This window comes from Molothrus aeneus, chromosome 11, assembly GCF_037042795.1.
Source record: "Molothrus aeneus isolate 106 chromosome 11, BPBGC_Maene_1.0, whole genome shotgun sequence".
In the NCBI taxonomy this organism is placed as follows: Eukaryota; Metazoa; Chordata; class Aves; order Passeriformes; family Icteridae; genus Molothrus; species Molothrus aeneus.
The window spans coordinates 6,991,076-7,062,566 of record NC_089656.1 but is presented as its reverse complement, the minus strand read 5'-3'; the positions used below and the strand labels follow the sequence as shown (position 1 = coordinate 7,062,566).

The window sequence follows — 71,491 nt, the reverse complement described above, 5'->3', positions numbered from 1 at the left end:
ATCTGGTTCTTGGAGGGAATCTGGTTAACGGGAATCTGGTTCTTTACAGGCATCTGGTTAATGGGAGTCTGGTTCTTGCATGCTCTGGGTTAAGATACGATTGTGTCCGCGGTTCCCAGCCAGGATCTGATGGAGTCAGCCTGTTCCTCCCCTGGGTGAGCACTCAGCCACGCCCGTGTGTCAGCCCAGCTCTCACTCGCTGGGCTCGGGCTGGATCCCGGCGCTGGTTCGCTTTTCCGCGCCCGGGTCCCGCTGCCCGGCGGCTCCATCTGGCGGCAGCCGCAGCTCGGCGGAGCCCGCAGCTCCTCTCACGGATCCGGGGAAGCCGCAGCTCCGCGCCTGCCCCTCGGGAAGGGCCGCCTGAGCACACGCAGGGACGGCTTTGCTCCGTGTGCTTTTTAATTCTGGGAGCTGGTGGAGTGAAAGCAGCTCAAGACAGTCCTGCTGCACATCCGATCCTGTCAATAATCTCACTGTAGTCTCTGTCTATTTAGGGACTGGAACATCTCTCTTAGGAAGAAAGGCTGAGGGAATCGGGCCTGCTCAGTCCAGAGAAGTGACCTCATCCCTGTCAGTGTCCGAAGGGAGGTGTCAGAGCACGGACCAGGCTCTCAGCAATGGAAAAAGAGAAACAGGAACTGATGAGGAAGAACTTCCCTGTGCAGTGACCAAGCACTGAACAGGCTGCCCACGGAGGGTGGGGGGTCTCCCTCACTGGGGACATTCCACAACAATCCTGGACACAATCCCGGGCCATGTGCTCTGGGATGGCCCTGCTGGAGCAGGGAGTTGGGCCACTGTGTTCCCTTCCAACCTGACCCATTCTGTGATTCCCTATTCACTGCAGTGAGCTGGGCTCTTAATAAATACTAGATGTCATTGCTCTTCCCCCATCCCTTTTATCAGCATTGAATCACTCTTTCATTTCCTGTATCAGGATGTTTTATATCTTTTTCCTCTTCAGGTTACTAGGATCTCCATGCTTTTAAAAATCAAGATAAAAGCCACCCTTTTACCCCCAAAAATCCTCATTATGTGTCAAAAGCAGGCATCAGAAATCAACCACAGCAGTGGTGCACTGGCATTCTGGTTTGAAGAGCCTCCTGGCAGATTTCTGTCAAGGGCTTCCCTAACATGCAGCAGAACCCAAAATGACTGCAAGCCCTTCAATGTGTCCTCAGCCTCACGTTTGCACAGCTTTTGACATACTAAGAGATAGGCCAAGGGGCACCACAAATGGTTTCAGCTGCAGAGGGGCTGTTGCTACCAAAACAATGATTCATTCTGGCTTGCAGCCTGTCCTTTAGTACATCTTGGGAAAATGCTCATAGGAAGCAGGCTCAGTCTGGAGAAACTGTCCAGAGACACCTGATCCAATTATCTGAAACACCTATTACCTTCACAGGAAACTCTGACATATTTTTTTCCAAAGATGAGACACTTAATCTTGTTGCACAGAAAAAAGGTTGTTTCTCTGCATTTAATTCTATGCTAGAGAATCCCAGAGAAAACATGAGGATTAGGCAACTGTATGTGACAAAATTAGTTTCATAATTTCATCTAGTTGCACCAGGTTTTTTTCCTTAAAACCTTGGAATTTTTTATCATCACAACGGCAGGACAAAGAACCATTCCAAACTTGAGGCATGCATGAAGTAATATTGATCTGTTTGTCCAAGTTTGCAAAGCACCTAAATACTCTCAAAGTTTTCCTTTAGTGTCAATGCATTTCTTGGATATGGGTGAGGATGGTTTAATTTAATGTTCGATCAAAGCAAAGAGAAAAGAAGAAAAAGGAAGAAATATCGTGTGTTCTCCAGAACATGTGGTGGGAGTGGGCCACAGAGAAGAAAGGGGATGGAGGATGTAACAAAGCAACTTTCTAATCACATCCCAGTTTGGGAGGGTATGAGATTCCTGTTGTTTCCCCCCAAAGGCTGGAAAACCCTGTGCTGCAGTGATGAAAAGCTGCTTTGCTTATCCCTGACTCTGCTGTCTCGGGCTCCAGAAGACTTCCATCTCTCCCTAGGTACTGTAATACCCTGGTATGTGTGCTCTTACAGGGGCACAGCAATCACAGCAGCTGTTCTGGAAGAGTCTGCCACTTCTGCTTCATATTACAGCAAACATTTGAACCTTCCCTTCTTGACAATGCAACACTTTTATAACTTCTGAGCTCCTCATATTATATTCAGGATTGCCAGGAGAACAGTGAGCCTTCACAGGATCAAACAAGGCACAACTATCAAAAAAGAAAATGAATGTGGAAGTAATGCTACAGCATTTAAATCCTTAAACAGAGCTACTTACTAAGGGAAATTTGTAACCACAGGATGGCTTTTTAAAAAGAATGAGAAAAGGCAACATTTCTAAAAGGAGGAACATAACTCCAGTTGTCACGTATTAACAGTCTTTACCCCTGAGCTGGAAGGTGTAAATATTACAGTAGAAATGACCAAATCATTGCAGGAGGACACAATAGCAGGTTACTGAGATCCAGTACAAGCAAAGCATATGCTTGATGGCAAATCTTTTCCCCATTTCCTACACTAGATATTCATTGGGGTCTGACTTCTAATTGAATGCAAATAAAGAATAACAGGTTTTTGCATATGAAGTGAAGCTATAGAACTGCCTCTTCACAGCCTTTCAATGTACCTTATGTGATATTAAGCAAAGAAGGTTTGCCTCATCAGCTTGTAAGAAATGGTGAATTTGAAGAACAGTGTGACAGAACTAAATCATTCCGCTGCTGTAAAAGGTGTCTCTTTGATCTCCCCATGTACTCCTAGGTGATAAAATGACAAGTTGGGCAAAATCAGTTTCAATGCCAAAAAGATGGACTACTGGTGCAGAAGGTCACAAAACACTATTAATTGCCTTATATCATCTCAGTCTTGAAAGATGATCCAAAAATACAGGCTGGTGCTTCGGAACAGAGCACACATTGCTAGCGAGCATTAGCTAAGCAAGCTGTTAAAGGCACTTCAGGCTCTTACCTGCAAATGGAATAACCTATCTCCTGCTCTTTTAGCCTCTTTTACAGTAGTCATTTATGCTGGTTTTTACTTCCTCAGCAACCTAATTCACTAATTGTGTTTACTGGTATAGTCATTTTGTGACCTTTTCAGAAAAAAGCTACAGCAATCTGAATGTAAAAGTCAGTGTCCTGAAATTAGCTTACATGTTTATAGGTTATAGCATGGACGAACACTGATGTGGAAATAAAAACCTGGTTAAAAAATAGCTACACAAAATACCAGAGAGGAGCTAGAAAAAAATCCCCATCTCCCACAGCCACTCTTTTGCAGAGTGTGTCTAAAGTAGTGCACCTGAGCTTTTGTCAAAACTCTAATTAAAGGACTTACATAAAGTAGACAAACATCAAAATCAGATCTAAAATGCCTATTGTACATTCAGTTAAGGAACAAAACACTTGAGTATCAAGGATGGATGACATTTGAAGGTGTCTGGAATAACATCAGCAATACATTTCCATGCTTGGTACTACTCAGTCGTGTGAGAGATGTGCACTGGTGCTTCTGGAGTCTGAGAACAGTAATGTGTGTAGTTCAGGCCCCCAACACACATTACTTTGGACACATGCTGTTAGCCCAAAGAAGCTGATTTCAGTCCCAGCAGAGCCAAGAGTCCTTGGCTGACTTCACTTCCAACCTTACACCCAACTCCAGAGGTGCTGAATGAGAACCCCAGTTTTCCAAAGGAACACAGAATCATTCTCTCCAGCATTCCTGGATTTGATAATGTGATAATGTGGCAGGCAGGAGGGGAAGCTGCAGGCAGTTGGGCAGTAGAGTGAAAGAGGCCAGCTTGTACAGATTACATTACCTGATTTTCTTTTATCATGGTAAGTTGGAGGCAAAAAGATGAAAATGTGAATTTGAATTACTCTTTACAATGATGGACCAGATTTGAAGCTTCCAGAAGTCACTGCTAATGCTCAAATATAAAATGGGATTTTCAGACTCACAGTTCAGCAGATTTCAGTGCTGTCTCCTGGGTCATCCCTCAGTGTCACATGCAAGCACAAAGGTGTCACCCTTTGGGATCACATAATGCCTATGTGGCTGCAGCAGGGTTCTCTGAAGAACTGAGCTAAATGAAGAGTAGGGCATTGTTTATATAACATTTATATTGTCCTCTAACATAAGCTAGACTTTGGAAACAAAATGAACTGGAAACTTTGCAAATTACAAAGGGACCTTTTGCTGGCTTTCTTCAGCCCTAATCTTGGGAGCCACTGCTTTAAAAATGTCACAAATGAATGTTTGTGAAATTATGTGCATGCAAAACCAGTAAGGGGCATAATTTGTAAAGAACAGCTAATGCTGAATGGCTTTATGGACAACAGTGTGTGCATACACAACCACGAGAGGCAAGCACCAGTGGAGGAGAGGGCACTGCCCAGGCAGGTGACTGAATGATAGAAAGAGAAAGAACTGGGCAGCTCTTTCTCTACAGTAAGTTCCAGGGAATTCTTTATTCTTCTCTAAGCAGACAAGCATTAAGTTTTCAAAGTCTGTTGGAAAGACTCACAGCAGGATGTGCCAATTCAATCAATACCATGGAAGAATAAAAGGCCAAGACTTTGCTGCAGTTAAAATGAACAACTGTCCTAAATTTCTGACAAACAGGAGCTGTGTCTCTTTGCTAGTATTTGAGATGTGTATAAAATGTTGGTAGGGTACACATCCACAGCCAGCATCATTGCTCTTTTTTTTCAGCTGATACTCCCATCATGCCTCAGAGGTGACAAAAGAAAATACTGAGTCCAAACCTGAGAACAGGGTCTCATGAAAACAAGAAAAACAAGAAATTATGCAATCTACTGAAGAGATTTTCTTCAGAAAGATCACAGGTCTCATGCTTTAGTCATGGCCTGTTCCTTTGCAGCAGGTTCACTGCAAGCTAAAGGACTTCTTTCACGTAAGCTGCTCACGACGACTACAGAAACCTCCAGGATTACAGTACACAAACAATGGGAGAAAAGCTGCTTCAAATAATACATCCAGACAATGGAGCTGCCATTATGGTAGCAATGCAAAATATAGACAGGGATTTAAATGAAACTGGTGCTATCTGTATACTTTGGAGGGCTCACGTGTGCCAAATTTGGCAGCATGAGTGTTCATACTGCTTGTTGCTCCACCCCTTGAACAATGAGGCTAAACCCCATATGTGCAGGAGTTGGTAGAGCACAAGCAGTTTTGCTAATCATGCTGCATGCAAAAGCAAAAAGACAAAGGAAACTAGTAATGCTTAGACTAGCATTGGGGAAATAATTAAGCATGAATGAAATATTGTATGTGGATTTGAAATGAATGTTCTCGGAAACAATTGTGCTGCTTTCCCCCCTAAGTTTCACAAAGTAATTTGCATGTCATTTAAATAAATACCATAAATTATTGCAAACTTTTTGTTATTTACATAAAACAAAATACTAATTTCCATTATTGTCTGGATTACCTGACAAGAGTGAAATGCAGAGGTCTGAGAGAAACCTGTCTCTCCGTCTCTCCCTAAAGTATTACAGATTTCTCATGTGTGAGAGAACCAGAAAGCAGGACCCCATATTCAGCTTTGCCTGACAGACAAGGAATGCTCTGTACATGAAACAGAGATATGGGATCAGATCTTCCAGCTGAGCCAAGCTGCAGCTCACACTGCTTTCACTTTCTTTCAGCGTGATCCACATGTCACCTATTTGATTTCACCTCTGATAAATATTTGCCTTCCTTCTTGACTACTTAGTTACACTTCTTTGTCGGATTCCTTCTCAAAACCTGCTTTCTCCTCTCACCCCATGGTGGGGTACAGTAGCCAATTCAGAACCCTTTACAGTCTCTGTATAGAAAAATCAGAAGAAAATAAATGACTGAAATACAGAAATCCAGGAAAAACCGAGTGGACAATAACCTAAAAAGTTAGGAAGGTGCACACAACTCTGCAGGATCATATGGAGCCTGATGGCCACTCAAAACTCAATACAGGTACCACCACCTGAAAAACCAAGTGACTTAACATCCTGCAAAAGGAGGAATTTAATACACAGCATAATTTTTAATGTTCTGGCTATAAGAGAGTAAATAATCATTCATGCTTCTGACCTATGAAATCTGCCTGCAGGTTTCCTCCACAATGCTTTTATTTATATCTAGTTTCTCTCTCCAGTCTAAATGGGAACCCAAGAGATATTCCTCACTCTTCTCACATGACCTTGGGCTGCTTTTCCCCATGTTGTTAAACATGTCAGACATTATAGATTGCAAGACAAATGAACTCATTATACAGATGTTCTTTTCACAGAGGACTAGCCTGCAGTCTCAGTTTCTAAGGCTGTTTTTTGCTTTATAAACCCACTTCCTATTTTGGGTACAAGGGCATTTAGGTATTTACTTTCCTGGACTTTGCTTACTGGAGCCCTAAGATGTGCTTCACCACAAAGGAAATAAAATTGACTGGGTGTAACTTCATGATTTCCAGATATCACTAGGGTGTGCTGTAGATCATGAAATTTCAGTAAAGCACCATTAGCAGGGAAAAAATCTAGCTGCTATGATAAATATTTTAAATTAATTACAAACACAGAAGCAGCTCTCCACTGATTTGAATTCCTCTTGAAACAACATACACACTCAAGAGGTAATGTAACATCCAAAACAATTTAAAACATTTTTGTACACAGGCTCGGTCAGCACTCTAGCACAAAACTAGAGTCAGGCAGATAATCTGCACCTAAACTGCATGTAAGTAACTAAAATTCAAGCATGCAGTCTGGTGGGAATTGAAAAAATGAGACTGGAACAAATATACATAACAAACCAGGTAACAAGCAATAACACTGTGGAAAACATTCTCTGGAAAGAAAGAAAAAAGAGTCTATATAATCACCAAAACTCACAAAGGTAGTGCAGAGTGAGTTAGTTTTACAAATTAATATATAAAAAATGTACTTATACAAAATTATTAACAGTTATTTATACAAATTAATTAATATAAATAATGGTGCTGAAATTTCCAGTGAGTGTAACAGTAGGACTGAACCAAATTCATCATAGACTGCACCTCTTGGGTGTCAGCTCTTAGTAACAGAGGAGGAGGCTGCAGCTTTGGGAGGAAGGAAAGCATCAGCTCCCAGCTCTGGGTTTCCAGCCCCTGCAGGAGCTGGGCACTCTGGTTACAAACACACCCAGCAGCTGCTCAGCACCTGAGACAAAGCACCTTCCTACTCTTGCACCTCTTACCTTCAGCCTAGGGGAGAAACACCCTGGCCCCCCATCCTTCAGCACCCACAGCTCCCAGTGCAGGCATGGAGGGGTGGTGGGACTGTGAACCCAGCACAGTGAGGAGGCTGAATCAGAAGAGCTTTTAAGCACAGCTAACTTCAAGCATGTATTTACACCAAAACCCACAGGCTCAAATGCAAATTTAAAAAGAAGCACCTATTAAAACAGTAACAAACACTTAACTGGTTTATTGCTGAGACCTCCACTGTCAAGACCTATCCAGAATGCCATAGTCAGTGGTAACAGCAAACACAATTACCAAGGGATGCTCCCAAGCTCCATGAACTAAGTTTGGTAGTCTTGCACCATGAACCACATATTCATTATTATAACAAATGGTATTGCTATTTGTAGCATCTAGGGAACCCAAATCAGGGCTCTATTGTGTGACAGACTGTACAAGCACAGAAAAATAGGATGGCTTTTATAATGAGTACATCACAAGCCCCACTACCATAATTAACATTGATTAGCATCGATGCAAACAGCATGGGAAGACAAAGATTGAGCCAGTTTGGAGGCTGAGGTACTCTCTCACCCTGTAAGGTGGCTCCTTTGGTTCCCAACTGCAGAACAGAGGGGAGGCTGTTTCAGTGGGGAAGGCTGCAGTCCCCAGCACTCCCAGAAGCACATTCTAGGACATGGGATATAAAGAGGCATCTTTGTCACTTTGTCACTAATCCACTTTCTATCACAGGCAAAACCCCATGGCAGCACCACCATCAACTCTGAGAAAAAACGATGGTTGGCAACATCTGATCTTCTCCATGTACTAGAAAAGACCCCAAAAAGCCAAGTTCACTTAAAATGAGATCTCAAAAGAGTGACCCTTAATGGACATGGGATAAACTGCTGCATGTGATAAACTTCCTGCAAAAACCAGTCCTTGCTAGATCTGTAACTATCATATGCACCTCCTCATCCCAGGTCCATGGCATTTTCCCACACTTGCCTTGGATACTAATGCAGTTTTTCTTTTTATCTGTAGGAAAGAGTTGACAATTCTGTAATGCCAGCAAAAATGGACAGTGTGAAATCATAGGGCTGAATACGTTGATTGTGTTAATGAAATTATCTTCACTAACCAAACAAAATTCCAGACCCAGAACCTTCCTACAAACTCTCCTCTCTCCCAAAATGTTTCTACACTTCTTTTACTGCATAACCTAACAAAATACAGACACCTGGAATTTTAATACCACATTCAGCACCATGGAAAATATATCCAGAGAAAATATATTCCCACTAGAAATTTTGTTCAGTTTCCCATGCCATAACCTAACCTGCAGTCTGCTGTCTCTTCAGACTTACTGATTGTTTCAAGAATTCTCATATGCATTAAACTGAACATGTATGTAAATATTTGCAGGACTAAACTGTAGCCACAATTTCAAATGCAATCAGGATATGTTGTGCTCAACTGTAGTTAGGGTCCAGTGTTTTGCTATTTTTTGCTGTTCTGGTGCAGTTTCTTAATTTGTTTTTCTTCTAAGCTACTTCCTACAATTTCACTCACAGGGAAATGAAACATAATTCTATAAAGCCTAAAAATAAACTCAGATCTGCTAAAAAATTCATCATTTCACTCCCAGGCTTCTACCAGCTGGGCTTGTCTGCTTTAGGTTTGACACCCCTGAGAACTACAAGCATGACTTACAAAGATGAGCAAGTTTACATGAGAATGATGAAAAGATCCATTTTTTTAATCTTTGCTTAGCCAAAATACCATCCTGGGCATTTATTACTTGAAGACTTTTATTTTTGGCAATTTCTCACTCCCTTTTAATACTGTACTTACATTATTTGCAAATTTGGAGAGGTAATACCCAAATCCATATTCAGCTTTACATGTACTTCTTTCAGGCTTGCTCATTACATTCGTTAAACTATTTAATTCTCAAGGATCTACTAGAGATACAGTGAAGACCCCCTGAACAGCAGTTAAGAATAAACCTGTAATGAGAATAAATTACACATGCATATCAATTGCTACAAGTCCTGTAAGGAGTGAGACCTTTCTACATAAACATCTGCTGCAAAATTAAATCTGATACATTAATAAAAGCCCTCCCCACCCAACCCAAACAATGGATGTGTAACAGTTACTCGATCAGTTAAAAGAATAAACCTTTTAAATAAATAAATTTGCGCTTCACCAATTTATGTCACTGTGGTACTTAAGGCGAAACCTTTTAAAGGAATAGATTTACTGTGCACACAGATCTCCACTGGGTATGTGTAATTATGCTAAGGAAAGGCATTACTTTTAAAGTGGATGAATGGCTGATACTTTTTGATTTACTGCTAGAAACAGAAAAATGGTAATGGCATGAAATAAGCATTTGCAAAACCGTTTTGGCAGACGGAAAATGTTTGATTTACCTAGGGCATCTATCAGGTTCTATATTTTAGATCAAAGCAGATAAATGGAAAGGCAAATGGATATTTGGAAAAAAAATCTACTGCTTTTCTGTCAGCCTTGCAAGTAAGTTAAATGTTTGAATGAGGAAAAAGCCCAAGGCTCTTTGGATGGAAGAAAACCATGATTCATCACTGCTCTGGCAACTACAGCTTTCTGTATTTACCTGAAAAGGTGACATGGAAGTCATTGTCACTTTCTCATTCTAGGCTTGATTCTGAGAGGTGATTTTAGAGGCAGCTGGCAGAACTCAGCATTTCCACCTGACACTTAAAGTAGACAATGCATACCCTGGGTCGTATTTTCATCTCAACTCCACATTTTTTGTTTTCCTTTCTGGTTGGAATTCCTGTTGGTGAAGAAATTATGTTCTAGTTAAGACACATAGATGCAAAATCAAAAGCTGCTGCCTTCTGAGATCCTTCTGAAACCTGTGCCATAGGAAAGCACCCTGAAGGCAGGGAAAGGCTGACTACACAATTATACCTGTAACAAGTCCTAAAAATCAGCTTCTTCCTATGGCAGATTTCTTCCTAGAGGTTCCCAGTAAAAAGCAAGGTTTCTGATTGTGCTATAATCCTGTTCTCAACTCTTCTTACACTGAAATGCACCCCCAGGAGCTGTGTGGTAGCAGCACTGTGTCCAACCCTCAGAGCACCACCAGCCCAGCAGTACATGTGCTGCACAGATGGTCTGAACATGCAGAGTTAATCCAAAATGTTTGGGTCACATCCAATTTGCTGTGCTTGTGGAAATCCACAGGAGGGCACAGGACCCCCAGCCACATCAGATGCAGTGGCAGTGTGCACACCACGTGCAGGGCACTTCCAGGGAGTGTCAGGTTTGCTCCACAGGCACGGTAGGATTTGCTCCTGTGCTGGGATTACTTGACATCTGGAAATCCTGACAAACACATAATCCTTGCACATAGCCTCTTGACAAAATGTCTGCTGTGGGAAGGACATGTCTGGGGAAATTCAGCATATGTCCCTCTGCCTGCTCTGTCAGGAAATGATGGAGCGTGGGGTATGGCCTCTCCAGCTCTCTCCACAGCATTATGAACATGAGCAGCAAATCCATCAGCTACTTCTGCATGCATTTATTCTGTGAAAGGGCTGACCAGCTCTTGAAAGGCCAAAGAGCAATCAAAACTCATATATTTTGCCTAGACAGGTAAAAAGCCTGCAGGGCTTATAATTACAGCAGGAGTTGACTGCTCTCTAGGATGCAAAATAAACAGATATCTGGTCCTGCTGACTCACATGGCCTGTATTTTCAACTCAGTAGCTTATGCTTGACCACTGAAATACTGAACAGGTTACCCTGAGAGGTTGTGGAAACACCATCCTTGCATTCAAAACCTGACAAGATCCTGAGCAGCCTGTTCAGTGGAGTAAACAACCTGTTCACTGAGCAACACTCAGTGGATGTGCTTTGAGCTGGTGGGTCAGACTAGGTGCTCCTTCCGATGTCCACTGTTCCAGAATTCTGTGGTGAAGAACTCTCCCTTCAGTTTTGTAGATGCACTTCCTTTCTAAATAGCAGCTGACTGATCCTAGCTATGCCTTAAGCCATGGCTATCACTGTGGACAGAGTTCAAAGATGCTGTATTTGTGGAGCAGGCCAAATCCTCTGCAGTGATCAACTAAAAATGACCAAAAAACAGCGTTTCACCAACAGGAGACCAAGATGCAGGATGCTGGCCCTCTGCTTCATTCTAATACTGCTAAACAGCCCCTGGACAAAGGGTTTTACATGCACAGCTCCACAGATGAGCAGAAAGCCAACACCAGGCTCAGCAAGCAGCACCCAGACCTTTTGTGCCCTTCAACCTCCTCTCCTCTCTCCCCAAGGTCATCTTTAGTGATGTCTCTGAAGTAACAATCCCCCTGTACAGACTTTCACATACATAAACTCCTAAAATCAGGACTCATGACTGTAAGGCCACCAAAGGCAGGATGCTTGTACACCCATAAGTCAATGTACCTCTGCAAGCTGAAGATTTGTGCACACCCAGGGCTAGCTGGAAATTTTACACTTTGTCTTTAGAAAAAGCTTCCATGCAAGGAATAAAATAAGTCTTAAAATATTGAGCCAGAAGTAAGGCCAGACCATATTTCTCCCCCTGCAATAAATCAGCACTATATGTATATATTAAATCCAATCCCTTGATGTGTCCAGTTTCAGTAATAAAAACTTAGTGAGCAGGGCAAAAGTTATTGGGTAGAGATCAATATTCTTGCTTGTTGTCCTTGATTGGCAATAATGTGATGCTTTCTCCTTGACTGTAAGAGGTGCTTTTGTGATTTGGGAGCATAAAGAAATTCTGTACTTGACAGATTTATGCAGTAGGAATACGCTAATGTCCTTTGACCCGCTTAAGAATAAATATGACCTACCAAATTGTCATTTTTATGGGTATTTACAACTGAGGCACTTTGTAAACCTTAGAACTAATATTTCCCAAAGGAAATCTGTGCTCTCGAATCTTGATAAATTATTGAAAAATACAAGCCACTACCAGCCCTACAAATTTTCTCTTCTCTTTCTCCTATATTTGGTTACATAGGAGTTGTCAGAGCAGGCTGGACCACTGATCTATTTCACCAGGTGTGCTGCTGCAGCCATGGTTATTGACTCAGAGGAATCCTACAGAATTTTTGGCTATTTGATAAAGGTAGTGCAAAAAAAAAAATCCTAAAACTTGAAGGCTTTCAGTGCATGACTGAAATATTAGTTATAGAATTCTTTAAACTCTCAAATTACTGTTAGAAGAATATTACAAACTATAATTTCCATAACCCAAATGCCACCAGCTGCATTTGCTCTCATAAATGCTTCAGCTGATAAACAAATAACACAAGGAGTAGAATAAACCAGCCCAATTCACCCAGATGCCAGTGCTCACAGCCTTGTGGTTGTAGTGCAGCTATTCCTTAAATTTAATAATTGTGGCTAACCAACATCCCTAGCTCCTTAACTCTGCAGGCCAAGCGACCAGAAGCCTTCATTTAATTGCTGTATCTCAGCTCCACTTCATGTCACCTCCCCACCCCACTTGCCACACAATTTTTTTCACCATTTATACTGTCCATGGCCTCAAAGGTTTCAAAAAAGACAAACTACTTTCCCACAGAGATGGGAAGTAGTGAGCTAAAGCCCTCTGCCCTTCAGAATCCTCCTCTGAAGAAGAGGATGACAGCACATGACTATCTCAATAGCTTGGTCTTAAGGAAAGAGATGTTTTTGACACAGAACTGAATAGTAACAGTGTCATCCATACCAGAGTTATGAAAGCTATTTCCTTTTAGCCTTATTTGCCATCTGAAAATTGGCAAAGAGTCAGCACTGCTCAGGACAGTATCTAAGACATGAGACTTACAAAAGCTTCTTCTTCCACCTCTTGGTTACACCCCTGCACAACAGTACAGAAGCTCTCAAAGGCTCTGAACACACCAGATTTTGAGTAAAGCACCATGACGTGGCACTCAGCTCTACTTTTACTCCATTTCTAAGGGCAGCTGCTTTTCTGTTTTTCTTTGCGCATCTGTGGACAACAAAATCTTTTCTCTCTCACAAGAATGTCTTCATTAAGTCAGTTTCTGCCTTCAGCTTATTCTTGTGCATACTATAATCTGTGTATATGCACAAGAAAGGCTTGAGAAGCAGTCTGAAAAAACAGGAAGCTGGAATAAACAATGAGGCAGGAACTGTGGGAAACTTAAGCATCTTTTCTTGCCCTTATTGTGCTGCCTTCCTTTTCATTTTTGTTTACTGCTGAATTTAGGATTCCTCCTACATTTGTATGAAACATGATTTCAATGATCTCTGTTTTGTGGCCTTTTTCTGAAGCAATGTGACATAGCACATCTAACACAGTGACCAGGCACAAAGTCAAACAATTCTGAGTTCAACTACTATCCTGAACACTTGGTTTCATATCAGATTTGCCAAATTTAGATATATTTTTTTTACAATTAATGTTGTTCACTGAGTAATAAAAAGGTCCTAAATACCCACCAATTCAGCAGCTCCTACTCTCTACACTGAATATTCCATCTCCCTTTGCACAGGTGGTAGAACAGAGGGAGAAATTGCATTTTAATATACAAAACACCTAGTAGTCCATGCATCAAACAGCATCTCTGTCCCATTCATAATGTTCTTCATTCATTCATCACTCATTTTTAAAGGAGTGATATCCTTTTAAAAGAGAAGTTATAAAACACTAACATTTGCTGGCTGACACTGAATTTACTTCATGAAACAACAAAAATTTGAGTGACAGGAAAGAGAGGAGTTAAACATAGATAGAGAGCAGAAGTTTCAGCCCAAATCAGCAAAATCCCTTTTTAGCACATTGAAAAATACCTATTTAAGATGATCAATTTTTTTAATCAAGATAATTACCCTCACACGTCTTTTCCTATCCTTAAGTGTTTAACAAGAAACATCTTAGGCTCTCCTTAGCTCTACTACTTCTAAAGCTTCTAACTGTAAGCAAAGAATCAGATTATGCTGTGAATTGCAACCCTTTCACCTCATGTGAAAGCTTTCCTGATGGCATTGCAGAAAGATTTTTTCCTACCTTTAATTTTCCGTGCTTTGAAAGATTAGGATGAAAAAGCATATACTACTCTCAAGATTTCATTGGAGACCACCTGGCCTTTTAGTCTGGCTGCACCAGGGGAGGTTTAGGTTGGGTATTAGGAAAAACATCTTCACTGCAGGGGTGGTCAGTTCTACTACACACCATGGCATTGCAGCCCACAAGAACAGTATCTCAGCCCAGTTCTCCATCCTTTCTGAAAAATACATCCTTTAGGTCACAGAGATAAGCACTGAAAATGCACAAGAAAAAAGCCACAGTCAGTTCTATTCCTAAACTCAACTTCCTCAGCACAGCCAACACTGCCTGGATGTCAGGGCAAAGTCAGTGAAGGTTTAATTTAAGTCATCTTTAAAGGTTTTAAAGGTGTTTTTTTTTTTTTTTGAAGATACATACATCTAAATCTGCTCTTGAACCCAAAGGACTGTGAATTTCAAGGCTGGATTTCTACAGGTAGCATTTCCCATGTTGCCATAATTACCTTGCAAACCAGCTTTCACTTAGGAAAAAATGTCACCCTAAGCACACATACAGCAGAGACAATCTTGGAAACACAACCTAGGGGCAAATTCAGAGTGTTAAGTGAAGAGGCTGCAAACAACCTGAAAGTAGAGCAAACAGCCCCACTCACTTCTCCGAGGAGAGCCATGCAATGGAGCAACTTGTCCAGGATTTAAGGTTCTGGTAAAGCCAAATATTTTGGTTTCATTTGCCCTTCCTGCTCTGCCAGGGCCTGCCTGCAGTTCTCACATTCCTCAGTCTCCCCCTAGTGAGGAGTGTGCTGGGATAGGTGTGAGAAACAAGAACTGGACTCCAACTTGTGATCAGGGAGTCTGCAGAGTCAAAATAATGGATCAAAGAACAGCCCAGCAGCTGGATCTGCTGCTAAAATGACACTAAAGAAAATCTTGTAAGTTTATATATTTTCAGCACCAAAATAGAAAGAAAGATGGGTTTTTACTTATGTCCACCTAAATATTTGTTTTATGGATGAAATGAGAGTTTATGAAGACTGACACATTGATTTAGACCACTATTATTAGCACTGCCTTTTATTTATCTATAATTCACTAAAGAGATTCCATTTCACTATTTATCTTTCTTGGTCCAAAGGTGATACTGAATCTTCAAAAAAAAACAATTTTCCTATACAAATGGACACTTACATTCTCTGCTGGTTCATAGGTTAACAGCAGGATCCACCTGTGAAATCTGGGTGGCCAATTACTATTGTATTTTCACAACCTATTGTTATTTTTCTTTCTGCTCAGCACAGAACAGACACAAGTAAGAACAGTTACTATGCAAGAGCAAAACCTGAGAGAAAGAAGAGATCCAACAAGAAATGGAGGCCACTATCTGACATTTTAAAAGGGCAAATCGAAAGCAATCAACACCCAACAAAATGCTCAGTGTAGGATGAGGTGATAGCTTAGGATATACTTAGGGTGGTGTAATGAGGCTAACAAGTGCTGTGTGTTTTAATGTAAATTAACACAAGATAATCTCTTCACATATTTAAGTGATGCACTTGAAGTTAATTAATACATATTTAATAGAAGTCTTCTTGAACAGCTGTTATTTACTTCTGGAGTTTCTACACATTAGCACTAGCTGCTTTGTTCTGCTCTGAAGTTGTTCATGCTCCAAAGTACTTTAACAACTTGGGCTGTATAAAAATTGAACAGTCTTCCCAAAAGTCAGCCTTTCTGATAACTTAATATTTTCACGTTAAATATTCAAACACTTGCTGAACAAAAGGTCAAATTCTACTTACAGCATCTGTGTGAAACAGGCAAGCAGATGCTTAATGCTGCTAGACAAATACTTTTGGCACAAAGAATGATATAGACCTGGTGATCAGTCACATTTTCAGGCTTGAAAATCAGCTCTCCTTTACTTCTGTTCCTTAAATTCTGCACTTACCCTTCATATGTAACAATACAGACCCAAATTATGACCTGTTCCTTCCACAAGTGCTGGTGTTCCTCACACAGTGTGTTACATGAAATCCTGGCAGTGAAAGTGCTGTCTACAGTATTCACTGCATTATTCTGAGTATCACACCAGCTCATTGAGGCTTCTGTTTCAAACAACTACTGTGTATAATTGTGTCTTAAACAACTACTGAGTATAACATCACTGCCTTTGGACCTTGCATACAGCACTGAGGAAGTTCTCACTTACCCCCTCCTTTTATTCAGATGAAAACCCATTTGAGTTTCAGGCACTTCTGAGTTTTTAGGATGTAAGTAGAAATCAATTCAAGAAACACATTGGCAAACACGAAATTCTTATACTCACAGTGGTGAATGTGACTTTTGACAACAGGCACCAGTTTCTTTGAAAAAAACTATCACCACTGAACAATCCTTATCAGCATACCCGTTGTAGTTGTCAGCTGACTAAAGATTTTTACCCTTATGGCTCTAGAGCACCAGTGCTCATTGCTTGCATGTCAGCCTTTAAAGCTCACAGATTTACTGAAAATAGCTTCCAAAGTGCATACCTGTTGGGACAACCTTCACTGCATCTCCTGTCCAATGCTGTATGGAAACATACACAAAACAGTCCTAAATGCACAAAGATCAAACAGATGTACTGATTTAAGCAGATTGATATTACTAGTATCTAAGTGAATTCATTTTAATTTAATATGGCATTTTTCACAATACAGAGGACATAAAATAACATTCATTACTCAGACTAGGAATTGTAAGACTAAAGCAGATCATTGCTTTACATGGCAAAGATGCTGTGGCTGTGTGGAATAAAAATTCAAAAAGCATCTTCATGATCCTTAACTGCCTCTACCAAGAGCCTGGTGAGCTGCAGAAGCAAGGACTGAGGGAGATAACATCAATTCTCCCTTCCCCACCCCCTGAGTGTGGCTGGTATAAGCTGGGTTAGGGTCCAGCTAGAACCCTGAGCCCTGTAAGGCCACAGGGATGGGGTTGGGACACAACTGTTGGTTTGAGGGAAGGTTCATCACACAGGTTTAAAGTGCCTGTGTAAATGTGAACTTTGACAAAGCAGTGCCAGCCACAACAACCAGGCACCTGAAAGGATTTCTGTGCATTGAAGCTGTGTCACTGCATTTAGGAGAAAAAGGAAGAAAAGCCATGGTTGCCACAGGACCCAAAGAATATCTTGTCCAGCAGGGCAACACAGCAAAGAGATTCCATTGCTTTTGGTGGGAGTCATGTGGGAAACAGACCAGTCCAGAAAAAAGAAACCTGAGAAGACAGTCTCATACTGTGATGTTCTGGAATCACCATTATGTTAACAAAACTAAGTACCTTGAAAATCTTCTTGTCTTTGGAAGGAGGATGTATCTTGTTCAGAGGAGCATGGGTGCTCTGCCAGCTGCCACAAAACCCATGTTTGTATGTTTGATTTGATATCCACAATTTCACTTTCACTGGCATCAGCACAAGCCCGATGTGTACACGTCAAGGAAAAACAGAGATCCCAGATGACAAACTGAGCTCCCAGTCCCAAGGAATGAAAATAAATGCTCACATTTTGTGCAGCCATGACATAACAGGTATTCCTTGGGTTCTTTTAAGATTCCTTAGAGCTAAAGGATCAAATTCAAAGGGATTCTCTTACAACATACATAGACTGTAATATTTTTCCTCTACATTTTACATGAAAAAGAAAAATCTATGTTTACCTGTGGCTTTGGTAGAAAGGTTTCTATTGTAATTATACCTTGTGTATTCCAAGAAAGTTTTTTACATCACTATTACTAGTCTAGAGAGGTACAAAGCTGCAGGTGTTTGCTGAAAAATAATAAACCTTTATTAAAATTTCCAGTTTTCGCAAAAGCATTTTGACTACATTCCAAATCTATTTAAATGTAATTAAATATTTACATTTATTCTCTAATAAGTATTGTAAGTAAATCAATACCCCAATTATCTTAAATTTTTGTGTGGTATTACAAAAATGTAGCAATTGTATAAATGCACAATTCTAATGAAAAAATAATGATCTTGAACTTTAAAAGAGTCCTTAATTTAGAGAGATGAAAGTGCTGTACATTCTTTCCTTCATTATGTCTTATGGCCCCTGTGTGATGTAGGTGCTATTATCATCATTTTACAGATGGGGAAACTGAAAGGCTAATTAACTTGTCCAATTTACAACACTTTTAGCTGTAAACTTAGGGCATCCTATTGTACTTAAAGGCAAAGCAGAACTCAGCTCACCTGTGATGAACATTTTCTAAAAATTCTTAAACTCCATAAGCATTTACCTTACAGGAGAGAATATCTCACACAAGATTTCAGAGTTGGCTTTGCACTGATGGTGGGTTTGAGCACCACAGAAATGTGCTGCCTAGAAGCAAACATCAGAGCAGCAGGTTATTGTGCAGTATGTCACCAACTTCCCAGCTAGTTATGGAGATGATGTGCATTTTTATTTGGTATTATTTGCCATTCGGCCACGCATTTGTGCTTTAATTCTGTAGGACTCACCACACTGCATTTCTACAAACAAACACAAACAAACAGTGTTTGCTGACAAACTCATTCCCTCAGTTTACTTATGTGTTCCATGAATTTCTTGACTCGGTCAGGATCAACAGCATTTGCCCAATATCCTTCTTTCTTGAAATACGAACCAATTATTAGAGCATCTGCATCCAAGTAATTCCTCACATTCTCCAGAGTCACTCCAGACCCAACCAGCACAGGAATCTTCACAGCATGCTTAACCTCTGAGGAGAAGAAAACCAAAATCAGGGTTAATTCCTGTCTGAAACTCTCTCCATAAAGACTCTAATTTGCCTAGTTTTTCAACAGAAAAACAAATGTATCGAGAAATTTCTGATTGTGGTATTTATTACTTCTACTGCAGAATGAAACAGGTTCTCTAGAAAAAACACCTCTAGCTCTAAAGAGAAAAAAAAATCTTACTTTTTACATTCTGTTGTCTGGAATACTTCCTATATTTGCTTGTATGAAAGAGAGCAGGGATCATACAATTACCACTGACAGCTCAGCTAGTTTTGCCAGAAAGCAAAAGCCAGAAAGAGAAGTGGTCTTTTATCAGTGTGAGGAATGACAATGGAATAAAAAAGCCTCTTATTTTTCCTATATACAGTGTTACTTAATCTTCTGATCTTTTACCTGGTTTCAAGAGGAGAAGCAGACAAAAACAAAGCTCAAAATGCAGTACTAGCTTTGGAGGAGGAAAAAAAAGCCCAGTTCAAGAATTACTTAAGCAGCCTTCTTATCATTTTATGTCAAACTGACCATCCAAAGAGTGACTCATAGGACTGAATGCTTCATCCCTTAGAGGAATGTTGTGAGCCATTATTTCTAACCTTTAAAAACATATAAATTGGCTTAATTAGTGATAAGCTGATGGCAAGGTAGTTATAACTTGAGGTAACTTGGGAAAGCACACATGCAACAAATAAAAGTCTGCTTCAAAACACTGTTTAAATGAAGTTTCATCAGAAGCCTAACATATTAATTATGCTTCAGGGAAGACTAATTATTTATCACCTTCCTACTTCACGGAAGAAAGGGGATCAATTAAAATGTTCTTGAATCTCTTTTTAGGTCACATGCTCTCCCATTTTTCCATCTAGGAACAATAACTCCCTCTTAAAAAGATTTTAACACAAAAATAATACCATTCAACACAGCCCTTCCTGAAAATATATAACAAATCAAATGGCTCATGCATATATGATTAAAACATATTTCTATGCATATTTGATATTCTTAGTCATTCTGCTTACAACAACAAAATAATTAATTTCTAGTTACTTATAGCATTATTACAAATATCCTGTTCTAAAAAACAGGTTCTTTACTTTAAATTTTATTTTTATTTATATAGTATCTATATGCTCTTATCTTATCTGCTTTACATCACTACCAGCACACAATTAAGGTGCATCTGACCACAGATTTGTGACAGTACCTGACTGAATCCCCAGAGGGACCAGGCTCCAAGGCAATATTTGTTCTTAAAAGTGCGTAAAGCACATTAGCAGAGAGTTGCTTCATAATTATTTCACATCAGCAGGAAAAACAAAGAGCCAAATAATTCAACAGAGCAAGTTCATATGGGTCTGAGACAACAGCTCAGCCCTGCTGGGCACAGGGAAAAACCCAGTGAAGCCTGAGACTCCAGAACAAGCCAAAGCTTCCAAAGTGGGAAGGTATCAAGTGCTGCTGTGATCTACACGTGGCACACAGACTGCACACACATCTCCTGGGCTGCAGATCCATCCAGAATGACAATGTGAAGAATGGCAAAGGCAGTGCTCAGTGTGCACTGAGATGTGTTACCTCATTAAGTATGCTACAGATGCTACTTTTAAGTCCTTTCCAAGCACATCAGGGCCTAAAGTTGATAGAAGGTGATTTGTCTATTGGCTGTGCTATACAAATTCTAACCTGTAAAAGAAAATAAAGCAACAGCAGTGAGATGTGCTTTTGTGTGGCAATGTTCAGTCACTGTCAAAATATCTCTAAACACAGAGCTCTGCTTCAAATCTCTGTTTTCCTGGCATTCTTTTTTTCTTTCTTTTTTTTTTTTTTGACACAGTGAGAAAAAGGAGACAATTTTGTGACGTTACAGTAACAAGATGCTGAAGTTTACACAGATTTCTCTGTTCCAGTGGACTGTAACTAGAGGGCACTGTGCTCTTTCTTGTGGCAGCACAGCTGCACACAGGTCTTTAATAAAATCGTGCTTGGTTGCAAAGCACAATGAAAGCATTTAAACTGTGGTATGCACAAGTTTCATGAAATAAAGGCCAAGTGCTCCTAGCTTGAAAACAATGGCAAAGAGTGGTGTAAAAATAAGCACCACTGTGCCAAGAACTTGCTTGACTACTCTCCTCTAACAGCTTTCTCATTGCAGTGATCACTGTACCATACAAAACACTATGTTTATGGTAATGCTCCCTTCTTAACACATTTTAGGTTTTTAATTCAAAGGACTTTTTCTCTGTCATTAAATTTAGGGCTTGAAGTGGAGATGTGAGTGATCAGTACTTTTTCTGTCTCTGAGGGTACCACACAGGCAGCAGTCTCTATTTTGGCCATCAAAAGATGAGAGGGGGTGAGCCAGTCTTGAGGCCCCTTTTATGAACAGTAATTAAGGAGGTGACAGTCACAGCCAGCTGTTGGGTTTCATTATGTACCTGTTTTCCACAGGTTACTCAGCTGAGACACTTTGTTTTGCTCAAAGAGATAACTGAGCAGTCATTATGCAAAGCTTTGGTCACTCAAAATACAAACTGAATGCAAAGCAGGTAGTTCAGCAGTTATAGCCCAAGCAAAAACCTGATGGGTTCACACATCACACATCCAACCAAAGAATATTCCACAAGGCAGCAAACTGGAACTTCTATAACCTCTTAGATGAAAAGATGGTTTATTAATGAATTCAAAATGCTCAGCTATAGTTCTTGCTCCTTAACAACATGAATTCTGATTTTTCAGACCTCATACTCCCTCAACCTCTGGTGCCCTGAGTGCCCAGGCAGCCCTGGAGCAGAGCCTGCCAGCCTCCAGAAGGCAGCAACACAAACTGCAAACAAAACCTGACTGAACACACACCTCTGCCTTGACAGGGAAACACTTCCCACAGCCCATCACAAATCAATCAATTCCACAAAGACAAAACCACTTCTATATTACTGCACAACAAAGCTGAAAAAGAGACATGACAAAAATCTCATCTGTCTTTCAGCTTTGCTTTCAAGAGCTGCTTTGCAGTGTGATGAAAGGTGCCCAATTGTATCACTGTAATACAGCACTGCCAGGGCTGCATAAATTCCTGAAATGCAAAATCTCACTCACATCAACACCAACTTTGTAGACTGTAGATCTGATCCCTTTTAAGAATCTCCTGACATAGATATGCCTAATTTGTCATTTTTTTATACTGTGGAATTTTTAAGTTCTTCTCTTACCTGTTTTAAGACATCTTTCTCATGAGAGGGCCTGCTAACATCCAAAATGCTGTGATCTAAGTACAATAAACCCATGATCTGCACACTCCTGCTTTCATAACACAAATCCAAACACAGAATTAATGTGTACTTCATTACAGCTGCCAACTCTGATTCATTTTGTTCTTTGGACCCAGAAAGAGAAAGAGACAGGGACTGACAAGTTTGTTCACATGAAAGAAAAGCAGAAGCTATGGTTCTGTCTGGCTGGGGTCCTGTAACAAAAATGCATCTGGGCCTACAGGTCAGGTTTTGCTCTCTGATGCTGTAAATCAATGGAGGTTGCACATGCACACATGAAAGCAGAATTTAACCTAGGATTTTGCCTAAAGACATATCAAATATTTTTTAAGTGATTTGATCTGCATTAATAACAGTGGAGACATTAAGTACAAACAGGGATGGATCTCAAGATTAACAAAATTTTGCAGTCTCTAAAGCAGGCATAGATAGCTTCCAGTATCACCTGTTCCACATATTTCTGATTTGCTGTACCAAAAGACCCAGCTAATTCAAGAGGCTCAGTGTTCACACCAAGCCATCATTTTCTTTTGAAGATTGGTGACTGAGGCATAGCAATTTGTAATCTGGTTTGTTAGCAAAAAGTTTAATATGTATGAAATAAGAACCATTTTAACAAGTTCAACATTCATTTTAAATGCTCTTAAGCATGTGTGATATACATAAAGCCCTGAAAACACTGAATAATTTTATGTTGTTTCAAAAGATACAAAAATACAACACAAAAGATACAAATACAACCTGTTGAGGTCCAGGTTATCTCTGACAGGTAAAGTATGTTTTTCATGCTGATCTCCTAACTTAAGTTGAATACAATACAGTGCACTGGAACTTCAAAACACGCCAAGTTACAATGTGTTGGGTAAAGCAAAACCTAAAAAAATACACATTCTGTTTTATGTAGTGAGACATTGAAATTCAAGCCATTGATCTAAATTAAAACTAGTGATGAAAACTGAATGTCCCCATGATAGAACTTTAATTCTAGCATGGGAGCAATACTGTTTCATGAACACAGCCCAAACTGATGCTAATATAAAAATATCAAGAATCAGAGCACTTCTGCAAAGGTCAGAACTCATAGGTCAAATGAGTCTCCCTTGACAAAAGTCCACACTATTTAAAAATTATTTTGATGTTAATATCTTCCTGTCTACCAACGAATTTGTATTCTTTCTGTAAATCTTCCAAGCAGTACTTTCCCTGATATTAATGTTTGGAATGCTGCCTTATCAAAATGTCCCTTTTCTTGCAGGAATTTAATTTCCATTGTGAAAGATAAAAACACTGAACTCTTCAATGGAAAGATTTAAGGTTAGCTAGTTAGTTTAATATGGCTAGTTCTAGTATAGCTAGTTTTCTAGGGTCTTCTTCTTATATTAGGGCTTCTTACAAATGAAACAGTATTTTCTTTCAGCCTCAGCATCACTCAGTGTTATAAAAGCTTGGAATAATTATCATTTTTGCCCTGCCAAACTGTTGTATAGAAACATACCACAGCTCATCTGAGTAACACTCAAATATGATCATTGTGGTCAAATCAAACCCCATAGTGTGGTATCACATAACCTCTGAACAGAGAGACACACAGCTCTCCCAGATTTTCCTGGGAAGCTGTGAGAAAGCTCAGAGAAAGAATTAAAACAATTATTATCTCAATCTCTGCACCTGGCAGGCAATCTCTGTCAAAGATGTTTACAAGAAGGAATTGTCCTTTCTTGACCAATAATGAGAGAAGATTCCTAAAGGTCCACCATTGTTTCTATAAGAACTGTGGATTTTGAATAATAAAGTGCCTTTTCATGCCTTCAGATGATGGAATCTCATTGTCACCTTTGACTGTCCTGATGCCCCTTCGGTGATACCACAGTGAGAGTTCCTTGTCTCCAGCATCTCCCCTCCCTGCTGCCCAGCTGGGTGCCCTGGCTCACCTGGCAGCTGCCCCCTCCCTGCTGCCCAGCTTGGTGTCCCAGCCCACCTGGCAGCTGCCTCCTCCCTGCTGCCCTGGGGCTCACCTGGCTCCTGCCCCGTCCCTGCTGCCCAGGCTGGTGCCCCAGCTCACCTTGCAGCTGCTGGGGGTCCGTGGGGTGCCCGGTGGCCGTGCCAGTGAGCACCACGCCGTCGGCCAGGAACAGCTGGGCAGCGCTCGCCGTCTGTGCCACGCCGACATCGGCCGTCAGGGCGTGAGCACTGCAGGGACACAGCCTGTCACACACCAGGGACCCACGCCCTGTGCCCCCACCCCCTGCTGCCAGAACCCCCAGAGGTTGCTTTAGCAGTGTCCAGCTTCACACTGGCAGGTGACACTGCCAGCAGGTGAAACTGCCACCTGAGCGTGAGTGAAAAACCAACCTTTTCCTTCATTGATCGGTGATTGCTCCGGGTCTCCTGGCTCTAGAGAGTGAGTGCTAAGTGTGAACCACCAAGTGTCAATTGAGACAGCTGCTTACATGTCAAGCACCTGTATTTCAGAAGTGTTGAGCACACAGAGCTCTCTGACTTCAAGTGGGAGTTGTGGATGTGCCCTCATTCATAAAACAGATAGGGCAGAATCAACAACCTCCACAAGTCCAATAACAGAATTTATAGTTAATACCTATGATATAGCCACAGGAATCATCTTACACAGCAATTACAAACATCAATTACACCTGCATCCCAGCTGTTCAACAGCAGGCTTTGATGTATGGCTGACACACTTTGTCTGAAACCTATTGCAGTAGTAACTATTAATTTATGTGGTCCCAAACTTGGAAGGAATTCCAGCCATTGCTGGCTGAACACCCAACAATGTTGGATTTTCTGTATTTAAACAGAAAACTATGGCTATGGCAAACATGTTGCACTGCTGAGTGCTGATGGCACAAGAACAGTTTCTCCTCATTTAAGGAAAAGGAGCATAGCAGCTCTCAGTGGAAACTGCACTTTTCTACATTAAAAAGTTCAACCAAGAAGTCCTTCAGCATTTCCTTCTGAGTTTATGTTTCTGCAGGAAACAAAAGCTTCTCTGCCTTTCTTAAATGCCAATTCTTTGAAAAACGGGAAGCAAAATCCAAATATCAATTCCTCAATTGTCAAGACTAAAAATAAAAATGACATGATGCAATTTTATTTACAGAAAGTCTAATGCAGTGTATTTGCATTTATATACATACGTAAAAAATAATCAGAAAGAAACTGCTCTGAAAGGACCTGAAAAGCTTCATCTGACCACTACACTGCATTGTTTCCTTTCTCTTTTGAAATTTATTACCTGCTTATTACATATCTAAGATCTTCCAAACTTGATTATTCTCATGATTGCTCACATACTACACACAAACATTTTAATTAGGTTATTTAGCATGTATAATACATAGCACTTGAGCAGTTCTTCGGGGAGGGAAAAAAAAAAAACAAATGCAAAGAGTGACATCTAAATAGCTGAAAGTACCATGTGACAGGTAAGATAAAGTATAAGCAGAAAAGAAACTGGATTTATCTGTCATAAGTTCCTTCTGTTTGATAATCATAGAACATAACCCTTACATAGACAGCACTGATTTAAGTAGCAGGAATCAGTATTATTGGCAGGAAGGAGAAGAAAGAGAAGAGCTTTTTAAAATGCCAAACTATGATCACTTGGATGCTTTTATATGGCAACTGCCTTCATAACTAAAAAATAACCTTGGATACCTAACTTTCAGAAACAAAACTTCTTTAAACATAATAGACATTTACACATGCATACAAAGTCTCAATACCAGATGCAAGGCTTTCATAGTTGGCATACTGAAAACCTGAAGGTTAAACAACTACAAACATCACAGATAAAGCAACTTACAGCTGCAAATTTATTTTTAAATGTATCCCCTTACAGCACTGCAAGTCTGTGCTTAATTAATAAACTTCTCCCTATATAATTAACTTTCCTGGAAGAAAATTGACATTAAAAAAAACCCAGAAAATGGAGAAAAAATAGAAGATCATTATTGTATTCATATTTACATAAAATTTTGCTTGTATTTACCTATGCTTCTTTTTAATATCAGCAAAAATCTGAATGTTGTCTGCTCCAATGTGTTTTCTGTATCGTAGCAGGTCACCTGCACAGGCATTTATAATCCCTTCATCAGCCACATGAGAAAACACAAACCCTTCAGCCCGGATAAAATCAAGACCTGAAAATAGTCAAAAGCAACATTTTAGCCTGAAACTGAGAACTGGAAAAGAAAAACACTAAAAACAAATGAAAACCCACCTTACTGCCCTTCCTATTTGATCCCAACACAAATTGTTTCATGTGCTCTAGGACTAACCCACCTCACTTTCCCACATATTTTCCATTCTTTATTTTTGCCCCTAGTCTCTCTGACTTCTTCCCATCTCACTGCTTTCAGCTCCCATCTCTCCCACTGACCCCACCAGTTTTCCCCCAGCCCCTGGTCCCCTTCTGTCCCCTCAGTTTGTCCCTGTGTGGCTCAGAAAAGGCAGCTGCACACCCTGCCCAGATGCCTGCTGCCATGATTTGCCATGCAGAGGAGGAGGTGGGTCAAAACACAGCTCTATTATTCTAATGACATGTTTTCTCTCCAAAAAGGGTCACTAACTTGCATCTCTTCCCCCTTTCCAGGCTACAGACACAGAGGAATAGCACTGTCATCTTTCTTTAGGAAATTAAGCAAGAAAACACAGCCTGAAGCATGTTATATGCAGCCCATGTGACTCCATCTGAACATAGCATGTGTTTCCTACACAGCACCACATCAACAAATTGCTTCTAGAGCTGTGCCAAAGGCTTAGGAAGAGTCAAACATTTGCCATTCTACTCCATCGATTCTGCCATGCCTTAGTAACATTTGTTCCACCATATTCATTAAGTTTTGTCACTAGGAAGGTTTTGTGGGATGGATACTGAAGAGGAAGATTATGAATTGTATTTCATGTGGGCCAGCCATTGACATTCAGGGCTCCCCCTCCACAGCCTTGAAATATCTCTGTTGTAAGACTAAAGCCTTGGACCACAGAGCAATAAGCCCACAGCAGTGAGGCACAAGATTTAATTCTGACTCCCTTATTGCAATCCCCACTTCTCTCCTGGCTTTCATAGCCTTGAACTGTCACTTAAAACCTGCCTCTTTTCCACATTTTTGTAAAAGCTCTGCACTCATCTTGTGCAGTTTTGCTGCTCTTCCAGTTTGCTTTGGAGGTGTCTTCCAAGCCCTTCTGAAGCTTTGCTACTGCTCCAGCTTTGGAGTCAGATGCACATTTAATTAGAGCTGACATCATTCAAAGGAAAGCAATGCATGTGGAAACAGTCATCAAGAATGCAATCCTACCCACAACTGATTAGGCAACAGAGGCATTACCTTAGCACATTCCAACTATAAACATAGTTGATCTTGAAAATTTATTTACCAAATGACAAGGTGTCTGTTTATTTTAAAATTCCAGTTTCATTCCAAAAGCCCTGAAGTTGCAGAAACAGAAGCTTACGCCTGCTAGAGAAGAGCCTGCATTGCTTAGCAACACAGACTCCAGCTCACAAGAAACATCACAGATGGATGCCAAATCAAATGCAAGCTGTCCTGTGCCTTGAGATTAGTGCAAAGCACAGAGTATTCCCAGGATCCAAGACAAGAGTGTGCCACAAGTACCACTGCAGGTGCTTGTAGACACTGGGTGATAAACACAGTGCAAATAGCTAAACTGAGGTTTCTACATCTAGGAACAAAAGCCACAGCTTCATTACATCACCCAAGCTTACGTACAATTCAGAGTTATATAAGAATAATTATTTCTCTAATCATAAAATTGTGGGTGAGCCTAGAGACATGACACTTTCACAGCAATCAAGGTTAAACTTGGGACAGGAGCTATTCATTGAGTAATTTCATTTATTGAAGCCACCTTGTTTGTTGATGTTTGGTTTGTGTTTCCTTAGTACAGTAATATAAGACTTTCTGCTAAACATTGGATTGTACTTAGTTTAATAAGGCTGCACTCTCAGTCTGGGTTTTTGGAGGCCATGAAAATACAATTTTTAACCAAGTGTAATAGGTGCAGGCACCATATCATTACCCTTCTGTTTTATGAAGCCATGATCAGATTCTGCTAATGAATTCATTTTTATGCACATAAAATTGTGAGAATGATACTACTGCTTACTTTCTCATTTGGCAAGTTGAAAAGTAATAGCCATTGAATAGTTAACAGGCAGTCCCATTTCTGACTTATATGGGAACATCACATTTTGTAGTTTCACTGGAAAACAAGAATAGGGAATATCCAATAAAAACTAATAAACAGAACTCATTGACTTTGTCTGCTGTTGACACTGGAGGCACAGTGTGTCTGTGCTACAAAACTACTTCTCAGGACACTGTCTTGCAGCAGCTCCTGCTGTGCTCAGGGTGGGCTGCAGGCACAGGAGCAGGGGCTCCAGCAGCTCTCCCAGCAGGATCCACAACATTCCCTACCTTTCACAGCACCTCTGGGTGCTCCCTGCTGCAGTTCTCAGCTGAGCTGCCTCCCCTCACCACTGCATTAATATGGTGGCACTTAAAAAGGGCAGCAAAAACCATAGCACACAGCTCTGCCTGATTCTGTCTTACCCTACACAGTGTCGTGGATGACAGCAAGTGAATTCCCACTCTGCTGGTGCAGGAGGGAAAGGAATGGGCTCAGACAGCAAAGCTGTGTTTGCAAAGGACATGGAGAGATCTGGGATATCTCCTCATTAATCAGCTATCAACTGTGTCATCATCATTGATGAAGGCTGATACAGAACTGGAATTTCAATCATTGATTCTTAAAGGGAAAAGGGCAGCTTCAGGTACAGAGGGCAATTGGACCAGATGACTGTTTAAAGTCCCTTCCAACTGAACCACTGTTTTCTAAATTTATGAGATAAGATAAACATAAAAATTGAGCCCTGATTCATGGTGAGTGCCCCAGGCTCACCCAGGCACAGGACCCTCCAGGCCTTGCTCAAGCTAACTGAGCTCCTAGTGACACTGCAGACCTGTGGATGTCCCTCCACCCTTTACCAAATAAAATCATTACCCTCTCCTAGAGACCAGTTATGAATTCCCTGTGTGGTTCTCTTAAGAACAGTTATTCCCACAAAAGACAGGGATCTCCACAGGGAAAATGAAATTACTGTATAGAAGGCAGAAGATGCTACATATGGTTTTTAGCTAGAACACCTTCAACAAATTATTTTTGTAGTGAGAGCACACAGGATTTGCTTTGTTAATAGCTACCTACCAAAATTGTATTGACATTAAAGCCACCACTAAGTTGCTACAGAAAAGCTGTTTAAAGATTTGCTACCTACAAGGTAGCACCCATTTTACTATGGTTTTGCTTAAAGTGATTTTCTTTTTGCTTCCCTGTTCAGTGAACTTGAGACAATAATTTTGAGAGAAGTGCAATGAAATGCATTAAACACAGGCCCTTCCTGGTTGGTGTTCCACAGTTACAGAGGAAATAGTGCAGAACAGGAGTGGAGCTGAGCAAAACCCAAGCCCTCCAGGAATTCTCCCCTTCATTAATAATTGCAAAGAAGAGAAATACATTGTTCCCAGACCATATCCCTTATTTAGTGATGATTTTTTGCTCCTCAAAGGATTGCTTTTAAAAGTAGGGTATGTGCTATTTTTTCAAATACCTATGTACCTTAAATGGCCCACATGCAGTAACCTCTAAAAACTAAAACTGGTTTCTGTTCCCATTTTTATTTGAGGTTTTCATATAGGTTCCAATGCAGCAATAAAAATGAGGTTTTCTCCATTTGTCAACTGGCTAGATACTTTGAAAATGGCAACATCTGATTTTAAAGCTCACAAAACAAATGCCAGTTCAAAAGACATCTATTAACAAGAATTTAAAGCTTTTAGAACATATTAGGCATAATTAAAACTGCCACTGCAGATGGGTTAGCCTGCATGGTTGTACCTGAAGTATACCTTAAGTTTCACTTAACACCAGCATCTTCTACCTGGTTCTGTGAAATTTGTACATGCAAAAATGTGCAGCCTTAGCATAATGACAGTCAATTTGGGCAAAAACATGCATTAACCCTCATTTTGTGAATTTAGGAAGTACAGGCTTTCCATATTAAGCCAGCCTACACCTTTACATCGGGGAGGGTTACAAATGAAAAACTAAAATTGCTTCAGCAAACAGTAAGAGCAGGAAGTTTAGTTAAGGCTAGGATTCATGCAATAAGGATAGATTAATTTATATTTAATTCCCCCAAAGGCAATTTAATTTTAAGTACTTTGGCTATCTATACACTCAATTTTTGTCATTCTATAAAAAGCTTCATTCTACTCATTCATTACAAATGACAACGAAAACTTAGTTTTCATGGACAACAGTAGCAGCAACAACATATAAATAGATGCTGAAACAGGATGCTTAACCCCCATGGGTTAAATTTATCCTCACATATAATATAACTGAAATAAATAAGAGTTACACCGAAGGGGGCTTTTAGACACCAGCAGATTTAAACTAATGATTACATTTAGACAGGTTTTACCTGAAAGGTTTTACTTTTAGAAAGCTGTGGTGGCAGCCTTCAGCAGCCTCCAACTGAAGCAGTGCACAAGCACCACCACTTTAATCAAGCAGGCATCATTCTCAGAACCTAACTGCTGCTGTTTCAGGGCACATTCAGCTTTCCATGGTATCTATGCCAGCTTGTGGAGAGTGAACGCCACAGCAACAGCAGCAATACCTGAGGAGCCCTTTGCATTACCTGCAGCCAGAGCAATGGCTATTGCCTGCTGGTTGGCAGCACAGAGCACCTGGACACCCAGAGGGACACGGGGACAGCTGTGTCTGACGGCAGCACCAAGCACAGCCATGGCTGCGGTGACCTCCGGGCCTGGGCTCACTGTGTACGGCACGTCGTGCATGTTCTCCAGCATCAACCCATCCTGGGCAAAGAATGAGAAAAAAATATCACTGCACTGCACAAACGTGGCCAGTTCACCATTATTTATTGTGCACTGAGACACACAAGTGTGGAGGCTTTCCTTCAGAGGGAGGATTAGCTACAGCAAGTTGTGCTGATGCATTTGATGCGCACAACCACTTATAAAAGTGCTTTCATCAACAGCGTGGTATTTGCAGTGAAATCATGGAGAGAAATAAATGTGATTTTAATTATACATTCATCAATTTGGGTTCCTTTGATCCATCCTAAAATGTGAACTATAGGCAAATGAGTTAAATCTTATACCTCATTAAAAATAGTGTAAAGTCAAACTTGAATTATCCAAGGGGAATACAGGATATTGAGTATGTTCGGATAACAGAGGACTCTGAGATAATCAGGGCAATATTCAATTCAATTAATGTCTGAAAATAAGTGTTACTTTGGATAAATAAAGGAATTTTTTGTTTGACTGTTGTTGTGCCAAATGCCATAATATGAACTAGTGATATTTCCCCCATTCTGTAATCAGCACTACTGGAAAGAAGATATTGCTATTATTGTCTATTATACCTCTCCATCCACATGGACATACTCCTAGCAAACAATAGACAATGATAAAACACTCTGCTGATACAATTTGTACATTACCTGATGCCACACACATTTCTAATCATTGCATAGGCTATACCAAAAAGTTTGCAACAACTGCAGATAATACATAATTTTGTTAAGGATTAATAACAAGAGTAAAAGTAGAGCATTGAAACATGTTCCATGTCTGCTATTTTGCAGTAGCAGTAAGAAGATGAAAAGAAAACCAGATATTTCTCACCAGCTTAATTCTAAAAATGCAAAAAGTTTAATAGACAAACTAATTGTATATATAGCAAATAAAGTCTGCTCTCTCTGGAATTTTATCACACATCTTAATCCTTTAAAATGAGAGCTTTACCTTTTACAGAGATAGTAACTGAACAAGAATAGAAGGAACATTTTTTTGGGAAAAAATACAATTAGAGATTAAACATAGCAGCTTGGTTCTTAATAACACAGAGAATCAGGAAGGGGAAACAAAAAAAGTTTCCTTTTAAATAATATTTTATATGTGACACTTCTCCAATCTTTGTTGTAGTGTGGAAGCCCTTCTGGCAGCAAAAGATAAGACAGGATATAAAATACTGTCAGCATTTAATGGCTGAATTACAGGCTATGGCACAGGCATCATAAATGAACACCCAACACAGAGGGTGGGGAAAAGTGAGAAGGAAATAATCCAGTGGAGCAACATGGTCAGTCCAAGCACAGAACCTGCAAACATTCAATGCACCAGGGCACAGCTGCCTTCTCCAAATCACTCACAGGTCAGTATTTAAATACACAAAAGATATGCTACCTAAAAAGCAATGGGATGTGACCTGTTAATGGAAAAGGTGACCTGATATGATGACACTCCACATCAGACCTTTGCACTGTGATGCCATTCACCAACATATTTAATTACATAATTCCAGCCCAGGAAAACCTGAATCAGGCAAAAGAGCAGCAGGTATGGCAACCAGTCAAAACATCTGCACTTGACTTTGTTTGTGTGTCCAGTTCAATATGGAACATCCACACTTCTGTACCTCTGATGGGAGGTAGCCATATGACCAAGATGACAACCTGTGCTAAGAAAACCACAAAAAACCCCACAATTTTTAGTCATTTTTTCTGGAATGAGGTTAGGACTGCTCCAACAAACCTGAAATGACCAAATGGTCTTGGTATCTGAGGCACAGCTACTGAATCCCTTGTGGTACCAACAGAAAGAGAAACCCTGTAGGCTCTTTTTCTCACTAAATATAAATATATTAAGTCAGTCTCAGCAAGAATGCAAAGTTGTCAGTAGTTGCATTTGGCAAAAGGACTAATGTAGAAGTAAAATACTTTTAACAAAGTAAATTCAAAAAATGCAACAAGCCATCAAAACCAGGTAATTCCTTGAGGCCAAAAAGCCTGGAAGCCCTTGGCTCAGGAATGCTCTACTTGGCAGATTTCAGCAAAATCTGGGTATTAAGGAAACTCCACACTTATCATAAAGGCCAGGAACCAGGATCTGCAAAACAGCATCCCCAGGCTTCCAGGCAGTCAAGAATCAATCTCAACAGGAAGAAAGGCAACTGGGAATGGGGTTTCAAAATGCTCAGCTCCTGAAGAGCCACACTAGTAGCCAAAAAAAAAGCAAGAGAATGGGCTGGCAGAATTCCACAGTGAAACTGAGCTTTTCACAACTTGCTACTACTTTGACCGCTCTGGATTTGCATAAAGCAAATTATTCCATTAGCTACATAAATGAATTAATTAATTTAATAAGTTATAAAAACCCTTAGCCATAGTACTACACATAAAAAGTGTCTCATTAAATTCTAACTCAAATCGCAGGCATATGGGAGGATCGCAACAGTTCTCTCTCCTGCTTTAAATTTACTATATTCACTTTTCAGCAACTGCCTCTTCCTGTAGCCTCAAGGTCCACAGTTACAGTGAATATTTTTGGTAGAACTTTAATAATGTGTTATTCTTTTGGTACCATCTGACTGTTCTTTTGCATATTATGCTTTGTTTAATTAAAAAGAGAACAACATATGTTCTGCAATACAGAAAGCTGAATTACAGATGCATTAAGTCAGAGCTTTCTTTCATATTTTATATAAAAATATAACACCACAGATTTGTGTTTACTGACTTGATATGTATAGGAAACAAACTTCAGTACTATCAGACAGCTAATTAAAATGGGGGAAAGAAAACAGTTATGCTAAATTAAAGTTCTTGGAACTTAAGCTTATGGTTTAGAAGCCTATGGAAACAGCTTCTGCATTATATCCTCCAAAGCAGGATTTACATAGACAGTATGAGATAAAACTCTTGCAAGTGCCTTCTGTGCTCCTTTTCCAATCAATAGTAAGATAATTTAAGTGTTGCTTATGTGCAACAGCCTTATTATAAGTAATTTTCAAGCAATGTATTTCCTTTTTACTTTGAAAGACTTCTGAAGTGCTACACATGAAGTGCCCTTTGTAGCACAGTTAGCTGCTGAAAAATAGGTCCTTTAATTAGCTCTCTAACTATATGAAAAAAAAATCCCTTAGCTATAGTCTGCTTACAGAAATAACCTCTTAAAACACTTCAGCCTCACACATTACAGCAGGAAAGCCCCAAAACAGTAACAAACCACAACTGAGACAACAATTGCATAAGTTTTAACTCAGCATATACCTAACACAACTCTTTCCCAGGCAACTTTAACCCCAGTGCTTCTCCCTAGAGAAAGATCTTACCTGCAAACCTGTGCACCTCAGTAGAAACCTCTCCAAGCTCAGCACCTCTACTCCTTCCTCCAGAAAGGGAGCAGGCCTGCCACCATCCCTGTTATTATACAGGCTCAGGTGGGGACTAAGACAATGGCAGTAATTACCCCACACCCCTCATAGAGGAAATCAGGTGCCTTTGCAGAGCATTTAATTGCTGTTTCTAAGCACAGCTCTTAGCAACTTCTTTAAAAACTCACCTCCAGAGCAGATTGCTGCCTTAAGAGAAGTAAGCTGCTATCTCATGTTCTCCTGCACATGCCATAGATGGTAGCTGTGGGCAGGCTGTCTGCTATTTTATTTTCCTGTAATACAGCTGAGATTTGAAATGTTAAACTCTGTAATCAAAGTGAAAGCTACCTACATGTTTCTATGCAGAAATACTACTTTATTCTGTCTCCACTATTATTAAATTCTAAGTGTTGTGAATTCCAGTTATCACTGTAGTTATAAGAGCAATAGGCTTACCACTCTTTTATTTTTTAAAAACATCAATGTAAAACACATACTAGTAACTGTTTTTAATGTCAGCTACTCCAGTAGCTACAGTCAGGAACAGTAACAGTCCAGTGGGAACCTGTGCTCTATTTTCTAGCTCCAAAACAAATGTCAGCCAGGCTGCATGGAAGGAATAAAAGTTAACCTGAATAGATACATTTTGCCTCTTCCTTAAAGAAAAGCAGGTACAAATTGGAGGGATTATAATGGCTCATAGCCTGCTGCTTATAAAATCTTGTCTAGGGAATTTCATTGTTTAGCAACACACAAGTACAAAGCATATACATTTTGAGCACAGATGGCTTCCTAACTGAGCACTCACTTGTTTTCATTACTATGCTCTAATATCACAAATCTTTCATATTTATTATGTGAAGCTGTGAATGTGCCAGACAAGTCACCTTACTCTGAATATACCAGGATTTACTTCCAAGTGCAACACAGATGGAATGAGCAAGACCATATACTTTATTTTTAAATGTTAACACCAATTTGAACAATTTGAGACAATATGTAAACATCTAAATAGCAACAAATGGTTATGTATCTTCTTAAGGGCTACTGTGGGCAGCATTTGGGAACACTGTCAGTACAAACATCCATGGGAAAAAAACCCCTTTCTCTAGCTCTTCTTCCACAAAAACAAAATAGACAGCTTAACAGTTTCTTTGGAATACTGAGCAAGAAACCCAAATAGATTCCCATTCCAGAATAGTTTGGCAGTAGTGACCTCTGTGTAAAAGCTGGGAAGCTCCTGAAAGCATCTCTCATGAAAACTTGCATTTCTCTTAAAGTAGCACAAAAAAACTAAAGAATTGAATTGCAGAAAGTGTTAAGCAATCCTATTGATGTTTATGGAAGCTCTCCTGATTATATCTGAGACTTATCTCCTTCATAATAAAGATTTGTTTCTTATATTGCTCTAACTCTGTTCTGTTCTATTCTCTAGCACTGTGCAGACCTTTAGAATGAAGACTGGTGTGGAAGTATATTGATGTTCCTGTGACTTCTACGGGAAAATGGGTTAATTACAACTCTAAGCCCTGAATTTGTCCAAATGTGTAGAGAAATGACTGCATTCACCTCATGTGTCTCCTGATAGGTAGATTTAAAGATATATTCAGAGACTGCAATGCACTTGCAGAAAAAGTAAACCATTTAGAGCAGGAACTGCAGAATTCAGTACTACTGTTGAAAAGACAAAGTATAAAAGCCAAACTAAAACTTTTTGTAAATACTGATTTTAAAGCTTATCTCAAAGCTGCTCCAGCTTTGTGCATGCCAGCCGGAAGTAACTGCTTCTGTACTTTCCTTCATCTTCAGGAGTATTTGGTGTCTTCCTCCTGCTGTTGAAGGTTTCAATGTGCAATTATTATGTAAGGAAATGGACAAATAGGCACTGCAGTGTGGAGCAATAGCTCTATGAGTTACAGATTATCTGTGCAAGCACTTCCTCTGGCACAGGAAGGCAGAGATTAGTGTTTGCCACTCTGCTGATGTAGATCATGGTGATACTGCAACAACAAAATATAAAGGCACAGTACAGAATACAGAGTTATTGCACACCTGTTCTTTCAGGAGGAATGAAAAGGAAGAAAACTTCCTTGTTCTGTTCAACTTGCATTCAGGGACTGTTCTAACTGGGTGGACATCTCACACATGTTCATCTGGTTCACAGGTACTGAAACCCACTAGGCTTTTTACCCCATCATTTACCCATTTTACTACCATCATTTTACCCCAGTGCTGTTTATCCTTTCAATGATTCTATTCTCAGCATTCTCTCCTAGTTTAGCCTTACCAGAGCTCTGCCCATAACCTGCCTTGTGTGACTTGTCTTGCATTTTGACCTTGGTCTTCCATTCTTTAAACTAAGCTTTTGTATTCAATTTTGTTCTGTCTGTATAGTACCATTCTAATTTATAGATTAAAAATGCTTCAACCTGCTTGTTAATAAAGTTTTTCTGAAAACAGCAGCTCAGACCAGCGACTGCTTGTTCACTGAAGACATTTTCAAACCTTGGACATTAGTACATCACCAGAAAATGTTCATAATGCTGTGGGCAGGTGAAAGAAAAAGCACATCAACACCCCAAGACAAGGTGTAATGAAATGTTTAAAACATATCTGACCTTTCAAAAGGACATACACCCTGTTAAAATCTACTGACCTATGAAGATTACTACACCACTTCAGGTCCAACAGCAATTCTGACAGCAGTCTCTTCTTGCCTCTGGCTGAGAATGGCCTTTTGGGCCTGCTCTTCTGGACGTGCAAAGCAGGCATGTTTGCTGCCAGGGGCCTGGAGAGAGGCTTAGAGAGGGCAGAAAAGGGCTTGAGCCACTTTTTTTTTTAGATTCCGAATTATCTGTGCTGTTTTGTGACAAACACAGCTGTGGGGTGATCCTGCACCCTCCAGGTTCCTGAGGTGTGCATGCAGTGTATCAGCTGTGCACATGGCACACCTCCACGACCTCAGGAAACCAGAGGCTTGCACAGAGCTAAAAATACAGCAGCTTGTCAGACTAGATTGATGAAGCATTCTACAGCCAGAGACCTTGAATGCCAGCAAAAGCCCATAATTCAGGCCACTTTTTTTTTAACTTGATTCATCCAACTCAACTTGAATTGTACTATTTGAATCTAGGTTTTTTCAATTGTTTTGGGTGCAGGTGATAACTATCTTAGGGGTTTTTTTGCAATCTAGAAGGCCTACTTCCTCTGTTGAAATAAACAACATGGATTTAAGCATCTCTAATCTATGAGCTTCAAGATGCTTTTGATGAACTATAGGCTCACTTTAAAATTCTGGCTGTGCAGAAGTGGTATTGTGTAATGGCCTCATGGGAATAAAGAAACCAAAACTTACAACTCCAGCATCCTTGTAAACTTCTGCCTCTTGACAAGCTTGATCAATGATCTGGGTCAATGGAAGAGAACTTCTTGGTGTCCCTGCAAGCAAGAATAATGCTGTTTACCCCACAGTATGCACAAATCAAACCCATGGACAGTAACAGCTTTGGCCAGGACATCCATGGGGATTGCACACAGGGACGTTCAGGCCAAATTTGTTCAAAGGCTGCCCTATCTCCTTGTGACATGCCTTAGTGACACCTCTTTCTTTAGCTGAACTTGGCAGAGCTGCTGTAACCATTCAGTTCCTAAATCTAATCCCCAAATTTGAAGATTAGATTTATAATATATATAATCCCCTGTTACACTAGGTCTGCTTTTAGCTTGCTACTCACATACTTGTAATTTATCCTGCATTAATGATGCTCCAGACAATACAAACTGTACTGGGGCAAGACTGACCTGTGTCAGCACAGAACACCTATGCTAAACAACAATGAGTTTAAAACCAGTTAAAGATGTCCTTAATCTGCAAGGGTGATTGGATCTGATCTTCCTGGCTGAAATACACACATACAGATTTTGTTGAGTTCAGTGAATTTGCCTGAAGACCAAAGTCTCATCTGACATTTGGGCTCCTAAGGTCAGGCAGTGGGAGTCTGAGATGGGGACTGTGCCAGCTCTGTTAGCTGGCCTGATTGCCCAGCTCAGGGTGAGCTGGCCCTGCCTCCTAGAGCTGCTTCTGGGGCACCCTGAGTTCCGGGCATCAGCCTGTCGAGGGCAAGGTGGGTTGTCCTGAGCAGCCCTGCCCACCCTGAGCCCCTGGAAAGGACCAGGAGGCCGGGCTGGAACAGATCCCGCCTGTTGTCTGAGGTTCCCGCTGCGTCTAAGGGTATGGGAGAGCTCTATCCCACCTCCATCCCACCGCACCGCCAATCCGTGCAACTCCCTGACCCTCGCTGCTTGAAACACAGAGCTCAGCGAGCCCAAATCCTCGTTTTCTCAGCCCGCCTCCCTGTGCGGAACTTTCCCGCCTTTTCTTCCTCTGAAACGGGGCGCGCCCAAACTGACGGCGCCTCATGAGGGGCCGGTGGTGGCGGTGACAGGACAGCCTTCCAGGGGACCGCAGCTGGCTAAAGGCTGACACAGACCCGGTCCGGCTCCGGGTCCCGCCGGCCGTGCTGCCCACCCACCGCTTACCTGGCAGCGCTCCCACGTGCACCATCCCGACGACCGCGGCCTTGAGCCGCCCGAACAGCCCGGGCCGCTGCATGGCCTGCGGAGAGGGAAGGAGGGCGTGAGCGGAGCCGGGCCGGGCAGGCCATGGTGGCGGCCCCGCTTCCCGCCGCGGACGAGAACAGGGATCGGGCCGGGAGCCAGGGCTGGGACCAAGTCCGGGACAGGATCCTCAGCCCCACCGCTCGGCCCGGTTCGGCTCGGCTCACCCCGGTCCCACGTGCCACAGCCGCTCCCGCCGCTTCCGCGTCCAGGCCCCGCCCCGACTCCGCCCCTCCGGCCCCGCTCCGCGCGGGATCCGCAGGCCCCGCCCCTAGCCCCGCCCCCTGCCGCGCGCGGGACTCCGCGCGGCTCCCGCGCCCCGGCGGCCCCGCCCCGGCCCGCGCGCGGCCCCACGTGCGCGGTCGGGAGGCGGCCCCGCGCCGCCGCCGCGCGTTTAAATGTCCCGCCGGGCGCGGCCCGCGCCGCGCGCAGGGACGGGAGCTGCCGCGCCGTGAGGCAGCAGGCGCCCGGCGGAACCCGCCCGCCTCCCGCCCTGCCCCACCGGCCCGGCACCCGCCGACCACCCGCTCCCGGCCGGCGAGGGCCGGTGCGGCGGTGAGTGAGCGGCAGCGCGGGCGGGCAGAGGGCGGTGGGCGGCCGCGGGGCGGGGGGAGCCGGTGGGGCCGGTCGGGCCGCCCGTTGCGCGCCTCTACCAGCCTTTGTGGGGGGGGTCTGCGGCTGGGACCCGCTCGGCCCCGTCCCGCGCTCGGCTCGGCTCGGCTCGGCTCGGCCCGCCGGCCAAGGCGGGTGCCATGCGCCGGGAGAGGTGAGTGCGCCGGGCCCGCCCTGCCTGGGGCCCTGCAGGCCGGGCACCCCGGCAGCCTCCCCAGCCGGCGCTCGCTCAGCTTCCCCTCTCTCCGCAGCGACTGCGCGAACGACAAGGGTCCTGCCAAGGGGGACGCGGGTGCGGAGTACGCCATGCGAGCCCGCAAGAGGAAAGCTGATGTGGCCACGGTGAGTGCGGGCCCGGCCCGGTGCCCGCGGGCCAGCGCCCGCCCCGCCGCCGGGCTGGGCCCCCGCGGCCTCGCCGCCTTTTGTTGGGGTGCGGGCCCCACGCGGTGGGCCGGGGGCTGGGTGGGCCTGCGGGGCTGTGCTCCTGCGGGAACAGGCGTGTGTCACTATGGCCAACAGCTGCTGGGCCCGCGGTTTGTGCTCCGGAAATCATATGTCGCTTTTTGTAGTTCTTACAGGATCCTGATGAAGAAATTGCCAAAATGGAGATGACTAGAAAAAAGCCGTGCGAAAAACAGGTAATTGAATTGGCTTTATATGTAAATATTGTAAGCTCATTTAACCTTGCACTTACTTTGCAGTACATCATTATTTATGGCAGCGTGGTGAAACAGGTATGCTGCTGCCACATGCTGTATAGCAGTGGGCAAGGGGGACCGTTGCCCTGGTTGATGATGGAGTGTGCAGAACAATTCCGTTCATATGTGTAGTTTTGAAGCCTTTGTTAGATACAAGGCCTGTGTTGGTCTGAAGCATTATGTTAATGCTGAAGTGAATTCAGCTGTCCTTGAGTTGAAGGGTGCACCTGTCAAGCCTTTAGACCTACTCTGCATTTGCTTCTCTAGAGAGGGGCAAAAGTACAGTCATGTGCTTATGCTTGTATATGTGCTCCTTAAGCATGCAGACAGGATCGTCTCTTGAGGTGGTGCTCCTTGAAGTCATGTCTCTACTTCTCTGTCATCTGGGAAAGAGGAGAGCATCCCCTTTTCTCCTAGATCAGCTCTATTCCCATTGACAATTATCAGACAGACTAAGTAAGGGGTACCTGTTAGAACTTTGAAGTGTATACTTGATTCTCATGGTGTGGTAAAACAGGCTTTGTTTCTCTGTAGAACAAAGGAATATCTCTGTAAAGTCACTCTACCTGTGAAAATCAGTCCTGCAGTGGCGGTTGATAGTGACCATTGCTGACTTTCTCAGCAAGGCATGTAGAATGAACCAGCTTAAAAAGTTGAATGCCATGTGGTGTGTGATGTTCAAAGTGTGATGCTTCTGTACCTTGAGTAGCCTGTGTTCTGCAATAGATGCATTCCCTTTTTTTCCCTGGCACGTGCACTCCTGCTCAGTCCCTGTCACTGAGCCTTCAGCCTGTCACTGCACACCCAGGGTGATGCTGAAGGTGCAGAAGTCAGGGGCAGGGTGTGCAGCCTGTCCTCGTTTGGGAGGCCAGGCTGTGCATAATGTGGCACATCTAACCCAAAGTGGCAGCTGGAAGTTCTAAGACTGAAGTGCTACCATAACAGATGGGCATCATTGTTTGGAATGGCCTCTGCTTGTTGCAACTGCGTACACTAGTTATCAGTCAACATATTAAGCAGGGCTCAAATGGTGAGCATTTAATGAGGGGATCTCTCCTTCCCTTCTGTCTTTCTTTTGCACAGTATATTAAACTAATTTCTCACTTCTGACAAGGAAGAGCTGTCTGTCCTTCACTGCAGCTTTCTCCTTCACCAGAAGATTCATTCTGTCTAAACTGAGCATGGCCTTCTCATGCATGTTTATTGCATAATAATGAAGAATTTGTTTTAAAAAATCTCAATGGGGATCCAATTTTACTGTCTTCCAGAAAGACAGTGGAAGGAAACTTGAGGTACCTTTTGTATATGTTGACCTAAACTTTCAAAGCAGATAAAGACTTCCAATTTCGTCTTCTTGTTTGTGCTCTTGGCCTGGTAGCCTTTCAGTGTTACTTCAGGAAGGATAGGTAAACTAAAACTTAGATAATTTAGGCAATAGGCATCAAAAATCGTTCTTGGGAATTTTTTGAGGTCATTATAGCATGCTGGTGGAATTTGACCCCTTCATTCTATAAACAATAAATAACATCATGCCTATATATCTTTCCCTGCATAGATCAGGTATTTTTGTTGTGACAAAGTAGCCAGATTGTTCCAGATCTGGTTAAAAAAGCTAACATTTGGCTGCACAGCAGCAGCTCTTCAGTCTATGGTGTGACACAAGCTATTCTCTGATATAAATTGCCATGGACCACTAATGAGAATATGTTTACGGTTCCAGCAGCAGTGTAGCAGGCTGGAATGATAGCCAGGGCGACAGTTATTCTGTGGAGACACGGCAGTTCTAAAATGCAGGCAGCTATAAATCCACTGCAGCCTATACCACATGACTTCTACATTAAATAAATTGTTTACTGACACTAGTTTATCCACAAGGCAAAATATCAGAGTCACATCCCACTTTATGACATCTTCATAGTCAATTCATTAGTTTTCTTCTGTGGAACATAAGGCCTCAGTTCTTAATTAGGATGCCGTTACCCTTTATGTGATGAAAGGGTGGCTATATCATCAGGTCTGTGACAGCAGAATATTGCATAAATTCTGTGTTTGATTTTGGAGAACTGGCACTGCTGTAATTCTGCTAGCAATTCTCATACTAATTCTGGCTGCTGTGTGGGGATGAATACACTTCTGAGGCTCCATGTAAAACAAAATTCATCTAACTAGATTAGAATAATCTGTCTAATTGTAATGCAAGTTGCATGGTCACCTCCATATAAAGTGAAGAATGGAATCTGCAAGTTAGTTTCTTTAGATGAAACTGGCTAATGTTTTCATGTGTAAAGGTGGAGTAAGCTCTCAGGAAGGAGTTTTGATCACTTTCTTACTAGATGTTTTTCAGAATCTGATTTTAGCATTGTCAAAGAGTTCCATCTAAGTGTTTTGAAAATAGCCTCAAAAAAGATTCTTTTACTAATCTAGATTAACTTTTGAAGATTCAGTTAAAAAAAACCAAACAAAACAAAGGCTAACAAAAAGGAGTCCAAACTATACACAGGTTGAGAACTGACTTGGCTCTAACCTGGATTAGGACATTTAGACTCTTATTTCAAAGGAGTAGAAGCTCCTATGCTATCCCAAGAGGATTGGACCAACTTAATAGTGTAAGTTGCTCTTTTCTGTCCTGTTTGTGAAATCTGGAATTCCCTTCTGATGGCAAGGAAAAATTCAGTACTTCAAAGTAATGCATCCTATGAGTGAAAAGTGGCTAGAATTATAGGTCTTGGTATTTCTGATGGGCAAACTAAGGCTGTGGACTTGGAAGTGATACCATTGTCTGTGGTATAAGGTGCTGCTCTAAAGGTGACAAACAGGCCTGTTCCCCTGCCATTGATTTCCATGCTGAAAAACCTCTGGTGCTGCTGTTTGAATGCAGTTCTGTGTCATTCTCTTCCTCTTGCTGCACTCCTTGCTTGTCAGTGGAAACTCATTCTGGTGGCCCCTAGCTCCCATTGAGGTGCACAGTCTGTATTTTTAGGTGCTCTGCACTGAAGGCCCTGTCTGGCCTGCAACCAATAACCCCAGTGCTCGGTTTTGTGTCTGATCCATATCCTGAAAGTTGTTCAAAAAGATTTTTTTCTATGAATATTTGGTGTATCAGTGAATGGTGACATGCTGCAGGAAACTGAGGCTTGCTAATGTTTGAGCTTTATAAAGACCCCCACCTCTGAACTCCTGGGTTTTCTCTGTTTGGAGCTGTATGGGCTTGGGTGCTTTATCATCCACCTTCTTCCCTCTTGGTACCTCTCCTCCTAATGAGCCTTCTCAGATGCTTTTTTTCCTCCAGTCTGTCTTTTGTTCTCAGGTCTGAGATAGAGATCAGCATCTGATTAGTTGCTCCTTTACCTAGAACATTACTGTGGGAGTCACCAAGCTTTCTTGCTGGGCTCCACACAGATTTGAAGAGGCTGTTCTCCCCACTGATGTTTTTGCTTGTGTGCTGCTTCAGCTCCTGTTTGTCTCAGAACTCCTCAGGACTGTAGTGTTTCCTCTGTTAGGCTGCACAGATTCTGGGTAGCATCTGTTGCTTTCTGACAGGTCTTCACTTTTGGATTGGCTCTATGCAAGCCCAAAGGAAACTCTTCATGGTTTCCTCATACCCTCCCCACCTTAAACTGTTCTTTTTTCAGTAGTGGCTCCTATTTCAGTTGCAGTGTGAGGTAATGCAGTTTCTTGATAGTGTTTCTTGCTTTCGATTGAGTGTCTTGCTAAATCAGTTTTAAAGACTGAAGAGCCTGATTGATATGCTCATTCTCTCCACCAAAATGTGTGCCAGAGTTATGGTGCTCCCTCACCCACACTAATTAATTCCTGTCTCCTTCCCCATAGGCTGCTTTCTTTTGAGGCCCTGCACATTAGTTTCATTCTTGTCTCTAGCTGAGCTGTGTACTTGTAGTGTTGCTCACATCTTTTCCCCAGTGTCTTGTTAAGTGACATTATGTTGTCAAAAACTTTGTTTTCCCTTCTTTTCAAAACACCTAAGAGGCTCTTGAACTTTGATTTCTGTTTTTTCATAGAAAATTGAGGGTGGTGAAATATCTTTAGTATTGTTGCACGTGATGTGTCTCTTTGAGAGCTTTGTGAGCAAGTCTCTTGTCCTTCAGAAGCTGCTGGTGTAGTAGACACCTTTAAATAGATACTGTATAATCTACTGCTTTTCTGTTTGCTGATTAACTGATAAGACAGCACTTCTCCAAAGGCTGTTGGCAGCTGGGCTTGCTGTGCAGTTTGGAGAACAAAGTGTGACTAAAGTCTAGTTTTGAGAGAGGACAAAAATTAACTTAAAAGCAACGCTGATGTGATATTTTCATTTGAACTTTCAGTTTGTAAGGAGTCTAATTTTTAAGATAAGGATACTATTCCCTTGTTTTGCCTCCTCCCCACCCAAATTAAATCCTGGCATGGCTGTGTATATAGCTATGCTGTATTTGCATGTAGAACTCCCAAGAAGAAAAAAGACTTGCTCTATGTGTCAGTAATTTAAAGTGCAAAGCAGTCTTAGCTGTGAGAGAGCTGTGAAATGTGGTTTTGGTTTCATCAAGTCAGTGGTTTCTGTTTGTGAAACCGGTGCAGGAAGGAGCCATTTTGCTGGAAAGTGATGTCATATGTAAGAAAGATGGCAAAAATCAGCTGTGGAAGCTTTTTTGCAAGAGGCAAAGTTTCACATAGTGTTTTACTTGATGGTAGCTAAAGATTCTTCTGAACTTGTTTTTATTTTTTTTTTAGCATATTAGAAATCTGTTAGGGAGTTCTTTTAGTGGTGCAGAACTGATCAATTTGCAGCAAGATGGCTGACTTCAGTATTAAACAGAAATGCCAAATTTTAATTTGCTTAGGCATGATGACTTGGTGCTGGCTTCATATTCTACTGCAAATCAAGTAGTGTTTTCCTGGGGCACTGTGTGAAGTGTACAAGATCCTATTTAAGAGTTAGATGGTAGAAGAGTAAACCTAGATTTAAGTTCTGGTCCAAATAAAAGTTGAAAGGACATGACAGGTGAAGTTTTGGATAGCTGATGTTTACAGACCATGGCAGAATTCAACATATAAAATTATTAGCTTTATAGTTTAGTAGCAATTGCTTAACATGTACTTGGCTGTATTCTGAAAATTGGGTCATAAGTGCTTTGGGCTTTTATCTTAACTCTGCTAAATGAATGAGTACAAAATCCTACAAACTATTTTGCTGTGTTCACCATCTGAGATGCTTTGCATGAAAGCATGGCTTCAGGCATGAGAGCATGGCTTCAGGCATATTATCTACATATTCCTGACCAGAAATCCTGACCTCATATTTGGGTCTTTGAGTTCCATCTGCTTGTTCTGTACCTGAGGGCAAATATATTTTTGGTAAAAACAAAACACAGCATGAGAGTAGGAGGTTCTGCCTTGGGTATCCTTCCATGAAACACAGTCCTTCAAAAGAGCAGGGTGGATGTTCTTCAGCTTTAGTTCCAAACTTTCTCTACCTTCTCTACCCTCTCTATTCAGCACAAGCGAGGCCACATCTGTAGTGTTGTGTCCAGCTGTGGGCTCCCCAGTAAAAAAGGGACTTGAGCATACAAGAAAGAGTCTAGAAAGGTCCATTAAGGGAATTCAGGAACCAGAGCATCTTGCTGATAAGGAAAGGCTGAGGAAGCTGGGGCTGTTTAGCCTGGAGAAAATATCTGTGGTGATTTGTGTCAATTGTTTATAACTATTTGAAGGGAAGATGTAAAGAAGATGAAGCTAAGCTCTTTGTGTGAGGGGACAAAAGGAGATGGACACATACTGAAGCAGAAGAGGTTCCCTGTGAATATTGTGGAACACTTTTTACTGTGAGGGCAGCCAAGCATGGCACAAGTTGTCCAAAATTGTTCTGGACTCTCCATTCTTGAAGATATTCTAAAGCCTTCTGGTCATGGTCCTGGGCAGCTGGCCCTTGGTGGCCCTGTGTGAGCAGGGAGGTTGATGAAAAGACCTGGAGGTGCCTTCCAGTCTCTACCCCTCTGTGATTCTGTGCAGTTCAAAGAGATAAGACACTGGCAAGAAATTGTGATAGAAGTTATGAGTGTTATCTACCTACAGCTAAAATGATTCCTTTAAAAAGCACAGTGTGAAATCTGGTGTTTGGTTTGACAGAAGTCCTGGACTAACATCCACGAGCATGCCCACATGCTGATTCCCACTCCAGACAAAGACGACGATCCCGTCCGTGTCGATTACTCGCGCTTTATCCACCTGAGCGTTGTTCCCACCAGAGCTACCCCACTGCCAGCTCTAGGGTGAGTGTGCTGGGCTGCTGCTGCTCTGCCTTCCTCCTGTCTCATGAGCCAAGACTAAACATTGATCTCTTTTAGCTGGGCAAACAAGGATGATGTATGGAAAAACATGATAAACAAAGAAGAGACCTATGTGAGGGATAAATTCTACTTGCAAAGGCACCCCCAGCTGCAGCCCAAGATGAGAACCATCCTTCTAGACTGGCTAATGGAGGTAAGCTTTTCTGTGCTTCTGAGTGTTTCAAGTGTGCTTTTGTTGAAGTGCACTAATAACTGTCATGAGTGCACTTCAGGAGCATGTTTAGCTCCAGATACTTGTCTTCATCTTAAATTTTGTCAATGAATGACACCAAACTTAAAGAATATATGATGTATTGAGCTGATGATTGGCAGACTGTCAATACATTCTGTTACTCATTGAGATTGATAGTGGGCAATAATCAATTTGTCCCTATCACAGGGTAAGCTTTTAAGATCACACTGCAGACAAAGGCTGAACAAATAATTACAAAAGTCACTGTAAGAGGTAGGATGGGTAGCTCTGAGATCAGATCCATCTCCTAGCCTTTTTATCTGTTTTTGTCATGCAGAATGTGCTCCAGCTCCTCTTGTGTCTGAGTCTGTTTCACTGTTTGGGTGACTTGATGGCATAGTCCCTGTTCTTAAAGTGCTTGTGAGAATTTTCTCTTTTGAGGTGTTGGAATGATGGATCTTTGCAAAAAATGAGGAACTGATGTTCTCACATTGTTGGAACATGTGCTTGCATTTCCTAGAAGGGTTTTCACTCTGATCTGGTTTTTTTCTTGGAAGTTACTGTAATGGCAGTCATCTTGTGTCAAAGGAAACTGTTTAACTCTTGCAGTTAGTTAACATGTTACTTCACAATAGCAGTGAAGTAGAATGCTAATATAGATTTTATGTCTATCTTATGCTTTTTTTTTTGGATACATATGTAGCATCTAGTTTTGACTCTTTAACACTGTTCTTGACCTTTGTAATCTGTGTTGTTTCTCCAGGTTTGTGAAGCCTACAAACTTCATAGAGAAACTTTTTATTTAGCACAAGATTTCTTTGATCGCTTTATGGCCACACAACAGGATGTTGTAAAAACACTATTACAGCTTATTGGTGTCACTTCTCTGTTCATAGCAGCAAAGCTTGAGGTAAGTGTCTCCAGCTTTACTTGCCATAAAAATGTGAATGGACACACAGCACACTTCTTGGATGCTGGACATATTGTGGAAAGCTTTATGGAGTTACTTGCTACCATTTTTTTTTCAAATGGGAGGCAGAACAAAGATTTTTTTGTTTGTTTTAAACATTCCTGGTTTTTTTAGAAGTGGGTAAAATTATACTGTGATGTTATCTAGTTTTCTCACTAGAGAATTCAGTTTTACAATAAATGTAAAATTTTAGTTGCAGCTGCTAAACGAATTTTTGGCTGGGTGCTGTATACAGAGACCACTTGTTGCAATTTCATTGCAATGGAGTACCTACTGCATGATAGTCTGGGCTATTATTTACTGGAACTACTAAAATACACAGTGCTTTTTAAGCTCTTAGTTGTTTAAAAGAGCTGATGTTCAGTCTGTTCTTAAGCAAGAGATAAAAGGCCTTTTCTTTAGGATGCTTGAAAATAATCTTGATGTCAGTTGTGATACAGTGACAGTGGTGCTGTAGTCAAACAATGTAGGTTTGCACTGACCCATCCAAAGTGAGAGTTGAAGGCTATGGTGGGCAAGAAATCTGTGTCTATTAAAGGCAGAGAACACAGGAATTAGAATGGAGGAATAAGGAACTATCCCCCCTCCCCTTTCTGTTTTGGCAGGCTGAAGCAGTGGTTGTTCTGTTTTTTTCTTTACTTTTTGTAAAAGCAACACATGAAACTAGTTGCAACCTATTCCACAAATTAAAGACTTGATCTTCTATCTTTCAGGAAATTTATCCACCAAAGTTGCACCAGTTTGCCTATGTTACAGATGGAGCCTGTACAGAAGATGAAATCATCAGTATGGAATTGATCATTATGAAGGTAATATTTACAAGTGGAATTAGTTTTTAAAAATGTATAGCATAATCAGACTAAAAGCAGAGCTTCTCAGTTAATCTTAGGTGCTGTTAACAGGCACAATTTCTCTTACTAATTAGAAAGCAGTGTTTTCTTTAGGTAACAAGTGATCTAAAGCATCCACCAGTATGTGTGTATTAACAAAATTATTTGTTCCCTGTCTGTATCAGCAGGAAGAGCTACAAGAGAGTATTTGATTTGCATGTTTTAAAGATGCCTTAACCAACTGGGATTAGAGTTTGTGATTGTTTAACCATCTTGCATGGTTTAAGTTAGGAACTTAAATTGGCACTGAAATCTTGTGTGTGTCTGTTCTTTCAGGCTCTTAATTGGAACTTAAATCCACTGACAGTTGTATCGTGGCTAAACATTTACCTGCAAGTTGCATATTTAAATGATCTTTATGAAGTAATGCTGCCACAATATCCACAGCAGATATTTGTACAAATAACAGAGGTAACTCCTTTCCTTCAAATGCTGTTTCACCTGGAAAAATGGTTTTCTGTCAGGCTTACCCAACATCTATTGTCTTTTAGCTCTTGGATCTCTGTGTGCTGGATATTGGCTGCTTGGAATATACCTATGGAATACTTGCAGCTTCTGCTTTGTATCACTTCTCCTCATCTGAGCTGATGCAGAAGGTTTCAGGTATTGGCATTTATAAACTTCAGTCTTGTGTGTTGACAAATATTATGTCTTGATTCAGGCAGATAAATGAGTGTCTTGTGTTGCAGGTTATGAGTTCTGTGAGATAGAGGACTGTGTGAAATGGATGGTCCCATTTGCCATGGCTCTGAGGGAAGTAGGAAGCTCCAAACTCAAACACTTTAGCGGGATAGCTCCTGAAGATTTGCACAATATACAGACACACATCAACAGCTTTGATTTGCTGGTATGTATATGCAAATGAAGCCAAAAAGCTGTCTGTGAAATCTCTCAAGTCTTGTTTCTTTGGTTGAACATACAGTCAGCTGAAGAGAAGCATGAGCAGGTTGAGACTGAGGGTATTTAGATTATAAAAGGTATAAGGTTGTAGTCCAGATACAAAATTCTTGAGACAAATACTTTTCTTGGCACTGATTTTTTTAGTATTTTGTTTAAAAATATGTGCCTTCAGCCTCTCATATCAAAAGCATATAAAAATCAGAAAGCATTTCAAATCAGAAGCATTTCTCTACCCTTTGGGGTACTTCAAATACCATGTGTTAGACCTTTCTCTCTGGGAAATACCACTGATAGAGTCTTGTCTGATCTGGAGAAAAACAAAGATTGATCACTTGAGACTGATGTGGTGGGACTGTTACGTGACAGTGGTCACTGACAAGCAGTGGAGCAAGAGTGGTTATTAATGTGAGAAACGTGCAGAGGATCAAAATCTTGTTCAAAGAATTGTGGTTTAAGCTATTGGGGTTAGTTTTTCTCTTTAGGTTATTGAATTCTAGGTAGAAGTTAAAGTTCTTCCTGCTCAATTGTTTCTCTGCTTAGCTCTCTTGAAGGTACAGGAGTGCTTGTATGTTATGAATGCCTAATGCTAATAATCAGATTCCAAAAACTAATACTGATCTCTTTGAGTTGTACTACAAGTAACTACTGTGTACTATGTGATTTATCAGTTACTGTTAGGGGAGTTAGATATGGATATGCAATGCATTTCCAGATTAACAGTCTATCAGATTATAAAATACTGAATTCTCTTGATCTGTTGCATAAACACACCAAAGTAAAGATTTCAATTCTTTTCCTCTCTTTTTCATGTGCTTTCAGGACAGAGCTCAAGCAAAACAAGCCACATTGGCTGAGCAAAATAGGACTTCACCTTTCCCCACTGGTGTCCTTACACCACCACAAAGTAGTAAGAAACTGTCTTCTGGACTGCAATCAATCTGACTTTAGGAATTGTTGGTGGACAATTTTGCTCAAGTGCCTGTTCTGCTGGTTTTGGCTCCTGGTCCATTACAGAAATGCTGCCAGTGAAGTTCATAAGCTTTCACAGAATCTGAAAAGGAAACCTTACTTTCATCTGACAGAAGTTTTTCTATTTGAAATAGTTTTATTGAATGTTAAAATATTTTAAAGAAATGGATCAAGTACACCAGCCACTTGAAAGAACACTGAAGTGTGCTCCAGATGCTGCTATGGAGGGTGATGCTTGATCAACTGTTCAGAAAAAGGGCTTGAAGTTCAAATTAGTTACTGTGCCTGTTTGTCCTCTGGGTAATCTGCAGATTTCTCTCCCTTGCTGACAAATGGGCAAAAAGTGCTGTGGAAGACAACATTTCAAAGCCTCTTTTTCGAATGGTTGGCTTACAACTTGATGCCTTTTAAAAAACTCTTTATTGTAAAAGCTGCTATGTCTCTGTGTATTCATTTTTAATAAAAATGCTGTCTAAGACAGCTGGTTTTATGTATATTTCTATATTTCTTTTAACTATGATCAGTTAAGGTTTTTTCAGACTGTGACCATTAATAAGTGTGGGAGTTGGGGATGAATAGTGTAGAAACTATTGCTTTATTTATTTACCACTATTGGCTTATCCATGGAAACTTTTTATTTGGATACTAAAGTAAAATTGTCATGTTGGGCTACTTGGATTTCCTCTAGCCAGGTGCAGGAGGCTGGGGAGGGGATAGTAGACATGACAAGTGCATGGGGAATTAACACTCTGTAATGATCAGCTTACTGGGGAATTCTTGAATCAGGTTGTCTAGATTGTTACCCTGAGGTGATCAGTAGGAAAAGTCTACCTCTTCCTAAAAATCATTTAAACATTGGGGGTTTGGCACAGTATTTGACAAACAATCATGTGTGCAGTTTAATTCTGGAGAGGTATGTGCCTTGTTATAGGAAAGTCTTTGACTTTTGCAATGTCTGAGAATCACAGAGATCCTAGTGGGACATTTTCTGGAAACTCATGGTTCTGGAGAGGAGGAGAACACAGAAATAAATGGTTCTTTGTTTTTTGTGTGTTTTTTGGTGCTTATTTTGAAGGACTGTTCAATAACACTGAAAACCTTTGTGAGACTACCAGGGTTCCTCATGTCCTGCTGCAGATAACTTAAATGCTACATTTAATATTTCAGGAAGCTCCTATTCTGTTGTTGGTTAGATTTTTTTTTTAAACAGTAGTTCCCAGCAAGGCTGCTTTTTATTATTTTTTAAGTTATTCTGCTATTTTCTCTTCCCTCACCCAGTATTCTGATAAATGTTAAAGCTTTAATGTAATAAAAATGCCTATGGTAATTAATGGTAAGCAAGTTCTTTGGTGCTGCTGGCTTTTTTTCCTTGCAATGAATGGTTATAAGTTCTGTGTTAACAAGTGCAAATGTGAGCTGAACATGTTTGCTGGTGCCAGTTTAGAGAGCTTTTAATTTCTCAGGGAATTGCATGCACTAGATAAAGGGGATGTAATTTTTGCTGATTATTGAAGGATTTGCCAAGATGTATTTTGGTGCTTTGTCCTTAAATGTAGAACACAAAATGGGGGTGGATGAGGGAAACTAATCCTCCTGAAAGGTAGTCTGTGGGCTTAATTCCTAAATCAGCAACCATGCTTCAGTGCTAGGCCTTTTGGTGTTTGTTTTCAGATCTTAGTCCCTTTTAGATGTTTCACAGAAAAATTACAATTCCATTTCAGCCTCCTTTATTCTGATGGAAGGCAGTGTGTTCAGAGCATGGAGATGGTGGCTTTGCAGCTCCCCAGGTAGGAATGCTGTCACATCCCAGCTGGGGGGCCCTACCTTGAGAGCTTTTTTCTTACTTTCTCACCTTTTATAAAAATTGTTTCTGGTTTTCTATTGCTACACATGGATACTGTGTTGTCTGTCTGGTGCTCTCTTTCTAGGGTGGCTTGAAAAAAAAATTGCATTGATTACCACAAGCTGAAAAGAAGATTTTTAGAAAAGAGTGCAGGTAATTTTAAGGAAAATAGTTGTCCCTATTAGAAAAAAAAACAACTACCTCCAAGAGGGAGATTTCTCCCTATTTGTTTGCTTGTGGATCCTGTTCTGAATTTTGATCCTGGCCCAGTCTGGTGGGGGGAAGTAAGCTCTGCCTGGCTAGGTAAGAGAAAAAAGTTTGAGGTGGTTGGGCTGATGTTTGTGCAAAGAAGATAGGCTAATACCAAATATTGTTTTTCTGCAGGCTCTGCCCTCAGATGTGCTACTCCAAGAGGTGGGGAGAGGCCTCCAGGGGGGAGCAGCCCCAGGGTGATGCAGGAGGGCAGCACTGGGCTGCCCTGAGAAAGCAATTTTGCTGTACAGTGCTGCACACTCCTCAACTGGAAACTGTCTCTCCTTAATAGCTCCAGACCAGCATAAAGCATGCTGCAAAGTAAATTGAATTTGCAGTAACCCAGGTGGTGCATGATTATCTTCTCCTCCTGAAAGGTTTGCCATAACAATGCATCAAACCCTCACCTTGGTCTGAAAGCTGGGGGCACCAGAGAACTGAACAACAGAAATGAATCCAGTGCTAATTTTGCATTACTGCCACTGTGCAATTGGAAGTTGGGGGTTGCTGTGGGTGTATTGAAGGAAATAGCCCCAAATGAGTGAGCTGAGGCTGCACTTGTGAGCTGGGGTGCAGGGGAGCAGGGCTGGTGAGCAGAAAGGATGGAGGCATGGTGGTCCCCACTGAGTCAGCCAGATGTTCAGCTCTTGTAAATGCTGTAGGTACCTAACAGAAATTGGTATACATAGTTCACAGAAATAGGTGTGCATAGCTTGTCTGCCCTAAAGCAGGAGGGTGGTTTCTCTGGTTCTCTTTCTAGGTCTCAGGTCAGCATCTCCTTTTGGTTCTCAGGAATTAGAACACGAGGGATTTATTACATCCCTGCTTGCACAAGGTGGAGGCAAGAGCCAATCCTCAGCCTGGCTCAGGGTTCTCTCTGTTCCTGGGTGCTATTTGCTGCCCACACAGCTCAGCCCAGCAGCCTGAGTGCAGGAGGCTTGGGAGTTGCCATAACCTCCAATGGGCTTTTTCCAGGCTTTATTTGGAGAAATACCTGCAGGGTAAAGCCTTGTGGAACAGCTGGGGGTCAGTGTGCAGTGCAGCAGGGGGCTGGTGAGTGTGCAGTGACATTGCATGTACCCACTCCCCCTTGTTTGTTGGCATGAACCTTCTGTTCTGGGGATTCAGGGAACTGCTGTCTCTGGGTATTTATCAACATTTAAAGCACCAGATTATTCATACCCCATCTTCCACAAGACTCTACCATCAAAAAAGAGTGACAGTGACATGGGCACATGCTGTGAAATAACACAGGTTAGCTTTGTCTAGCCTTGAATTTGTTGGGGATTAAGAACAGCTTGGCCTGGACTCTGTGGTCTCTGTTCAGGTTTAGCATTTTAAATAGGGGATGTAGCTCTGCCATGTGCTGCCTGTGGCAGGAAGCAGCAGGGCTCTTCCCCTTCTGGTCGTCCTGCCCTCGCCCCAGCCATGGGGTGGCCAGTCAAGGTGGACAAACAGAGCTTTGGGGGTTGTGTTTTATTTTTTGTGTGTCTGTGAGATGGCAGAAGTATATACAAATAAGAGCAGACTTTAATGTCCCTTTCTTGTTGTTACAGCAATTTGTGAAACTCTGCTTTGAAGCTAAAACTACAGCAGAGCACCCACTTGGCTTGGGTTGATGAACAGTGAGCATTTTGATGATGATCCTGTGCTCTTTCAGCCACACTATCTGCAAACCAGCTTAAAAGTACAAAATGTGTTTCTCTGAAATTTTGAGTAGTCCACTGTTGCCACAGCTTATACATAATCAAACATTTAACTAAGACTGCAGAATATTGCAATGCTATATGAGCTATCCCCTTTCAATCTCTTGAAATAAGAAGTTTATGTTAAGCAGAAAGGGTAGGTTTGTATATGAAGCTTTTTATTTCTGTTAAAGGTGAGTTTCACATTAGAAAAAGAAAGGAAGTATTCTTTGTAGGGAGAATAAAACCAGGGATTTCAAAACCCCACAGACTGGTGTGTTTGAGGGCAAATTAAATGAGATGGCTATCAAGGAAGGAAGGAAGGAAAACCTTTGTGATCCCAGGGGCTTTTGTCCTACAGATGCTGCCAATGCAGGGAAGCAGAATATCTATTGGAGGTGCAAATCTACTTGAAAACTGGGTTTGTCTTACCAAGCCAAACATATTCTCATGTAACTCATATAGTGAGAAAGTAAATGTTTTTATAATGCACTGATTTTTTTGATTTTTCAGCATGATGGCAATAATATTCAAGGAGGAAAAATATGAAATCCTAAAAATGAAATCCTGTTTGCCTCAGCATATGTGTTTGCCTGGGATATGAGGAAAAATTATGTATGGAGCTTCTCCCACCTGGTGCCTGCTCTGTCAGATGTGCCCAGCCCTGCTCCTGGGGTGGAGGAGAGCAAGTGCCTGACAAGAACTGTCTTTATTTGAGGGGAAAAGATTTCCTTTATCAGCCCCTGCTCTGTTATAAGTCTCAAATGTTAACTTCTGCCTTGGCTTGGCTAAAGAAGTAAGAGTTTTGTTGCTTTCTTAAATTCCCATGACTACTGAAAAAAGAGAAGTTACTTTGTTTATAGACAGTGGCTGGAGAGGGGAAATGCTTCTGTAAATCTGAATGCACTTAATGCCTTTCTGGCAAAACTACAGTTGGTCACTCTTTATTTAAAACTCAGTCTTTGGTCACATATATTATACTTTATACTATAAAGGCAACAACAAAGCATCAAATGTTTGGGTCTCTCACAAACTGTGTACAGTAGCATTCCTTGGAAATGAAATAAGGGCTTGAATCAAGAGCTAAACATTTTTCCTGACAGAGAAAAGCAACAAGCCTAAACATTTTCATGCAGTTATCACATATGTGGGGTGGCTGTTTTTCCTGGTGCTAAAAGCAGAGCTGGGTCTATTTTCTTCCTTTGGGGGCAGATTCTTTTATTTTTAGTAGGGTCAGGAGCCCAAAGTAGCTTATGTACAGATGTGTGTTTCCAGAAAGAAGCTGTTGGTGACACAAGGATGGGAAGTCCTCTAAAGGTGACAGGGTGAGAGCGGCTGGTGTGCATGAGCAGGGAGCAGACACTGCTCTGGGTCTAGGACTGTTGCTTTCTTCTTAAATATGGATGGAAGAGGCCTCACATACAACTAAAAATAAGTGGCTTGGCTGGAAAGAAGAGAGTAAAAATGTAATGAAACTGTGTAGGAATGTGTTTGGGCTCCTCCCAAGGCAAAAGGAGAAGTAGGGACAGCTGTGACTTGCTCAGGTTATCGTGTTCAGACTCCAGTTACACAAACTTACCTATGGTGTGCTCTGTGTGCAGCCAGGATAAATGGCTTGAGCTGTCTTGGATTGGATCCCAGAGCAGCAGCATCAGATGGAGAAGAGTAATATGGTGCTTTGTTTTGCAGTTCTGTGCAAGGTGTTTGGATTTTTTTGAGGGGGGGCACTCTATCAGGACACCAGCCTCTGCACCTCAGCCCAATTTTTCTACATTTCAAGAGTTATTCACCATTACAAGACTTAAAAGATAACCTTTATCTTTTCACCCCATAATCCATCTTCCAGTTCTTACCAGATGCCAATGTCATTTTTGGACTGTGCAGCTCACAGTGAGGTGTGGTTGTTACACTTGGGTTTAAGATCAGTCTGAGAATAAACAAGTTGTTTTCTCACCTCAGCCAGACCTGCCAAATGCTGCTGTCTGATGTGGGTAGAGCTGATGTTTCTGGGCTTGCAGGAGGCACCCCTCTTACCTCTGCCAGAATGATGATGATGAGGATGTTATTTGAGCACAGGAGAGGGCAAATGAAAACCTTTTTCCATCTCTGATTGGGAAGTCTGGTTGTCAGCCTCGTGAGAGCAGAGAAAAATGTTTTCGTTTTGGCCAAAATCTTGCAGAATGAAGAATGCTCTGAGGAAAGGTTAGCTGATCCTGCATGGTGTTATTAGTATTCTGGGCTTCAGTCAGGAGATTAATAATAGCCACAGACAGTGTCTCTTCATATTAAAGTGTCTTCACATGAGTAGTTTGGGTGAGTGCAAAAGGACTGCAAGGCACAAGCAAGCTGTCTTGTCTCGCCCCAACTGACAATGAGTCAACACTTTAATATAAAGGACAGTTGGTAACAGTCATTAACATAACAAAGTGCCCTATAGATCACTCCAAATTCATCTGACTGGTTTTAAGCAAATGTTTTCCCCTGAGAAATGGCAACAGAACAATTTGTTGGATGTTTTGCTGCCTGGGCCACCCTGTTCTGCTGGGAGTGGGAGAGGTGCTGCTTGTGGGATCACTGCTCTAGAAACCCCTAAATAGGGGGTGGCATTTGCTTGCAGTGACTGGGTTGGTTGGTTTTTTTAACTTGATTTTCTACCAAATCTTGACTCATGGGGGTTTTTTGTGGTTCCTCTCCCCACTTCCCTGCCTCTTGGCTTCCTCCATTGGACAACTTAAAGAAGATCTGACTTCTGCTAATGGAGGTAAGAAGAAAAAGGAGTCAGACAAGCTACTGATGCTCTGTGAAGGAGCAGCACAGGCTCAGCCACCGTGCTCTGTGCTTGGCCAGAGCCTGGAGGAGTGATGGTGGAGGCTCTGCGCTGGCAGGATCACAGGTGGGAAGAGAGGAAGAAGGAACTGGGGCTGTAGCACTGGCAGATGTGATGCTCATCTGGCACTGAAGTGGGCTGAGCCTAAGAGTTGCCCCAAGGAGGGAGGAAATGCCATACACAAAAGCAGGTCTGTTACTGGCCCTCATGGAGGAATTTGCATGACTTCCTTGCATGCCATTGTGCTGGGAGGATGCAGGGGATGCACTGGTGCAGCACAGCAGGAGACCATCCTGCATCTGCCCAGGGCAACCTGGTGCTGCTGTTGCTGTGACTTCCATGTGCTCCTGAACTGTGGCAGGACTCCAGGCTTCTCCTGCCATTTCCAAGGACTGCCTGCCACTGTCAAGAGCCCTGGAAGTGCCAGCAGCTGCAGTGGGTTTGGATCCTGCTGCTGCCCATTGGGCTTTCTCCCCAGCTGCCTGCCTCCAGACAAATCACCTTTCCAGGGGCTGCTGTCACAGAAAGAGTTGACTCCAGAGATGTAAATCAGGGAATCTGGGGCACTCTGAGCTGGCTGAGTGGCACCACAGGTGAAGTTACTACAGCAACCCAGGCAGGGGCTGCTTTGAGAGGCATCACTTCCCTGCTGGAACTGTGTACCTGACTTGGCTGAGAGCCTGAGGGTGGATGGCACATGGGATGGCTCGGCTCTTTGGGGCCCACTGGGCTCTTTGGGGATGGCTACGTTTTTTGGGATGGCTGGGCTCTTTGGGGATGACTGGGGTTTTTGGGGATGGCTGGGGTTTTTGGGGATGGCTGGGGTTTTTGGGGATGGCTGGGGTTTTTGGGGATGGCTGGGGTTTTTGGGATGGCTGGGGTTTTTGGGATGGCTGGCTGGGACCTGCTGCTCACGTGCATGAGAGAGAAACCCCAGACTCCCCCAAGCTGTGGTGCCAGAGGGGAGCCAGAGGATCCGCCCCAGCCCCGCCTGTGCCACCAGGCAGGGTGGCCGTGTGTGCTGTCGGTCACTGCTGGGGTGCGTGAATGTCCCTTTGTGCAGGGCTGCCGTGCCGGTGGCTGTGCTCCCGCAGGGCTGCCGGGCGAGGGCAGGGAGGTGGGAGCCGCGGGGACGGCGGGGGATGCTCGGCGGCCGGGGGAGGTGGGGGATGCTCGGCGGCCCCACGCTCCTCGAGTTAATTGGGGCTGCGGCGCGGGCTGAGGAACGCGGGGCCGCCGCGATTCTCACGGCGCGGGGAGGCTCCCGGCCCGCCAAATCATTAACGTCAATTAAGTACAGAATGTGTGCATTACTGACATGTTATTGTTAGGGCTCTAAAGGAAATATAATTAATAAAAGTCCCCCCACCCCCCCAGCAAGGGCAGCCCTTTGTGCTCCCTGCAGGCGCCGTGCATCTCCTCCCGCAGCCCCACGCTCCCTTCTGCAGCCCCGGACAGCCTTAACATTGGAATTAACATAAAATCACTTTCTGGAATCTGTTAACATTTATAATGTTGCTGTACTTTGCCTGATCATTGCATTTTTTTTATGCCAGTTTGAGCTCGGTGAGGGGTTTCTTCTTTTTTCAAGTGATACCAAACATAGACCCATTATGCTGCAAAAAATCTCATATTTGTTTAATGATTTCCCATTGGTATCTTTGTTGCTATGAACCAAAGCATTAAATAGAAGCCAGCACGTTAATGCCATGTTGTTCTACATAATAAATTTGAATATCCCCCGATGAATATTTTTAACAGGAATTTTCTGAATAAAATGCATATGTGCCAGGGTATTACTAATTACTTAAAATCAGTTTTTGACATTTAATGTTGACATCTAAAATATTTCCTTTAATTTTTGGTTGCTTCTGCAAACAGAAATGATGGCATTCGTCCTAAGGAAGGCTGGGTGGACAAATAACGCTTTTACTCCCAATGAAATGAAAAGCAATAAAGAAAATGTGTTAAATGTCAACAGTAAAGCATATCTTCTCTCCACGTATTATGAGGAGAATATACCCCAAAATATGCATACACACAAAAAAAATCCTTCAAGTGACTTAATACGTTTGAATATTAATGGTTTGAGTGTTAATCCATTGCAATGGCTCAGTTTTTTTCAAAATTGGCTATTTAAATACATTATTACCTCCATAAATTCTCTATGGTCACTGTGGTAGCCATAGCATGAAAAATAATCATCATAAATCTGAATTTACAAAATATCTCCAAAAATTGCTCAGTTTTGCTGAGAGGAACAGAAGATGGAGCGTGTATTATTTAACTCGATAGATTTTTGTCCTTGCAGGAGCTGCTTGTCTGGAAATCCAGCAGATGGAGTCTGCTGGAGGACACAGGGCCTGGCAGCAGCCTGGGAGAGCAGCTCGGTTCTACCCTGTGAGGTGAGGTCTGGACACCTCTGCTGAGGAAAGTGGTGGTGGATGCTGCAGCAGCGACCTCTGCAGAGAGCAGCTTTTAAACTCTGATTTTGTTAAAGGAACCGTGAGGAAAACCATGAAGTCCCTCACACTTCTGCATCCCTGAACACGTGTCTGTCCCCGAGTGTCCTGGGGTGTTGTTTGTGGTCAGCATTTGCTGGGATGCTCCTTGCACAGAGCTGGCCATTCCACAGCAGTGTGGAAAAGCAGAGGGAGAGGAGAGGATGCTGTGGTTTCTTAGGGCTCCCCTTGCCACAGAAGGAGGGTTGTGATCAGGGTGTTTGCACAAAGCAGTGGCCAGCAGGATCTGCAGGAGAGCCATCCCTTGTGTCCCAGAGCAGTGGCATTTGGGGTTACATGGCAATAGCAATATTTCCTAACAGAATGGGGGAAGTCTGCTCCACCTCTGCCTTCCTCCACTGCCAAGATATCTGTTCCTCATCATTTTCAGCTTGTGCCCCCTGAGACTGCTCTCACCCACACCTCAAGGTCCTTGTGCAGGTGTCTGGGGATGTTACCAGCTTTTGGGTTTCTTTGGCTGCTTTGTCACTCAGCTAATACTGTTCAACAAAAGGGGACCTCTGTGAACCAAAATTTTCAAAGGCTGGGGGAATACTGACCCACATTAATCAATGAGAAGTTTTGCTGTTACTCTTCTCTTTCACCTGAGCTCTTACAAGTTCAGTAGCCTGTGCACACTGTCTCAGACAGATGATGGAGCCAGTTTGTTCAGCCACACATGTGGTACAAGGACAAGGTAAGAAGCCAAGGGTCTGTTGAGTCCTTCCCAAGCCCTGAGGAGGGGGACATTGCAGCAGCTTGTGAAGGAATGTGCCCAGCATGGACACCCCCTTTCTCTGGAGCAGAGTCCAGACAGACCTGTGTATGCAGGGACTGATCCTTGCCTAGCTTGGAGGCATCTGTGTCGGCTTAGGAATGTAGCAATGGGATTAGCTGTGCTGCTAAACCCTCAAAAAGCTGAGCACCCTGTGAATTACAGCCTCTCCTTTCATATCTGCAGCTGAGTTTGACATATGTAGCTGCAGCTGGCCCTACCTCAACAGTTTTATTTGATAAATCTGATTGATGAGGGTTTTTTAATTCCTCTCAATCTATTTAAATTAAAGAAAAAAGGAGAGAGAGAAGCTGAAAAGTGCTGTAATTGCGAGGGAGCACAAGAGAAACCTACAGCCAGCAGGCATGCTTCAAAGGGAACAGGGCCAGCCAGAACCCTTCAGTTGCTGGCTGGGGAGGGCTTCCAACGTGCCTGCAAGGTAGCTGTGCTTTGACTCTGATCCTCACCAAAACAGCTTCATTGAACACCCCAGGGGTTGTCCCTCTTCAGTTTGGTGAGCACAGGCTGTGGCTGGAGCAGAGGCCACAGGTGGCCCTGGTGAGGTGGGGTGGCTGTGCTGGCACCAGGAGCTCACTGCCCCGGGCACAGCCCCCTGCCCCGGGCACAGCCCTGCCTCCCCTGCTGCCCTCGGAGCACTGCTGGGCTCACTTGGTAATGAGGAGAGCTTTGCTCCTCAAGGAGCCAGGGTCCTGCTGGGTGCCCAGAAAGCCCCGAGGCTACAGAACAGCCTGTCTGTGCCAGTGGCGTGGGGAGCCCCCCTCCCTGAGCTCTGGGGGCACCTGGTGTGTGCCCTGAGCTCTCTGGGCAGCAGCACGGCCCTCCTGAGCACCTGAGTCACTGCTCTGTGCTCTGTGCCCACCCTCACAGCCATGTGGCCCTGTCTGGGCTCCTGGGAGAGCTTGGCCAGTGCCTGCACACCCTCCTGCTGCCTGGCTGCATCAGCCACTTCCCATCCACCCCTCTATCCCTTGGTGCCATCCCCTTCTCATCCATCCATCCATCCATCCATCCATCCATCCATCCATCCATCCATCCATCCATCCATCCATCCATCCATCCCTCTGTGCCATCCCAAGGCATGGGGCATGCAGAGCAGCAGCCTTGCCTGCCTTTCCCCCTGCCTTCCCCAGCATGCTCCCTGGTGTCACTGGCAAATTAAGCAACTAATTTTCATTAGTGTCAATGCACCTTGCACCTAGCTCTAAACTACCAATTAAAGTTATCGATTCTGATCAGCCAAGGTACTAAATTCCCCCTGGAACTGAAAAAGCAGGTACTAAATGCACAGAGACAATCTGTTTAATGCAGCCGCAGACTAAAGCAACTCATTCATCATCTTTGCACCTTTGCAAGCACTAATCCCAGGGATGTGTGTCTGGACACACTCCTGTGTGCTTGGAGTCTTCTCCTTTCATCTGACTGGGACAGGTTTGAGCTGTGCATCTCCAGCTGCTGCCCTTAGCAGCTCCTCAGAAACAGGTTGATATTTTTTGGTTCAGCTGATTCATTCTACAGGATGATTAATTATTGTGTAAAGATAATTTTGTGTTTATTGGTTTGGGACATGAGAATTTATCCCTCCGTTTCCTGATCCTGCAAGCACAGGCAGTAGCAAGGGGCTGCACTTCTTCACTGACTTCTGCTGTGGATTCTCACGTTGCATTTCTCACTCTGCTCACTGAATTTGGTCCTTAGCTTGCATTCCACAAGGCATCAGTCCATATATCTGCACTCTGGAGAAGGTATTTAATATTTTTATGTTCTAATTGCATCTGACTGAAGGTTGCATCCAAACAGTCATTGATTGTTAGGGTAATTTGTCCTGGAACATACAAAAAAGGTGCTTCATCCTCTGTTCTTTGGTCTGAGCTGATTCTGGAGGCAGGACCATCAGCATTCCTGGGCAGCAGGAGTGACCTGGGGTCTGCCTGATGCAGAGCAGCAGTTTAAGTAGCTAATAGTGTGTTCGAGCTAAGAGTGAGGGAGAATATGAAAGAATATTATAATTGTGCATAACAGAAATTTCTATAATTAAAAATGGAATTCTCTGGCATTGGAGCAGAAATAGCAATTTTCTACCCAGTGAAGCTCCAAATTATTTTAAAGGGAATTAGATGTATTCTCCTGGACTGTGATCACTCTGAAAGATTTTTTGATGCTAAACTGTCTTTGAATATTGCAAAGAGCAAACTGTGTTGTCCTCACCTGCTGCTAGCCTGGAAGTGAAATCATCACAGTCAGAAGTGTCATGGCTTTTGGATTTGTGCACAGTTCTGCTCTCTCTGAAGAATGTCACATGATTACAGCATGGAAAGCACCTTCAGTTGTGTATTTTCACACAGTTCTTTGCTGTGTTTGAGACAAGGTTAACATTGGCTTTGTATGCAGTTGCATTCCAAGAAGCTACTTTTATAAATTAGTAGCTAAAAGGTGCAGGAGGTTCCCTGTACAGGCCAGGGAGCTCTGTGTGAGCAGAGACCTGCAGAGGAGGTCAGTACCAGTGAAGTACCAGAGTGTCCAGGAGCTTTGTGGCCCAGGGACTCCCAGATGTGCCACCCCACAGTCCCTGCAGTGCACTGCAAAACCGAGCAACCCCTTTATTTTTCTTGTGGGGTTTTTATATGTTTTTTTTTTTTTTCCCTGTGGGTTTGGGTTTTTTTTCCCCTCCATGTGTGTTCAGAACTGTCTCATGTTCTAACCAACCATCCCAGCACAACCCCCAGAACCATTCTGGATTTTTTTTTGGCTCTCCCAAACCTGATTTTCTGCATACCAGAAAGCTGCCTAGATGGGCTCTGGAGATACTGGTAATGAAATACTTGAGATGTGTGTTTGAGCACTGTCACTAGGTTGCTCTCTAGTTTTATTTCCACTGCAGTTCTCTCAAGGCTGTTGCCATCTAGCCCAGGTTTGTCCAAGCAGTGTTTTCCAGGCTGGGAGCACCATGTGATGTCACATCAAGTGCCAGCCCTAGGGTAAGTGTGTTTGTGTGCCTCATTTGTTTGTCAAGTGAGAGTTTGCTCCCATGAGGAAATGCCCTGCAGGCTGCCCCAGCCTGTCCCAGTGGTTGGGGTGCTGGTTTTGGAAGGTGCTGGAAGGATGGGCTCCCATGGCTCAGCCTGGCCGTGGTGCGCTGGGTGTAAATCACAGGAAAGTGATGGGAATTTGCCTCCATTAGCTCTGATATAAATATTGCTGCTCCGCCCTGGGTGTTTCCTGCTCAGCAGCCCAGAGCCAGGCTCTGACAGCCTGTCCCAGTGCAGGGAGGGCCTGACCTGGCCTCTCACCCACTGCTGAGGACAAGAGGGTTCAGTTTGTGCATAATGTACTGAGTGGGCACCCGGGGGAACCTTTGCAATTCCCAGTTCTGCCACTAACTTCTACTGTGATCTAGGATAAATCATTAAATCTCTCTTTCTGCAGCAGTTCTCCCTTGGGGAGAGAGGTGGGAGCAGCAACACCAGGCTCCTCTGTCTTGTCTGCTTTAGGACTATATTTTTAATAAAGTGTGGCACCAGATCACTACTTCAGGAGTTGCCTTCTGAAAACAGGTCTGTTTTTACTTGTTGCTGAAGACTTAAACCCACACCTGACCAGGGCTTTTACCTGTGTTGGGGTACTAGGGCTTGCAGCAAGTGATAACACCCATTGCTGCAGGGTCCTGTTGGTGCTGCTGGTCCTGCCACCTCTGCTCTCGCTGGCTGTGCCCTTCTCCTCCCAGGGAAAATCTCCAGCTGTCCCCTGATGTCTGTGTTAAAGCAAGAGCCAGCCAAATGCTGCCCTACCTAGCAGCATGGGGAGGTCAGGCAAGGGAACATATTTTACTTGCAGAGCTGACATAATTGTTTAAAGCAAACAGACAGCTCAACATTTTTGCTAACTTACAAAATCTGGCATCTTGGGAGGACGTGTTTGGACTCAGCAAGGCCATTTTCACAGGCAAAGCATTGTCATTAATCTGCACGTTTGGCATTGCTGCTGGAGAGGCTCCTTTTTGCTCTGAAGGAGATGTATATTCATGGCCTGAGAGTTGCCTGGTTTTGTTCCCGTGCTGGCCGCTGGGCTGGGATGTCCATGAGCAGGCACCCGGCTCTCCCAGCTGCACCAGCACAAAAGCTCTGGTCACTGCTGCTGGATTGTCAAGCAAAGTGTGAGCTGGGATTGTATTGAGGCCAATGCAATCATATCACCTGCCAGTCTGGGGAAAAATAGGGTCTAAATAAGATGACGAGTGAATTATGTGGTCAGAATTAAAAGGATAAACAGCATCTTTCCCTTAATGAGCTCTGTTTAACATGTGAGAAGCCCCACACATGCTTTATCAGTATTCTGACCAGTGAGGAGCCTTGCCCAGACTTCATACAACAATTCATCACGGCCGATTTGTTCGAGGCATATTTGAGATGTAAGATGTGTGACTCAACCTCTTTTATTCCCTCATTAATTTTCTATTCTGCCTGAAATGGGTTCTTAGAGTGCTCATCACCAGGGTTTAAGCTGGTGAAAATGGGGCGGTGGGATTTCTGCTCTTACTTTTGTCGCCGTGGTTGGATAAAGGGGCAGATGTACAAACACCTGGGCTGGGCAGGCCGGGTGTCCCCTGCCACCAGCACCTGCCTCCACCTGCACTGCTCCCATGCATGGGCAAGGCTGAGAGCAAGGCTGGTAATTGCTGCTATCATTGACAGTCTCGCCAAGAAAATTGGTGGCTGAACAAAAGGAGTTTGAAGCTTTCAGCTCATGTTGATATTTCTGAAGGCTTCACCTGAAAGTGCTTGAAGATCTGGGATTTTTGGTGAAGTTTGGTGTACATCTGTGTATCTCTCCTGCTCTGGTTCTTGTCCCCCTTTCAGCACTCCTGCAGGTGCTGCTCAGAGTGTCTTTGTGCTGCATTGCATGCTTTCTGTGTCCTGCTGCTGTGGTGTGTGTGAGCTTCTCAGACTCCCAAGGGCCACAGAAGATGAATGGCTTTATCTCTAGGATTGCAGCAATAATCCATTTGAGTATGAAACATGCTCCCCAGCATTAGTGCAGTGCAGAGGGCTGGCTTTATCTGATCTCTGCAGAGGGGGCTGCAGGCAGCAAGTGTGATCTGAGCTGCACCTCGGGCTCTCCGATAACTCCTGACAAGTCACTTAAATCCTCTCTGGTGCCCTGGATCCAGAGGCACACATGGCTCAGCTCCACAGATCCCTGGGGGTGCTGCGTGGCTTCCTGAGCTCACTAACACCTGTGAAACGCCTCAGCCCCCAGGAAAGGGCAGCTGGTGAGTGCTGTGAATTCAGTACCTTCCCGGGAGGTACCTGCTGCTGTAAGAGGGCTTGGTGACACTAAACATGCTCTGTGGGAGTGTCAGAGGAGACCCAGCTTTCTGCAAATGCCCACCTCTGGTGGAATTGGGCTTTTCCAGTCATTTCAGGCTGTGTCTGTAGCAGCATGGCAGTTCACTCCAGTGTGCAGGGGTGTTGTCCACTGGCTCCTGATTTAATTTCAATCTAGGCAAAAAAATGTCGCCGGTGCCAATCAAGAGGCACAAAGCACACAGTAAGCACAGTTCAAAAGCTGCATTACCCTTATCTATTAGTGATGATCAATTAGCATGAAGGTCAGTGGACAGCCTGGAAATGAGTCAGATAAGAAGGGCAGAAGGAGGACTTGAATGGAGAGGAGATTTTCGATTCACATTTGGCGTTTGAAGTCATAGCTCTGTAACAGTGGGGGCGGAGGGGAGCGTTAAGTGGTCCTGCTGTCACACGGACTCAACCAGAGTGTAAATCATGCTGGGAGAGTGCTGGGGCTTTTTCCTGGGGCTGAAGCATTATGCTGTACCACAGAAGGCATTGCAAGCTGCAGGAAGTCCTCCTTGCCTTCCAGCCCACCCAAAAAATCCTCGGACAGTTTAACCCCCCTGGCATGGCACAGCACCACGGGGCTTAAAATTCTGTCCCGGGCTTGCACCAAAATGAGCAGAATTGACAGTGAAGGGGAGTGCAGGACAGAGAGGGGGCCTCAGTGGGCACCTGGGCATCATCCAGTTAGGTGTACCATTCAGGGCAGTCATAATGGTTGTGGGGGAGAAGAAGGAATGGCTTGTAAGCCTGTCAGGGATCGAGAGGCGTTTGGACACATGGCACCAGGCACGTGGTGTAACTCCTGGGATGGTGCTGGGCAGACCAGGAGCTGCACTCCATGGTCCCTGGGGGACCCTTCCAGCTCAGCTCATTCTGTGGTTCTGGTGCCTCAGGAAGGGACCTGGCCCCATCCAATCCTCCCAGGCCAGGTAAGGGGCATCTTCCTCATAAGATGCATCAAAGCTGTTCCTGAGTATAAGAGCTGGTGTCTGAAGCAGCTTCTCTGCACTAAAACACACCAGTGAACAGTGGCTCTTGCCACAGATTTCAGACATTATGGTACAATCTTTCTTGTTTTCTCATGTTTACATGTCCCAGCTTTTCTCTGTTGCTGCGGGGCAGGTTGGTGGATGGCTGGGGGTCAATCTGTCCCTTCCCAGTGTGTGAAGTTTATTTCAATGTATTTCTCCCACACATGTGTACACATGCACGAGTGCCCAGGCTTAACAAAACACTGCACATCCTTTCACTCTGTGTGAGTGCAGGAACACAGGAGCACTGTGCCTCCAGCCTCTGCCCCTGAAATACCACATGATCTGGCTGAATATCCTGGTGAAGTGATGTTTTAAAGCAGGGGAGCACTACACACAGGGTCTCTCCTGTTTTCTAGAGGATAATTAACCCCCTTAAAGAGAGGGGGTAGTGAAATAGGTGCTCCTGATACCAAGCAACTGCACTGCCTTGTTGAAGATGATGAAACATAAGTACAAAAGGGAATAGGTAGGGGTAGGTTAAAGCCAGTGTTCCTGCCTCTGACAGTTTACTTTGATGAATGCACTCATTCACTCAGCTTCACCATTTGGATCCTGCATAATCAGAGATAACAGGCGGATGGTTTGCATGAATAACTAAGTTTGTCATGTTTAATTTTCTTTAAAAAAAGAAACAGCAGTTGCTTTACCCTCATCCTTCAGGCCCAATACATATTTATAAATTGTCAGGAAATGAAAAGCCTTTTAACAGCACGCAACAAGCATGCAAAGCTACCAGGAGAAATAACTGGGAGAGCAGTGAGTGTGGGGAGCAGCACAGCCCACCTGCAGCTCCTGTGGGCTCACCTCATGTCACCTGGGAAGGTGGTGTGGGCAGAGGATGCTGAGCAGGCTGTCTGAGCTGCTAGGCAGCGTGGCACTGATATTTGGTGTTCTGCAGACAGTGTCTTCTGACAGCTTGACATTGTGCAACAAGAAGTGTTAAAACTGAAAAAGAACCCTGCGTTTGGCAGTTAGCTGGTAATTCAGCAGCTGACTGTGCTGCTTAATATTTGATAGGGTGCTTGCTTTAGAGTGCTTATCCCATCTTTGACAAGTTCTTAAAAACTACAAAAGGTCCAGCTGGAGTCTGTGTGGAGCAAAATGGTGGAGGAGCATCTTGTGCAGAGCACTGCTCCCAGCAGCCACACCATCCCTCCAGAGCCAGTCCCAGCTGCCCTGGGAGCTGTGCCTGGTGGAAATGTGAAGGTGACAGCACTGACTCTCTGCTGGGATGGCTCTGGCCCAGGACCAGCCCTTCCCAGCCCCTGCCAGGCGTAGGTGCAGGCATCGTGGCTGCTCTTGAACACTGCTAATATTACAATTAAAAAATATCCAGTCTCTTTATTAAGCAAATGACTTCTGCAGAGAATAGTGTGATATATTAAAATGTCTGTGTAGAAAGCTCCTAAGGGAGAAATTCAGGAGAAGAAAGATTGGATCACTAAAACTGAGAGAGAAACCAGGATCCACTAATGTGATGCTGAAAGAAGATGGCCAAATCTAGTTAGAGGGTCTTCTAACCAGCATGGCTTTTTTCATAATCATCCTATCAAGATGATCTGTGCAATAGGCGACCTCTGACTTCAGTACCAATATATATGTCACCAGACACAAATCCCTCAAGAGCTAACTCAATGATATTTCAAGTAAGAACTACTAGGCAGAAGCACAATCTGATTAGCAGTGTGTTTGCAGCCTGGGAGGCACGGGAAATCTATGGATGCTGAATCCACAGAGGAGCACCAGGCTAGGAGCACACCAGGCCCCTTGCAGAGGCTGCCTACCCTGGTCCCACTGATGGCATGTGCCTTGTTACCACAGTTCCCTAAAGAAGTAAAACCTTGAGGAAATTAGGGATCCCCCTGCTGGATAATAATTTGACTTTAGCATCAATTAAAACAATCTCAGACTTGCTTCAAGTTGCAATCAGTTTATCACACCCTGAAAAGCCCCAGATCACTGGCAGGGTGGGCGCCAGGGTTGCTTGTTATCCCCAAGGAATCTGAGTCCTTGGTGTGGGCTACACAGCCCCTGCTGAGCAGTGTGTTGCTGGAAGGCAGTGTCAGTGTGTGTTAGAGTGCAGCCCTGGATCTGATGGTAAAACCAATAAATCTTACCAAAAATACCACCAAGGAGAAAAGTATGAAGTGTTTGCCACCAGTGGTTGTCTGGGAAATAGAGAATAATAAATTAGCAAATTGAAAACCACATGGGCCTGTAAAATGTTGTTTCCCTGCTGAAATTATATTACAGAAAAATCTTTAAAACATCAGTCCCCTTCACTTTTACAGACCCCACTTCAGCAGGCCCTTCTGCCTGTGCTCAGTTTTCAGCTGTGAGCTGCTGCTCCTGTGGGAGGAGTGCAGGCTGGGGGAGCTGGCACGTGGGAATGTTTGGCTGGATCAGTCTGTGGCCAGACTCGTGAGAATGTGGCCAAGGGTGGCTGTGAGGAGCCTGATTCTCATTTCCCCCGAGGTGGCTGCACAGGGCTCCCTGGGCGAGCAGGGCTCCTGCAGCGAGCCTAAGTGTGTGCGAACACTAAACCATGTAACGAATTTAAAATCCCCCAAAGTTAACCCAAACCAGTCCCACAGAGGCACTGTGGTGCTGGTAGACCACAGGCATGGGCAGGCTGCACCCTGTCCTTGCCAGGGAAGGTGCTGTGCTGCAGGCACCCCACAGCCACGGTGGGGTCTGTGTGCTGTCACTGCCCCATCCCAGCCCTCTGCCCCCAGCAGCTCCTCTGCTGTCTAGACTGAGAGCCTGGTCTCAAACAGAGACTTTAATGTTTCCATTAATAGGGATCTCTGTGTTGCTACAAAGTCTGAATTGGCCTCTATTACTTATTAATGAAGATCCAAAAGTGCATGTACTTAAGACCTTGCTTAGCTAAGGGGAGTCTTCTAGGGCCAATTTGAGTCCTATTTAATGACTAATGGCTATTGAGACATAATGTCCACTGAGCAGACATCACATCCTATTTAGTATTTAATGTTTAAATATTTTATTAATTAAACACTGCCAAATATTTAATTAAACACCATCAGAGCCATCCTGACACTTCCACTATGCATAATGCAAAGGAAATCAGGGCTTTCCTTACCAGCCCCACAAGTAATGCACACTCAGCCTTACTCAGAAATACTTGGGGTCTGCACAGCCAAAATACCTGCAAACACACACAACAGAGAAGGTGGGTTATTAAAAACCTCCTTTTTTTCTTTTTCCCCTCCAAATGAGCTGAACTAAATGCTTTGTTAGTAAACCAGGCTCTGAAGTGACATGTAGGCAGAGCAGTGGCACCGTGTGCTGCACTGCAACAAGAACGCTATGCTTGTATATTGACTTTTAATTATTTAAAAGTAAATGATTGCTACTTAGCATGGCATACCTGCCAGCAGTTTACACTAGTTTTGCTTAAATATTTACTCTGCTATTCAATAAAAAATGAGTCTACTGAAGCAAAAAATGAGAACATACCATATCACATGAACCCTCTGCTACCTGTGGCATGCCAACTTCACAAAGATTTATTCACCAAGAGATGCTAGATTTCAATAGTTTTCTTGGACTAACCCAAAACACATGTTTGAATTAACCAGACAGATATCCAGGCACAACCAGGTTGTAATTACCAGCTTTTGACTTTCAGTTTCATATTTACTTATGGCAACTTGGCACTTCAAAATATGAAGCTCTTTAAATCCCAGTTTCAAAATCTGGACAGTGAGCATCATTTGGGGTTGAATTGCTTATCTGAATATTTTATCACCAAGCTCAATCCTCTGATGCATGCTGAAGCTGCTGGGTCATGTTTCATCACTCCCAGCCTGTGTGGGGTTGTCTCACTTTAATGTTCCCACATGGGATCTCTCGCTAACAAGGAATGTGGCTACCAGTTGGAAAAACCATTAAAGTCACATCACTTTTATGCTTGGATTCAAGCCATTTATTAATGAAATGAGGATACATATTTTGGGCTTTCTTTAGAGAATCTTACACTATCTTATTGGCTGCTCCCGACAAATTATCTTTCACTGTAAAGAGCTGATGCTTCAGTTGCTCAAATTGGGTTTTACTTATACAAACAGGAAAAAAAAATTGGCCTCAATGCTGTAAAAAGCCTCTATTGTTAGGGGACCTTTATCTCTCAAGTTCAGTGATGCTTTGCTTTGTCCATTTGCATTTATTGAACAATCAGTTGCCTGAACAGCCAGGAGTTTGCCTACATCTATAGGCTGCTGGGATGTTTTGAATTTTCATGATCTTCTGCCCACTCAAGCAATAACCTCAAACTACATTCATTCCTTTCACTTCTCTGCTCCTTACAGTCTTTTAAATAAAGGTATATTGCCACCCAAAGTATGGAGGGGGAGGTAAAATGCCATTGTGCTAA

The 71,491-nt window shown here is 42.9% G+C and overlaps 2 protein-coding genes and 1 long non-coding RNA gene across 3 annotated transcripts in view; 2 read left to right on the top strand and 1 right to left on the bottom strand.

Moving 5' to 3' along the window:
- LOC136561232 (uncharacterized) overlaps positions 1 to 886 on the top strand; it is a 3,307-nt gene extending 2,421 nt beyond the window's left edge. Inside the window, exons 3-4 of the long non-coding RNA XR_010784308.1 lie at positions 50 to 155; positions 495 to 886. This is a non-coding gene — a long non-coding RNA (uncharacterized lncRNA). The remainder of the gene's footprint in view (positions 1 to 49; positions 156 to 494) is intronic.
- Positions 887 to 18,857: 17,971 nt separating this feature from the next.
- On the bottom strand, positions 18,858 to 39,445 carry LOC136561256 (uncharacterized protein F13E9.13, mitochondrial-like). Its single transcript, XM_066557476.1, has 7 exons — positions 39,419 to 39,445; positions 39,174 to 39,249; positions 37,990 to 38,072; positions 31,090 to 31,270; positions 26,353 to 26,503; positions 24,406 to 24,533; positions 18,858 to 19,061 (listed from the first exon to the last, which is right to left on the bottom strand). The coding sequence occupies exons 2-7, from the start codon at positions 39,244 to 39,246 to the stop codon at positions 18,871 to 18,873; spliced, it is 807 nt and encodes a 268-aa protein (XP_066413573.1). The 5' UTR covers positions 39,247 to 39,249; positions 39,419 to 39,445; the 3' UTR covers positions 18,858 to 18,870.
- Positions 39,446 to 39,706: 261 nt separating this feature from the next.
- CCNE1 (cyclin E1) lies at positions 39,707 to 51,859 on the top strand. The gene is made up of 11 exons (XM_066557322.1): positions 39,707 to 39,806; positions 40,115 to 40,205; positions 40,433 to 40,501; positions 46,685 to 46,827; positions 46,903 to 47,038; positions 47,841 to 47,987; positions 48,761 to 48,856; positions 49,214 to 49,348; positions 49,429 to 49,540; positions 49,627 to 49,784; positions 50,657 to 51,859. The coding sequence occupies exons 2-11, from the start codon at positions 40,170 to 40,172 to the stop codon at positions 50,777 to 50,779; spliced, it is 1,155 nt and encodes a 384-aa protein (XP_066413419.1). The 5' UTR covers positions 39,707 to 39,806; positions 40,115 to 40,169; the 3' UTR covers positions 50,780 to 51,859.
- Positions 51,860 to 71,491: the final 19,632 nt, after the last annotated feature.

Excerpts from the sequence above, each read along its gene's own strand:
- LOC136561256 (XM_066557476.1), bottom strand. The coding sequence starts at position 39,246 with ATGCAGCGGCCCGGGCTGTTCGGGCGGCTCAAGGCCGCGGTCGTCGGG. Across the intron at positions 31,271-37,989 it reads TTTACAAGGATGCTGGAGTT|GATGGGTTGATGCTGGAGAA; the intron begins GTAAGTTTTGGT and ends TTCTTTGCCCAG. Across the intron at positions 26,504-31,089 it reads AGCCATTGCTCTGGCTGCAG|GTCTTGATTTTATCCGGGCT; the intron begins GTAATGCAAAGG and ends GACTATTTTCAG.
- CCNE1 (XM_066557322.1), top strand. The coding sequence starts at position 40,170 with ATGCGAGCCCGCAAGAGGAAAGCTGATGTGGCCACG. Across the intron at positions 40,502-46,684 it reads AAAAGCCGTGCGAAAAACAG|AAGTCCTGGACTAACATCCA; the intron begins GTAATTGAATTG and ends TTGGTTTGACAG. Across the intron at positions 49,541-49,626 it reads GCTGATGCAGAAGGTTTCAG|GTTATGAGTTCTGTGAGATA; the intron begins GTATTGGCATTT and ends CTTGTGTTGCAG.